Below are 72,089 nucleotides of genomic sequence, written 5' to 3' on the forward strand. Positions count from 1 at the left end.
AAGGATGTACGGGCCCTTGACTTGAAACTTCAGGAGGCTCTCGTACCTACCTGTGCTCTAATCTTCAGGAACTAAAAAGCTCTGCCCCTGGAAGTCAGGAGCTGCAAAGCAGACTCCACAGGCCAGAGCTCACTTGATTTAAGGCAGGGTTATACTCTCTTCCTGTACCATTTGTATACTTGTGACCAAAGGACTAGATGCTCAGACCCTGAGCAGGAAGGTAGAAGGGGCAGCAGGTAGGGGACAGAGCAGAACAACTTCTTTTATTAAACAAGAAATCTGAGCTGGGCATTCCCTCCCTACTCCCCAGATCAGCCCTCTGATTCCAAGTGCTGTGATTTATTTATTTTTTTTTTAATTTTTTTTTCAACGTTTTTTATTTATTTTTGGGACAGAGAGAGACAGAGCATGAACGGGGGAGGGGCAGAGAGAGAGGGAGACACAGAATCGGAAACAGGCTCCAGGCTCCAAGCCATCAGCCCAGAGCCTGACACGGGGCTCGAACTCACGGACCGCGAGATCGTGACCTGGCTGAAGTCGGACGCTTAACCGACTGCGCCACCCAGGCGCCCCCCAAGTGCTGTGATTTAAAGAAAAGGCCCCCTTCTCAAAATCATATCCTTTATATTTCCATAAATACTGCTAATTAGAAGTTCACTTGAGTTAACTAGAAAACACCTAAAATAGGATTAAGAGGAATGGTCATTCACAACTTACTATAGATTCAATAAATCAGATTGCTTTCCTAATTTGAGCTTAGCCACATTAGAGGAAAGTCAATTCCTTGTGGAAAGGAGAAATCATTCCAGGGTGCAGGGGCAGTTCTGCCCACCCTTGGGGTGGGGGAAGGGGTGGACACAGGAATTATTGAGGTCATCTGCCTGCTGGGGGAGAAGCCCAGAAAGGGAGGTAGGATGGAACACATTTCCACAGCAGACTCATGGCTCCTTCCTCTCCAAGACCAAGTTCTGTTATCACCCATTCTCAAATCCCTGGCCTTCTCCCCAATACTATACTTGCCCTGAATGGAGATTCCAAGAAAGAAGTATTAAGCTGGCCTTAGGAGGGCCTCACAGGAGACAGAAAGTGCTTTTCTAGACAGACATAGAAGTAAAAGCACCAGCAAACAGAACAGATCTATGGGGTAAGTGGGGGCTGGGAGAGAAAGAAGGGCAGAAGTACCCTCTGCCATATGTAGGATGAGTGCAAGCTTAGAGAAGTTCTCTGAGAAAAGAGACTTCTATTTGTTCGTTTTCACAGTACCTGGCACAAGGTAGGTGCTCAATATTTAACGAATGATTGAATGGATTGCAAAATCCTGTGAGTTGCCAGACTCACACAGGTCAAATCATTTCCAATCAGGGATCTGAGCTTTTTTTTTTTTTTTCCATCCTAGGTAGGCACTTAATCTAGTTGTACGGGTTTACATATTTTTTAATTCCTATTTTGAATCCTATTTCCTGTCTCTTATCCATAAAGCCCCTAAGCTTGCCCTTTATTCTTCCTTGTCCCTTCACAACTGAATCCTGGGCTTCCTTAGGGTATCAGAATATCTAGGAGGCATTTGAGTCATTTTTATGGGGGGGGGGGCTCTTGTGCTCTTGTTTACACACAAGAACAGAAGAAGACAGTCCCAATGAGGCATGAAGTAGGACACAGAACACACCGTTAATGAGGAGCAAACCCATGAGGTCAGGGAAAAGGGAGCTGGAGGGCTCCTGGGCTCCTCTGAGAGGGGGTACTGCCATCATGGTCCAGGATCTGGTGGTCCAGGGGCAGCTGCTCCGTCTGGTGAGGGAAGAGTGGTCAGCAGGTCCATGTGCAGACGGCTAGCCAGGCCCCATAGATGTCTATGTCCTTTCCCAAGCATAGCCTCAGGGCTTCTAGGAAAACACTGACCAATAAATTAAGTTGAAAAATATGTAGGAGGCAGGAAATATCAACCTGGAGTACTTGTCAATGGCATGGGTGTTCTGGAAGATGCGAAGACCCATCTGGCCCTTCAGAAGCCCCTTCTTCCTAGAGGAGTTGGATTCATTGCTCACAGCCAGATGGACCACTATTTTGTCTTGTCTTTCTTCTTCTGTCAGAATATGGCTTCGTGGGTACCCAGCCAGGCTGTTGGCCTCAGACTCAGTGTAGCTTCCATCCAGCATCATGGTTCTTGAGTGAAGCATTCCACACGTGCAGGGGAACTGCAGGCAGCAAACACAAGAGAGGTGGCAGGCATGTTTAGACCCTGGGGAGGTGCAGAGGAGGTGGCCTGGGCCGAAAGCAAAGCCCTCTGGCTACTCAGAACCACAGAAAGGCAGAACTAGAAGGATCTCCAGAGATCACTCAGTCCAATGACTCTCTGCCCTGGCTGCATATTAGAATCATCCAGGAGCTCTTTAAAATGGCCACACCCAGGCTCCACTCTAAACGAATTAATTCGAAGCTCCCCAGGTGATTCTACTCTGCAGCCAGGATCCAGAATCACTGATTGAGTTCACATGCTCTCAGCTGCAGAGAGGCGAAGACCCAGAGAGGCTATATAGTTCTCCTGAAATTACATAGCTAGCGTCAGAGTCAAAACTTTAAACCTGCGCATTCTCATTCCAGTTGTGGGTCTCCACCTCTTTGTGCATGAATCAAAAGATGACTAGGTAGGAAAGTGTCCTTATTCTAAAGCATAAAAGGTCATGGTGCCTTCAATGCATTTTTATTATTTTATTTTATTTTTTAAGTAGGTTCCATGCCCAGTGTGGGGCTTGACTTCACAACCTTCAGATGGAGAGTCACATGCTCTACCAACTCAGCCCATTAGACGCCCCTGCAATGCCTTTTTTAAGGAAGGAAATGGTTTCACTTAACTTCTTTCCAAAATTTGAGTCAGCAAAGAGTGGGCTTCTAGCTGGCACCACTCGACAATTCATGAGCCCATATTTGTCAGGTGAAGGCTTGTTATTTTTTTTCAACAGCTCTATCTGGGAAAGTTCATTTGATTATAAATCAAAAATGTTTAAATATAATCCAAAATCATTTGACAATGACTGATGAGCAGATTATTGAAAATCTGAGTGCATACCACTCAAATGCTAAAGTAGAAAAGGTTTGAATAGAATTTTAAAAATAAATTCTTAAACGATTTAGCCTATTTGGAGGCAGTGTAGAAATATTTAACACGTATGATGTGGGCATTGAAAGACTATTTTTGAAAAGGTAACATATCCTCTTTTCCTAAAATTTAAAAGTCCCTTATGTTAAGGAGCTATTAGCCACCTAGACGTGCATAAATGTGGGATTTTCATATCCCCTGATCTTTATACCTTTTAGGAGAATGCCCATTTCGATTGGTGCGATGATGAGCAATGATTTGGTTAACAAGTTGACATTTTATTTCTTATTGCGATTAATGAGAGTCTGAATACGAAAGGAATTGACTTTCCCTCCCTGTGCCAAAGGCCTATGCACATTGCCTGAATTTCTCGTTTCCACTGTATCTCATGCTATGGGTTAATATACTGCAGTGCAGTGTATATAGCATAGTATTTCCAATGAGTCTAAAGGCTAAAGTTGTATGTGGCTGAATTTTCACTGGGTCAGAGCACAGATAAACACAGGAATGTTCAACTCTAGAACTCTCTTTGTCTGGTCATAGGACATGGAGGAACCTTCCCTAAACATGTTCAATAGTAAGAGTGATACTTTAGATACTATACTATCTAGATGCTTTAGATACCATACTATACTAGATACTCTAGAACCCCACAGCTTCAAAATAATTTTTATATACATTACTTCATGAGATCTTTACAATAACCCTGGGAGGAAGGCGAGGTGAGGGTTCAGCTATTCCATTTTTACAGATGAGGAAACGGAAGCCCAGTATAAGTAGCAGAATTGGACCTAAGGATCCAGGTCTTCCTGTTCCTAGTCTTGATCCAAAGACTTTCTGCTTTCTGGGATCCTTTGTGGTAGAAGCTAGAACCTACTCTAAAATAGATCTCCCTCCTTTTGCATAAACATCGCCCTTTTCTACACACAACCCTCCTTCCTGCCATTCTCATCCAACCAGTAACTTGAGCTAGGACAGGAAATGAATGAAACTTGTCTCGCCTTTTCCCGGAGCTTCCGCTCCTTCCCATCCTGCACCGTGGTCAGGTAGTTGACGGCTGCGTACTCCAGCACCGAGAGGAACACGAACACAAAGCTGACCCAGAGGTAGATGTCCACCGCCTTGATGTAGGACACGCGGGGCATGGAGGCGTTCACGCCCGTGATGATGGTGGACATGGTCAGCACGGTGGTGATACCTGCAACATCCAGCTCTAGTTCAGCCGCCGACAAGGGTACAGAACTGCTCCCACAGTCCACTGAGTCACCGTGTTATATTCTCCATCTCTTAAATCTAACGAGAAATACCCGGGGCATGGAAACATCCATGCTGAGGATCTGCCCCACAGGCAGCAGGCAGCCCCCCTCCTGGCCAGCTCACTGCTGGTCCTCTTTCATTCTATGCCCCTTGGGGGACTGGGTCTCTGCGATATGGCTGACCACATCAGCAGGGCTTCACGGAGGACCCGTCCAGATATGGAATTTGAAACAGTGAGTAAAGGACACCACTAAAGGAAACTTCCCACACCACAAGGAATGGCCTCATTCTCTCTCTGGGCCACGTTAAGTCTCTGAAGACTGTGGAAATTCCCGGAAGCCTGCATGCTAGTTTCTTCCTCGCTGTGCCTTGCAGGTTAAACCCTCACATTTCTGGGAGCCCAGCCTGATTTTGTCCAGATTGACAACGATGAGCTGTTATGGTTCACTCTGGAATTTAGGGTCTGCAAGGACTAAAACCACAACTCCAGGGCATACAGCCCTTTCCCTCCCCCCAAGTCTCCTGATACAGGCCCTGCTTTCAAACTCTCACTCTGTGCAAACAAGGCCAACAAACAAAATTCTTGTATTTACAAAATAAATTTTTGGCATTTGCAGAATTGTCTTATTCATCGACGTAGTGAGCTCTAACACTGCTGGTAGTGGACATCTATTCCCCAGACAAGCCTTTTCCTTCTGAAATGACTCGAGCAAAGCCGATGCAGTTGTAGCTCCCTGTGGTTTTCATAAAATAGTCTAGGAAGCTGAGAGCAGTGTGGGAACAGTGAGGGCAAGAAGCAGGAGGCAAGTCTGCTCTTTTTGGCTCTGGCAGCCAATCAGTTAAGAACTCTGAATAATGATTTTACTTTTTCTTTCTTTTAAAATTTTTTTTTTTTTTTTTTTTTTTTTACTGTTTATCTTTATTTTTGAGACACAGAGAGAGAGAGCATGGGTGGGGGAGAGGCAGAGAGAGAGGGAGACACAGAATCGGAAGCAGCTCCAGGCTCTGAGCTGTCAGAGCCCGACGCAGGGCTCGAACTCATCACCTGCGCGATATGGACCAGAGCTGAAGTCGGATGCTCAACCGACTGAACCACCCAGGCGCCCCTACTTTTTCTTTTTATAGTGATCAGTTATGAAAAAATAACCACCCTATCACACCTTATCACATGCTTTTACCCAGTGAAACTCTGGCGGGCACAGCTCTGCGGTCGATCCAAAAGGACACCCAGGACAGCATGACCATCAGGGTGGCAGGGAAATAGGTTTGGAGCAAGAAGAAGAAGATGTGGCGTCGCAACGTGAAGTTAATGTACAGACGGTTGTACCAGCCTGGGGGACACAGGAGGAAGCGAGTGAGGTTCAGTGAGAGAGGCAAAAACAAACTCCTTCCCTGGGTTCCCCCATATTGCTCTCATCTCCAGCAGAAAGTTCAAAGTGAATGATCATTGACTTAATAGAATATATCTCCTTTCTAAAATCGAAGCCCTCTCTCCTATAAACACATTTATTCATTCAATATTACCTAATTTCTCTCCATAGCACTTTGGGAAAAGGTAGAGAGATCTAGGTTTAGCTGCTTGTTTGGTATTTGTTATTTGCAAACCAGGACCATATTTCCTGAGGACTCACAGCTCAGGAACCTAAGACAGGGGGACTGGTTCTATTTTATTGATTCCAATACCAGTGAGGCAGGAGCCCGCAGAGCTGGGATCTTATCACTATTCCCTTTGTTGTAGATTATCAGCTGAGCCAACCTCCACATACATCACAAGATGAGTGGTTGTAAACAAAGACTAAAATGGTAAGGCTTCAAATGATCCACAAAATCGATACCCAATCACTGGGACCACAGATGGTGGCAAGGACAGTATAAATGTATAAAGTGGACTGAAACTGTGTGCACACACCTACCCCACTCCCATCTCAGCCCAGCCTGGGATGCTGACTCAGTAGCTTGCAAGAGGGCCCAGAAATCTGTTTGTCAAGCACACTGCCCTGATGGTTTGGATGCAGGAGGACCTCAGGCTGCACCCAGAAAAATGCTGCTGAGGAAGGGGACAAAGCCCAACTGGCTGGCATGGAAAGATAGTACTGAGTCAGGGAAAGGAAGGGGTGGATCAATAGGGAAAGGCTGGAACAATAGGATGGGTCCATTAGAAGCTTGGCACATGGTTTACTATGTAAGTTCCTGGGTTATTTCAATGAGGTAGGTGCTTTCAGTGGAGTGGATAAATAGAAAGTACTCTTCAACTATGACAGAAACTCCCAATCCTTTATTCATACCACAGCGCTTACCCAGTCATGTCAGATTTTCCACACTTAAATTGGCACCCATGAAGCAAATCACATTGTTCCTTAGGTTTGCACAGGGTTTTTCTGGAAAGGCTGAGAGTTGCCCTCATTCTGCTAAGGACTATTCCACTATCCTTTCCTTGGAAGAAAATCAGGGAGAGTTGCCTTGGAAACACTAGGAAGAAACCAGGATCCTTAAAAATGTATACTCTGGGGGTGCTTGGGTGCCTCAGTCCTTTGGGCTCCCAACTCTAGATCTCAGTTCAGGTCATGATCCCAGGGTTGTAGGATCAAGGGATCAAGCCCCATGTTGGGCTCCATGCTGAGCATGGAGTCTGCTTAAGATTCTCTCTCTCTCTCTCTCTCTCTCTCTCTCTCTCTCTCTCTCTCTCCCCCTCTTTCCTCTCTCCTCCACTCATGCTCTCTCTGTCTTTCTAAAATAAAGAAATAAAAGGGAGCGTGGGTGGTTCAGTCTGTTGAGTGTCTGACTCTTGATTTTGGCTCAGGTCATGATCTCATCATTTGTGGGATGGAACCCTGCATCAGGCTCTATGCTGACAGCACAGATCCTGCTTGGGATTCTCTGTCTCTGTCTCTCTCTGCCCCTCCCCTACTTGTGCGCGAGGGCGTGTGCATGCATGCACTCTGTCCCTCAATAAAAAAAGAAAAAATATTTTTAAAAAACAGTGGCACATAATAAAAAGTTATGTAAGACATTCTTAAAATTGGTGTTAGAAAGAGAGTTGGTTTGAACTTACCAAGAAGATATGAGAAAAGAAAATTCTGTGGACATACATATCGACAGAAAAGGGAAGAAAGGGATGAGGACAAGCACTGTGGGCATAAAGTGAAGAAAGCTTGAGCTGTCTAAACACTAACACAACCTTGACTGAGGCTCGAACTTTCTCCACGTTTGATGTTGGGGACAGAGGGGTGTGTGAGGGGCAGATGAACAGGGAGATGGTGGCCATGTGGGGGCAGAAAGTAGAACAAAAGCTTTCCACAGAAGAGCCTGGGCTTCCCAATACACAAAGAGTAATTAAGTGAGAAGTCCTCTAGGGTCCTGTAGCTACCACAGGGCTATCGTGGGTTGAATTGGGATATGTCCAAGTCCTAACTCCCAGTATCTGTGAATGTGAGCTTATTTAGAAATAGAGTCTTTGTACATGGAATCTAGATGAGACGAGGTCATATTGGATTAGGATGGGCCATAATCCAACAACTGGTGTCCTTAGAGAAGAGGGAAGTGTGGACAGAGAGACACAGAAACAGCAGCATGTGAAGACACAGAGAGGGACGCAGGGAGAATGCCATATGATAACAGAAGCTGACATCAGAGCAATGCAGCACCCACCAGAAACTAGAAAGAGACAAGGAAAGGTTCCTCCCTAGAGCCTAAGGGAGGCGCATGTCCTGCAGACTTCTGGCCTCCAGAACCTTGGCAAATACCTTCCAGTTGTTTCAGGCACCCAGACCATGGTACTTTATTATGACAGCCCTCTGAAAACTACTACAAGAGCTCACAGTGAGATTAGAAAGGGACTGACAAGTGCATCCTCTCAAAACTTCAGACACAGCCCAGGGTCCAGGATGAGTTACACCAAGCATTAAAAATAAATCTATAGATTGAAATATAAGTAATAAATACATTTCCTCGGAAAGCTATCATCTATATCATTAAGTCAAATAAACTAGATTACCGAACAGCATGTAAAACATGACCCCACAACTGTGCAATTACATAATTAAAGCAAGATGTTTGCAAGGGTGTGTTCCACTTCGTTAGGAGTGGTTGCCTCTGGCCATGAGAGACATGACAGCAACTTTTTAAAACCCTGCTTTTAAGTGCTGCTAATGTTTGGTAGAACTATATGTTATTTAATAATGCAAATTCATTTTCATTAGAAAGGGAAAAGTTTAAGGTTGGAGAATTCTCATGTGTTTTCTTCCACATTTGAATTAGACCATGGCAAACATTAGCTACCAGTGCTGCTGTAGAAGGCCAGTCTGGAAGTGGTGTGAAATTTCTGAATCAGAAACTGAGACAGGGAGATCTTCTCATCTGTTTTCAGGGATTCATCCCCATTCTTCCAATACAGCATCAGATCTTCATCTGTATATGCATCTTTGGGGAGAGGAAAATAAGTTAATTTGACTCCTTTGATTCTGACGCAGGCTGAAACAACAGGGAAATCCTACACCAGCTTCGGTGAGAACAGGTCTTAACACTGGCAGGCAGTACGTGGTCTCACGTTACTAAAATGGCACAAGGATTGGACAGGGAAAAAGGCAAAGATCTGTCATTAAGAATACGGATACTTACAGCTTTCCAGCTCCAAAGAACAGGTCTGGGAGTCCAGGGGAAAGTGGCTGAAGTCCATGTTGCACATGGCAGTGACGGTAATCCTAGGCAACCCAAAAGAGCATATTGGCTCATGCAGTGAGTTATTGGCATGACCAAGAGCAGCTGCCTCCTCACGTCTACTTCAGCAGTTTGGAAATCCCAGTATCTAAGTTGCAGGACCCTAACTTTTAGAGTTCTGTCCTTCCATAAGACATGGCCCAGGTCCCGGCTACTGAGGGTGTTGGCCGTCAGTGGCCCACATCTGCACCCTTCTCTGGGCATTGCCCTCAGCCAGCAGGCTGCCTCCCTCAAGGATGCCTGGGTGGTTATGCCCTCCCCCCACCCTCCACCACCCCAAGGCTATTAGCATTGAATTCTGGTGAAGCATACAAGCAGGCCAAGAAGATGTAGAATAAGCCTGTGTAATACTCATTAGTCCACAAGTCAATCTGCAATAGCACTCAATAAACAGTAGCTATTGTTACCTTTTTTTTTAATGTTTATTTATTTTTGAGAGAGAGAGAGAGAGAGAGAGAGAGAGTGAGCAGGAGTGGGGGAGAGGCAGAGAGAGAGACGGAGACACAAAATCAGAAACAGGCTCCAGGCTCTCAGCTGTCAGCACAGAGCCCGACGCGGGGCTGGAACTCATGGACTGTGAGATCATGACCTGACCCTAAGTCTGACGCTTAACTGATTGAGCCACCCAGGCACCCCTATTGTTACCTTTTTTAATCTTTATTACCAACAAACTAGAATCATAGGCTCTCAGGGGTGGAAGGTATCTAGAAGGGCATTGATTCCCCAAACTCATTCGAGCCTAACTAGTCTCCTAGCCTGAGTTTAAGATCCCAGATGACGGGAAGTCACTGGCTACTAGGGTGATCATTTCATCTTTAGAAAGTTCTAACAGGTGTCAGGAGACTTGGACCATCTGTATAGCCCACAAGCCTAATGACAGCGATAAACTCTTCAGGGCCAAAGAGACTGATCATATATAGTAGAATGGCATTAGACAAAGAAACAGTGACCCCATGGGCATTTACCTCATGCTGTACAGCACGTGCCCATCTGGAAACACTCTCAGCATGATGTTGTCAGTGGTGGTGTCATGGGTGAATGACCTTTTGGAATGAACAAAGAAGACATCGGGGACCCAGATCTTCTTTACCAGCCGGCCATCGAAGGTCATGCTCTTGTTGTTGGTGCTGGGAAAAGCCAGCCTCTCATCCTTCCAGTAATGCCGCAGGTACAGGGTCATGGTGAAATCCTATGGGAGTCCGAGATGACACCAAACAGAAATGCTTAGAAAGCTTCCTTTCTTTTTATTTCTTTTTATTTTTTTTTTTTAACATTTATTTATTGTTGAGAGACAGAAGCAGACAGAGCATGAGCAGGGGAGGGGGAGAGAGAGAAGGAGACATAGAGTCTGAAGCAGGCTCCAGGCTCTGAGCTGTCAGTACAGATCCTGACACGGGGCTTGAACCCATGAATCGTGAGATCATGACCTGAGCCGAAGTTGGACACTCAACCGACTGAGCCACCCAGGCGCCCCAGAAACCTTCCTTTCTTACAGCCAACTCATCATCAACCAATGTAACAGACACCTCAGACTCAGCTTCCAGAGTTGGAGGTGACAGTTCTGCAGCCCTGTAGGACAGTGGCCACAACAATGGTGCTGCTAGGAAACCGTAGGAAAGAGAATGGTTCATAGTGCATCATGAGGTTGGAGCCCAGGAAATTGAGCAGCCTATCCTTCAGGCTTTGCAAATGAAACCCGCAGCTGTAAGGCGGACAGCCTGGCATGGGGGCCAGCAGGGCGGGATTTCCCCAAAGTCCTGCTCTGTCTCACCTCGACTTGTGCACACAGGGCTCCTTACCTATTGGCTAAGCATTCAGTTTCGAGTTAGCGCACACTTGGAGAAACCTGTACAGTCAATGATAGAAACCGTTTAAGAGAGTTTCTACCATTGGTCTTGTAGAATCTTTGAAGGCAGAAGTGTGTCCTGCCCACCATTGAATCCCTAAGCCCTAACTCTGTGCCTGGCAGGGCACATAGTAGGCGCTCAATAGATATTTGCAGGATGGAAAAATGGGGGGCATAGGAATGAATGGATGAAGGGTTGGACAGCTGCATATCTGCTATAATTTCATCCTCAAAGCTCATTCTGCCAAACAGTGTCTCCTTGCCTGCATAGTTGATGCCTTGACCAAGACTCTGACCCTTCTGCCGCAGCCAGAAGATGCGAGTGCTAAGTTATAAGTGCAAATAAGTAAATAAGTGCCCCCAAACATCCTCTTCTGGGAGCAAGGATGGAAAGACACCTAGTGGTGGTGGTCTCAGAGCATAGTGCCCACAAACTTCTACTTTACCAGCACACCTGTACATCTTCTGGCTGTCTTGCAGGGTCACCCATGGAAGGCAGCACCCTACCTGCCCAGTCCTCTACTCCCACCTCTTCCTCCTTTTGTGCTGCACTGTTTTAGGTTATGTTTGTAAACCTGTTTCTTCTGCCTCAGGGGCCTTTTTCCTGCTCTTGCTCTGGCGCTCCCCGCACTGTCTACTTCTTACCCTTCAAGTCTTAGCTGAAACGAGGCTTCTCCAAAGAGCCCTCCTTCACCACCTGGCCTCGGTGGACCCTGCCAAGGAATGCGTAGGGGAGCGATGCTCAAGGCAGGCACTGGAGAGCAGAAACTGCAGAATTTCCGTCTGAAAATGTCCACCTCCCGTGTTCCTCCACGTGTGGTTCATCTCACCAGTCACATCACTTGAGGAGTGTGTTCAAAATATAACGTGCTGGGTCCCACTCCCAGAAACTCTGGTTCAGGAAGACTAGGGTGGGGTCCAGGAATGTGCATTTAACCAACTCCCCAAGTTACTTTTACCCATCAAGTCGAGAATCTCTGCTCTAGGCTTCAGTGCACTTGAGCCAACTGAGTGAGTCCCCGTTTTACTCCCTGCGGCCCCTGCTCCACCAACCAGGGGACAGCCTGCACCCATGCAGCCCCACCAGCCACGGGTGCTCACAGAACCTTAACCCCAGGACTCCACACCAGAGGCTGCCCCACCAAGGGCCCTGAGTACCATGTCCACTTCCGAGATGCTATCCAGGCTCTCCACCTGCACGTCCACACCCACCGGGATAGCAGGGCCTGCAGAAGAGCAAAGACATCTGGTGAAGGTACATTTCTATCTACCACTGGGTCAGCAACCCCAACCCCCTTCCTGGGGGTAGCCTGACTGGAACAGGGGTGAGGCAGTGGCTCGAATTCTATGAGGGGTTTTTTCTTGCTACTTCCTGACATGTTGGGTGCCTCAGCTTTCTTCCTGAGGGCAGGGACTGTGTCTGCCCTATGTTGCCTTTCCTGGGCCAAAGAGAATGTTTAACCCATGCTTGTTGGATGAACTGATGAACTGGATTACTACTTGCTACATCCCAGGGTTATCTCTGTAGGGTCAAGGGAATAACGCTCTAGTGCCTGAATAGGGACCCTGGTCAATTGTCCTCCTGTGACATCTATAGAGGACAGATAGTACCTAATGGCCTCTGATTTGGGCTTGGGACACCTGCATGCCCAGGGCTAGATTTGTTCGATTATTCAAACTCTACCTACAGAGGACCTAACAGATACCTGGGATCCTGCCCTCTCGAAATCTTCAGTCTGCTGTGAGACAAGATCTCTGTGCAGTCAGATCGCTGCAAAAGACATAACTATACAAGATTTTTAAACCCTTTCAGGTTGTGTCAGATGAGAAGTAGGAGAATACATAGCACAGGGGCTTGACACTCAATTCCATCTGGCCTGTGGCAAGATTTCCAAAACCATGTTTAGCGGTGGGTTTATCTGTGGCTTCCTGTTCTATGTCTTGGGCTGGATGATGGTTACACTCACTTTGTGACAACTTAGTGGATTGCCCACTTTAATCTGTGTACTTTGTGTGTGTATGTTATACTTCCATAAAATGTTTCTTAGATTTTAAGATTTTTAAAAAACTTTTTTTACATTTGTTTATTTTTGAGAGAGAGAGAGAGAGAGAGAGACAGAGCATGAGTGGGGAAGGGGCAGAGAAAGAAGGAGACACAGAATCTGAAGCAGGCTCCAGGGGCAGAGCCCGATGCGGGGCTCGAACCCACAAACAGTGAGATCATGACCTGAGCCGAAGTCGGATGCTTAACCGACTGAGCCACCCAGGCGCCCCAGATTTTAATATATTTTTAAAATCTAGAATGGAGAAAGCCAAAAATTTGTGTTTATCAAGCATATTAACACATGCTATTATAGTTATGGACAAAAAAACATCTCTGAGAGTCAGGTGGCAGGTGGACAGAGGGCATGAGGCCAGCCCGGTGGCACCTGGAGCCTGTGAACCCTGGCCAGGGGGTGCAGAACGAGGGCACTCTGACCCACTGTGGTCTGAGCAGGGAGAACCTTAGGGTGGCTGGAGGAGTCTGGGTCTTAGGAAGAGACCTAAGGTCTGGGAGGGACCAGAGGGTCTGGAAGGTCTGGAAGGCACCAAGACTTTGGTCATGGGCTGGGAAAAAGGATGGGAGACTCTGACATGGAGTAGGAACCAGAAGGCTCAATACTCAGTTCTAGCCCAAACTGGGGGGCCAAGGGTCCTCATGGAGGTAGCCTAGAGCATTGGATGGGCTCACCAACTCCCACAAATATCCCCTGTACACCTGCTAATACTTGCAATCCCACCATTGAAGATTCGTTTTTTGACCGAGTCTAATAGAATGGAAGAATTTTATTTATTACTAGTGGAATTTAATCGGTATTTCCTATGTTCTGAAACGTGAAAGTAAATGAATACAATGCTTTATTTTTTATTTTTACTTTTCCCTCTCGGATAAATTAGGGGGTAAGTTGATCTTTTTATTTTCTCGTATTTTTCAACTGAGAGCTTAGGTCAGGGCCCGTGAGACGTCCCTGCTCTAACAGCTGTGTTTTCTTTTTATTCTAGGCTCCCAGGGTGCTTTGAAGGTGCCAGAGTGCAATGTTCAGTGTGGGGAGGAGGCTCCCTCCTAGGTCTGACTGGTCTGCCTTTCTCCCCCAGGGGGCTTGCAACATGAGGGAGAGTCTGCGGGCAGCCTGGCCAGGGTCCTCTCCTAGTACCCAGACCCTGCTCCCTTTCGTGGGGCTATGTGCCCCCAGCATTGCCATCGGGGAAGTGGGGCTGGTTAATTCCTTCATCCTCTGGACCCTTTGTTGCCAGAGATGTTAAAACAGACCAGAGTCTGAGCTCTTAACCCTGGCACCACTGCCTCTCATGGATGTGTGCTGTACTTGACCGGCTCTCCTTTCCCCCTCTCCCTTTCTCTAAAGTGCCACGGGATCTGCAACATCAGGTCATTCCAAGAGCCAAAGGAAAGAAACAATACAGCCATCGCCCTCTTTGAACCTACTTCCCAGTGGCCCGGTTTTCAGATAATGGGCACGGTGTATGAATAGGAGCTTGTTTTGGCAAAGGACATTTTCAAGATAAAATATATCAGCTTGCTTGGAGCCTGTTACTGTGTCTCTCTGTTCTCAGGGCCTGCCCTGCTCTCCACAACTGCCCTAAGAGAAATGTGATAATGCCTGTGAGGATGACGTCAGTGCTACAGAGGCACTGCCCACGTGTTCTCAGGAGACCTGGGTCATTGGAGGTAAACAATCTGTGTGTTCAGGAGGCTCTAAAGCTATATTCCTAGGGACTCATATCTCAAGTTTGAACAGAACCAACAGCTCTGCCCTCCTTGGTCTGAGTGCAATGGAGTTGACCTTTGCCTTTGACGTGCACTAGTAGGGCTAATGTTTCCAGGCTCTCCTGAACTGTCTATTTTGTGACCCTTCCTAACATGATTTTGGGAGAATTCTTCCAAATTACTGGATTTTCTCCTCCTTTCGTGAACAATTTTATGTTTTGAGTAAGCCTGGGTCCCATAAAGAGACAGAAAAGCCTAGTTAAACTTAGTAGGCATTCATGCTTTGGCCTCTTCACACTGCTACGGATTTTGCTGCTTTAAGAGAGGGATCTGGTAAGCTAAATAGAAGTCACCAGTGGGATTTCATGCAGTATAGCCAATGAGGTGACAAATGCAAGGCAGTATAAGGGAGATACCTGTGTAGTCAAGCATTTTCTCGGTTCTCAGCCTTCCTATCATTTCTCCTCACATGGTCCTAAAAAGCACACTTAGGAATTTATCCATTTTTGAAATTAAAATATATGTCATTTCTTCCCCACTGGCTCCAAGAATAAATATGAGACAGAATTTTCAGACAAACTAAAACAGAGAATTTGCCAACATGTGTCCTGTCCTAAATGAAGAGGTTTTTCAAGCTGAAGGAATTTGATCCCAGAGGGAAAGCTGGGGATGCAAAAATGAATAAAGAACAACAAAAATGGTAAACATATGCACAATTCTAAGTAAACACTGACTATGTAAGACAATACTTTATTTTATTTTGAATTTTATTTAAAAAATTCTTAATGTTTATTTATTTTTGAGACAATACTTTATTTTATTTTGAATTTTATTTAAAAAATTTTTAATGTTTATTTATTTTTGAGAGAGAGACAGACAGACAGAGCATGAACGAGGGAGGGACAGAGAGAGAGGGAGACATAGAATTCGAAGCAGACTCCAGGCTCTGAGCTGTCATCACAGAGCCCAAGGCAGGGCCTGAGCTAGTAAACCTTGAGATCATGACCTGAGCCGAAATTGAATGCTTAACCAACTGAGCCACCCAGGTGCCCCATAAGACAATATTAATAACGTATTGTGGAAATGAAAAAGCTAAACAGAAATGCAAACAAAAATAACATTTAAGTGAGAAAGGGAATAAATGGAGTAAAAGTGATGAGGTCTTTGCATTGTCTGGGAGAACAGTAAAAGTAGCTAATTAACATACTAGTATGATAAGCCAAGAGTTCCTGTTGTTTTCTGGGAAGCCACTGACAAATAGTAAGAGTACGCATGTTCAAAACTAAAATAGGAAAGCCAAAATAGGAATAACCAAAAGTAATCAATCCACAAAAAAACAGAGAGAAAAAAGAAAGAACATAGAATTGGTTGGACAATAAAAAAGACATAGTAGGATGATAGTTTTAAAGCCAACGTATAAATTATTCATAAATAAAAATGGACTAAATGCTCCATTGAACAAACAAACATTGTCCAACTTTAGAATTCAGAAATGCTAAAGTTTGTCAGATGGGATCAAGAAACAAAACCCAACTTTATGCTATTTAAAGAGACACACTGAAAATATAAGATACAGAAAAGTAGAACATGAAATGCAAAAGATAAAACATTCAAATGCTAACCAAAAGAAAATGAGTGTAGCTATATTATATCAATAAAGTAGACAAAGAGATAAATAAAGAGGCACATTTAGTAATGATAAATGAATCAATTCACCAACAAAATATACATATAAATTTGTGTGCATTTACTGATATAACTTCAGAATGCAAAAACAAAAGTAGACATAATTGAAGGAGAAACAGAAAAATTTACATTTATAGTGGGAGATTTTAATACATCTCTCTCAGAATTTATAAAACAGGTAGACCAAAAACATCCCAGTAAGAGCACATAAGATGAAAACATTTAGCAAACTTGGCATAATGGACATATATAGGACAATGAATGCAAAAACTATATAATAAACATTAATTTGAAGCACTCAGTGAACACTTACAAAAATTTACTATATACAGTGCCAAAGAGCAATTCTGACAACTTTTAAAGGGTTAGAATTTATATAAACTATGAACTCAATGAACGCTAGAAATTAATAACAAAAATATAGCTAGAAGATCTCCATACATTTGAAAATTAAGCAATATACTTCTGGAAAAACTGATGGGTCAGTGCAGACATCATAATGAAAATTTTAACAAAATGATTAAAAGGACTACACATCAAAACTCATGGAATGCAAGCTAAGTGTTTTTTACAGGAAAATGTATAACTTTAACTACCATCTCAGAAAAGAAGAAATGCTTAAATTCAATGAGCTAAGCACCCATCTTTATTTATTTATTTTTTTTAAGCATCCATCTTTAAAACTTAGGAAAAGAAAAGCAATTTAAGTAGATAAAAGGAAATAATAAAAGTAAAAACAGGAAGTATTGAAATAGAAAACAAACACACAATTGAAAGGATACTGTTAAAAGCCAAATATTGATTCTTTGAAAGGACTGGTAAAACTGATAAAATTCTAAAAAGATTGGTCTTGCAAAAAGGAAAGCAAAAATAGCCACTATCAGGAACGAAAAAGGCATCATTGTATATGCTACAAACATGAAAAAAATTAAAGAAGTTATTCTGAGCAACTTTTTGCCAATAACTTTTAAAATTTAGATGAGGGACTCCTGGGAGGCTCAGTCAGTTAAGTGTCCGACTCTTGATTCTTGATTTTAGCTCAGGTCATGATCTCATGGTCATGAGATTGAGCCCTGCATTGCATCAAGCTCCAAGCTGGACAAGGAGCCTGCTTAAGATTCTCTCTCCCCATCTCCCTCTGCCCTTCCTCCTTCCAAAAACAGACAGACAGGTAAGTAACTAACTAACATTAAATAAATAAATAAATAAATAAATAAATAAATAAATAAATAAATAAAATTTAGATGAAATTATCTAATCCCCAAGAATATACAATATACCGACCAACACTGATAAAAAGAGAAATACAAAAACCTGAAAAGTCCTTTAACTATTTTAAAAACGGAGTCTTTAAATTTTCCCACAAAGAAAATGATAGGTCCAGATGCCTTCACCAACAAATTCTAGCAAAGTTTTAGGAGGAAAGAGCACCAATCTTACATAAACTCTTCCAGAAAATATAAAAAGAATATTTAGAAAATCAAAATCCATGTGAAAAGATGTCAAGTTATTTTATGAAGTCAGAACAAGGACTGCACTAGATAGCAAAATTACCAGTCAGTGTCACTCGTGAACATAGAATCAAAGCTCCTAAACAATATAGTAACAGATCACATCCAGCTATATATTAAAAAAAAAAAAAAAAAAGAAAAGATAAATCACTTCTACATCAGGTTTATTCCAGGAATACAAGGTTGTTTTCACACTGGAAAATCAATCAAAGTCTTCCAACGTTGAATACTAGCAAGCTAAATAATTCACACTAACATTTCTACTGAAAACTAAAAAGCTGGACCAAATATAAAAATTTATTTCTGAAGACTTTGATACTAACAAAATAAACCTAGATGAGGATGTGAGAGGGAACCAGAGTCCCAAGGAGGGATGTTCAATGTTTGGATCCACTTCTCCTGGGGGCATCTGCTAGCTGAGGAAGGCAACTGAGAAGCTGAAGGATGCTTTTGATGGTTTCAGGAAGCTTTGGGGCCGGGATTAGAATCCAGGGCCCACCAAGCAGGCTGCTCCACCTTAGGATCCCCAAAAGTATACCTTAGCAGTGAAGGTAGATAGGCCCTTGCGGGATATGTAGCTCAGCTTCAAATCACATCAGTCCCTACTCTGTCAGTAGGTTGAAGTTATCTGGAGTGGTAGTGGCCTCAGGCAGCACAGAGTATTCGTGCTGCCAGGCACCTGGTATAAATAAACAGAAATCCACTCTGGAGGAAGATAACACCATCCCAGGTGTTATCTTCAATTATATCTATTAAAAATATCATAAATATAATATATAGTTCATAATAAAAATAACCAGGCACACAATAAGACATACACAATAACCAGCAGAAAAAAATAGAGAATAGGAACAAGGGGATTTAGATATTGAAATCACATCAACTTTAAAATATCTTAGTGTGGGGGCACCTGGGTGGCTCAGTTGTTTAAACATCCAACTTTGGCCTAGGTCATGACCTTGCCATTCCTGAGTTCAAGCCCTGCATCAGGCTCTATGCTGACAGCTCAGAGCCCGGAGTCTGCTTCAGATTCTGTGTCTCCCTCTCTCTCCCCGTCCCTCCCCCACTCTCTCTCTCTCTCTCTCTCTCTCACTCTCTCTCCCTCTCTCTCTCTCTCTTAAAAATAAATAAACTCTAAAAAAAATACAATTAAAAAATATCTTAGTATACTAAGTGAAATAGATTAAAAAATTAAGATTTGGAAATTCTTCTTAAAACTGTAAACTATAAAAATAGAATCAATCAATATAATCCTTCATATTAACAGAAAAAGCCTTTGCCAAAGTCAGTGCCCATTTATGATTTTTTTAAACATAGGAATAGAAGAGAACTTCCTGAATCTGAAAAGAGATAACTACCAAAAAATAGCTACAATAAATATCATATTTAATGGTAAAGTGTTGTAAGTTTTCCTTTAATATTGAGAATGGGATGAGAATATAAATGCCACTTCTATTCAATATTGTATGGAAAGGACTAGACAGCACAATAAGGCAAGAAATGAGAAAAAGTTATGAGGACTGTAAAAAAAAGAAACAAAAGTGCCATTATTTGTATAAGATTAGACATATAATTTTTTAAATTAGCAGATAAGTTATTAGAATTAATAAGAGACTTTAATAAGGATGTTGAATACAGAGTCAATATACAAAAGTCAAAGTTAGAAAAGGAAATTTGCAAAAGTGCCTTTAACAATTGCATCAAAAATACCTAGGAATAAGTACCTAGAGAAAAATCTAGCAAAATATCTGAATGTCCTCTATGAAGTAAACAATGAGATATAATAGAGAGAAATTAAAAGACATAAGTACATGGAAAAATAGATCATGGTCCTGGGTTGGAAGTTTCAATATTGTAAAAATATTAATTATCCCATATTGATCTACAGACTCAATGCAATTCTAATCTAGATCTCATTAGATTTTCCTATGGAACTTGACAAAATGCTTATCAGGAAATTCAAAGCAGCCTTTCTTGAAGAAAAACAGGGTGGGAGGATGTGCTTCAGCAGGTATCCTGATTTATTACAGAACCACAGTAAAGAGGAAGTAAAGAATTGGCATAAAAATGAACCAGTTGACAAAATGGAACAGAATGGAGAGTCCAGAAGTAGAAATACACATTTGAGGACATTGACTTATTATTTTTGTTTTTGAGAGAGAGAGAAAGAGAGCGCAAGTGGGGGAGAGAGGCAGAGGGAGAGAGAGAGAATCTCAAGCAGGCTCCACACTCAGTGCAGAGTCTGAAACAGGGCTCAGTCTCATGACCGTGAGATCATGATCTGAGCCGAAATCAAGAATTGCATGCTCAACTGACTGAGCCACGCAGGCGCCTGAGAACATTAATTTATTATAAAGATATCACTGCAGGTGATTGGAGAAGGAATATATCTTTAATAACCAATGCGGGGACAATTGGAAATACATATGCAAATCATGCAATATGCAAAATAACTCCAAGTGGATTATAGATCCAGATGTGAAAAGCAAAACAACAAAGCTCCAGAAGGTAATCAAGGGGAATATATTCTTATCTCAGGATAGCAATATACTTATCAAGACACAAAAACACTAACCATAAGAAAAGATCAATAGATTTACACTGAAATTAAGATTATCTGGCAAAACGAATATTTGGCATTAGAAGTCAGGATAATGGTTGCCCATGGTGGAAGGATAATTATAGGGAGAGGAGACTTCTGGAAATACTGTTTCTTGATCTAGATGCTCATTACAAGAAAATGTTCACTTTTAGATAATTCACTAAGCTGTACGCTTATGATCTGTGTACTTTTCTGTATATATGTTACAATCCAATAAAAAATTTTTCACTGAAGAAATCAAGAACTCCTGTTTATCAAAAACCACCACTGGCAAAAAGCTCGCATGCAGAATATATAAATAATTCTTAAGAGTCCCATTAAGAAAAAGTCAGACAACCCAATACAAAAACAGCCGAGACTTCAAACAAACATTTCAAAAAAGAGGAAATAAATCACAGACACACAAAATAGACATAACTCCATTTGAAACACAATGAGGTATTACTACTCAAACTAGTCAAATTGATCAGTGTCTCAACTTAAACCCCACCTTTCTTCTAGAAGGATTTCCCCAACCCCCTAATTGAGGTTGCCGGACCCCACCGTGTCCTGTTCTTTTCCTACCAGAACACTCATCCACCCCCCCCATCAACCACTGGGAAGGAGGGTTGTCTTTCTGCTTTGTCAGCCTCCAAACTCTGCACCCTCACCCCCACACATTAGAGTAGGGTGGGGCAGTGATCATATTAATAGATAACAAGACCTGAAGTCAATGGCATGAGGTTCCTCTGAAAGTGTAGAAGGAAGAAGAGGAAGGGAGGATGTTGCAGGTTCTGTGGTCCCACAGGTGGAGAAGAGAGGGGTCATTTGCCAGCCTGGATTAAGGAGGCAGGTCCCTGAGTCCCCCCACTCCTATCTTCCCCAACCAGTTTGTCAGTGGGTGGAGGAGCCTCTGCTATAGGAATGAATGATCAAAATCAGAAAGTGGAAGACAAGCCCGAGAAAGCCACCTTGCCCTCATGGGGGCCAGAAGAGAGAACAGGCTCTGGAGAGGATCAAGGCCCATTTCTCTGTTCCTCTGGTGCCCCACCTGGCCTTGCATTCCCTCCTCAGCCCTCCCTCGGTACCCTTCATGCCACCTTCCAGCTGCCCCTGACTGCTTTGTCATGTCTGTGATTTGTCACTCTCCACCAGAGCCCTCATGTGGAGATCATCTGTGCAAGGCAGGCAGGGGTAGTTATCCTGAGCTCATGGAGCCCCTAGGGACAGGTGCAAGCCTTCTGCGAACCTTCTGAAATTACATAAAAAGTAAGCATGCGTGTGTGTGTGTGTGCATGCACGCCCATGTAACAGAGATTATCATTATTCAGGGAAACAAACAGATTTTCAAAGGACTCTGTGATTCAAAAGAGTCAAAAAATAAACCTACTGTGGTAGCCAGGAGTTGGATTTTGGTCCCATCATCCACCAGCAGTGTGACCTTGGGCATACATAATTTCTCCGTGCCTCGGTTTCCTTATCTGTAAATAGGTGTAATTATATACCAGCTTCATACGGTTGTCATGAGGATTGAATGTGTTAATCCATGGAAAGCCCATGTAAGGGTTTGGCATATAAGATGTTCTATAATTAGTTATATGATCATTGCCATTATTATTGTGGCCTATCTCACTTACCCAGAGGGTAGAGCCTGAAACTTACTCATTGTATTTCCCTCAGCACTCACAGAACAGAGAGCCTGGCCTGAGGAGGGCTTAATACACGTTGGGGGAAGGAATGACTGCCAACCTCTTAGCCCTGGTTTCTAGTCACTGAGGGGCCACACTGTAGACCCAATTCTGCAAGGAAATCGCAGGTACCCATGGTGTTCTGCCTGCCACACCAGTGTCACTGCCCACTGACCCTGGACTCCAAACGGCCAAACTCGGGTCCTGGACTATCACCCAGCCCTAGCCATAGGTGAAGCGTGGCTTCACTCACCTTCAGCAATGTGAGCAGAAATAAACTGCTCCAGACTGTGCCACAGGACAAAATGGGGAAACCCAACAACAGAAAAATCTCTGTGGGCCACACTTGAAGAAGGGCTGGCAGTTATTAGCAACGCATGCTCCCAGGTACTAAGGAGTTAAAACTTGCCCCATTAAAGGGAGGGAAAAAACACATCAAGGGTTTGTCCAAAGAAACACTGTGGTCATTGAATTAATCCGGCTCATGTGGCAGTCTTTTTTAAATTAATTAATTTTTTAATTCCAGTGTAGTTAACATACCGTGTAATATTAGTTTCAGGTGTACAATATAGTGATTCCACATTTCCATACATGACTCAATGCTCATCATGATACGTGTACTCTTAATCCCCTTCACCTATTTCACCCATCCCCCACTCACCTCCCCTCTGGTAACCATCTCTTTGTTCTCTATAGTTAAGAGTCTGGGGTTTTTTTGTCTCTTTTTTCCATTTGTTTTTTTAATTCCATATCTGAGTAAAAGCATATGGCATTTGTCTTTCTCTGACTGATTTATTTCACTTAGCATTATACTCTCTAGTTCCATCCATGTTGTTGTAATTGGCAAAATTTCGTTCTTTTTTATGGCTGAATAATATTCCACTACATACACACACACACACACACACACACACACACACACACACACCACTTCTTTATCCATTCCTCTATTGGCGGACACTTGGGCTGCTTCCATAATTTGGTTATTGTAAATAATGCTGCAGTAAACATAGGGGTACATTTATCTTTTTGAATTAGTATTTTCACTTTCTTTGGGTAAACACCTAGTAGTGGAATTACCGGATCACATGGTAGTTCTATTTTTAATTTTTTGAAGAACCTCTATAGTATTTTCCACAGTTTACATTCCCACCAACTGTGCCTAAGGGTTCCTTTTCCTCCATATCCTCAACAACACCTGTTGTTTCTTCTGGTTTTGATTTTAGTCATTCTAACAGGTGTGAGGTAGTATCTCATTGTGGTTTTGATTTGCATTTCCCTGAGGATGAGTGACTTTGAGTATGTTTCCATGTGTCTGCAGGCCACCTGGATGTCTTCTTTGGAGAAATGTCTATGTCTTCTGTCATCTGGCAGTATCTTTTCAAAGATACTGTCTTTTCAAAGTCTTTTCAAAGCCTCTTTTTATAATGAAATCTCAGACTTGTAGTAAAATTAATTGAAACAAACAAACAAGACCTTAATGCTGGTCACTTCAGCATTCTTCTTCTTACTTTAGTATTTTATCTTATTCTTTTTAAACTTTTTTGGTTTATTTATTTTTGCGAGGGAGACAGTGTAAACGGGGGAGGGGGAGAGAGAGGGGGAGACACAGAATTGGAAGCAGGCTCCAGGCTCTGAGCTGTCAGCACAGAGCCTGACGTGGGGCTCAAACTCACAAACTGTGAGATCATGACCTGAGCCAAAGTCAGATGCTTTACCAACTGAGCCACCCAGGTGCCCCGTTACTTTGGTATTTTAGGTGTCACAGTCTTTCAGAGATCAATCAGCATTGCAGCTGACTCTCAATAAGACCTTCCAGTGTGCAGTGTTTCCTGGTTCACCACACCTTCCCTGACTGACTGGTTCATTCATTCCAACCCACACTGTCCGTGTCTCCCAGACCACACAGCTGGGAATGTGGAGATCAAGAAGGCACGGTTCCTTCCTCCAGGAGACTAAAATCCACTAAGAGGGACAATGAGCTCTGTGATAATAGGAGCAAAGCTCAATTAATTCTAACCAAAGGCACTGTAGAAAATTTCACAAAAGAGACAGCTTTTGATTAATTCTGAGGCACTGGAGAGAGTGTCACCATAGGGACAGCATTTGGGCTGGGCTTTGAGGCACTGGTTACTTCTAACAGGTAGCGAAGGGAAGAAGGACGTTTCAGGTTGCGTGTACAGTGTCAGGAGGTACAGGGGAGCAAGGTGGATAATTAACTCACACTTCTCAAATGTGGGGAAAAAAAGGCAGCTTTTTGACCTTTCTCGCAAAAAAGATCATGCGTCAAAGTGTGAAAATTTTTCAATTACCAACTAACAGCAGCTCAATCTAGTCCTGTTTCTAATTTCTTCTCACCTTAGTTGACCTTGCATCATGGAGGAGAAAAGGGCCCTTGCGTCCATGCTGGCTGGCCTCTGCCATGAAGTGCTTGGCCCAATCAACCCCTGGACTGGTGTTTGCCGAGATGCAACAGACTCCATGGTTCTTTTGGTAAATCCGTGGTCCTGCCTTTGGCCTCCAGTAGCAAAACTCTCCCACCTGGTGACCTCTGTGTCCAGATCTAAAGTCTGTGCTGGTCCTATAATAAACCCCGTATCCCCCTTGTCTTACAGAGGCTCCGTGTCCTTGTCTCAGGCTGCCAGTCTCTTGGGTGACTGTGGTAGAAAGCTGACCAGTGTGTTACACACCATGGTCACACTCACTGACAGCAAAGGAGGGTTCTCTTATGCCCAGTGGCTGCCAACACTTGTCATGATCCAACTTTCTAAGGTTTGCCAATCTGATGGGTATAAAATTCTTTCTCAGTGTTGTTTTAATTTCTATTTCTCCAATCACCAATATGTTTGAGCACCTTTAAACACTTGTAGCTTCAGAATTTCATCTTCTATGAATTGCTTGTCATCTGTTTTTCTACTGGATTTTATTTCTTCTCATCTGTTGTCAGATCTTGGTTTGCTAAGAATTCTTAGCATCAACAGGTGTTCTTCTTTATCAAGAGCTTTTCTGTATCTATTTAGATAATCCTGTGATTGCCAAAATTACAAAATGACATTTGTACATACGATTTGTGATAGTGAAATTCTGGAAACAACTCACATATTTTTCAATAAGACATTGATCAAATGAAGTATGGTAGATCCATACCATGGAATAATAAGTAACCATTAAAAAGATGAAGAAGTTCTTTGTGAACTAATAGGGAGAGATTCCCAAAATATATTGCTGAGTCAGAAAGAAAAATCAAGTGCAGAAGAGTATGTATAGCAACTAACAATTGTCCAAAAGATGGGGTGGGGAGAGACCATGTGCATATTTACTTGCATATGCATAAAAGAATTTGGAAGGACACGCAAAAGGTTTTCATAGACATCTGGAGCAACAGAAGGTTGACTCCCTGGCTCTGTGTGACCCAATCACATCTGAGGGAGGATTGCATCTGGAACCAGGAATACCCCTGTGAATAGCATAGAATAGCACCTCATTATTGAAGTGGGGTGGGGGTAGGGAGCACTTTGCGATGACACCATGTCAGGAGCTATCGAAGGACATGGGATATTGATCTTGCAAAATTTAAAAACATTGGACAGTCTTCAATGACTTGAAGGGTTTTCACATGGAAGAGATATTTTCTGAATGGCAGCATTATTGTGTCAGGCAAGGTCCTATGTATAGAAGCCTCGGAAAGACAGACTGGCACTTAAAATGATTTAAAAAAAAAAAAAAACTAAAACAAAAAACCACCTCTCTAATGGTCATACTGTTCCAAGAGGAACATGGTCACTTCATACACTGTATGATTCCCTCTATATGAAGCTCAAGAATGAGCAAAACTAATTCATGGAGATAGAAGGCAGCATAATGGTTACCCTAGGGAGACACCAGATGGGAGGAGATATGAGGCAGACTTCTGAGAAGCTGCGTAGTGTTTTCAAGGATAATTGTTTACACATGTAAAGATTCACCTTATATATATTTGTGATAGGCCCCCCAGAGTTGCTTATATCCTAATCCTCAGAGCTTGTGAATGTTAGGCACCATGGCAAAGGGGAATTTAGGTTCCAGATAGAATTAAGGTTTCTATTCAGCTGCACTTAAAATAGGGAGAGCAGCCTTAATTATCCAGATGAGCCCAATGTAGTCACAAGGATCCTTAAATGTAGAAGAAAGAGAAGAGGTCAGAGTGATGCAACATTTGAAGAACTTACCCAGCTGTTGCTGGCTTTAAAGACAGAAGAAAAAAGCCAGGAGCCAAGGAATCTGGGCAGCCAAGTCAGAAAGGGCAAGAAAACAGATTCTTTCTGAAACCTCCAGGAAGGAGCACAGCCCTGCTGACACCTTAATTTTAGCCAAGTGTGACCCATTTAGGACTTCTGAACAACAGAACTGTAAGATAATAAATCTGTGTGGTTTAAAAAATTTTTTTTTAATTTTTTAATGTTTATTTATTTTTGAGAGACAGAGACAGAGTGCAGGCAGGGAGGGACAGAGAGAGAGAGGGAGACAGAATCCAAAGCAGGCTCTTAGCTCTGAGCTGTCAGCACAGAGCCAGACATGGGGCTCTAACCCACGAACCGTGAGATCGTGACCTGAGCCAAAGTTGGACGCTCAACCGACTGAGCCACCCAGGTGCCCCTAAAAATTTTTTAATGTTTATTTTTAAGAGAGACAGAGACAGAACACGAGTGGGGGGAGGGGCAGAGAGAGAGGGAGACACAGAATCTGAAACAGGCTCCAGGCTCTAAGCTGTCAGCGCAGAGCCTGATACGGGGCTCGAACTCACTAACGGCAAAACCATGACCTGAGCCGAAGTCAGATACTTAACCGGCTGAGCCTCCCAGGTGTCCGAATCTGTGTTGTTTTAAGTCTCTAAATTTGTGGTAATTTGCTAAAGAACCTACAGAACACTACCACGATGCTTACCTCAAGAAAATATTTTTGTAGAGACCAAGAGAGTGTCCTAGTGGACGGGGGAGAATCTGGAATAGGCACAGCTGCCCCTGTGTAAACGATGAAGAACGTGTTCGTGGAACACCTCAGTAAGTACAGGGTTCCCCTTCCACCGCTGGCTCACCAAGGAAACAGCCTTGATCGCCTATTCTTTGTGAAAACAAGTTTGCCTGTGAGCAGCCTTGCCCTTTGCTGCAGGTCCTGTGCTTAACAATTTTGGGAAACCTCTCAGATATTCATCACTAAGAAAGGTTCAAAAGGCCTATGCAGGTGCTGAGTTGGCAGAGACCCCACGGAAGGAAGTGGCTACTGTGGACTGAATGTTTGTGTCCCCTCATGTCCCCAAATTCACATGTTGAAGCCTAGTTCCCCATGTGATGGTGTTAGGAGGTCGGGGCCTTTGGTAGGTGAGTAGTACATGAGGGTAGAATCTCCTCAAATAGGACCAGTGCCCTTGTAAGAAGAGACCAGAGAGCTTGCTTCTCTCTCCCTCAACCTCGTGAGGACACAGTGAAAAGGCCACACCTGGAAACCAGGAAGAGGACGCTCATCAGGAACCACATCGGACGGCACCCTGATCTCAGACTTCCAGTCTCCAGAACTGTGAGAAACAAATTTCTGTTCTTTAAGCCATCTGTGGTATTTTGTTAAAACAGGACTTTTGGTGTTAGGACTTTAGGATCTAGGCTGGACTCGATCAGGGCCTCTTCCTTCATGAGCCACATCAGCCTCACCGGGCACTTGTTAGCAATACAATTCTCAAGTGTTACCACAGGCGTTCTGAGCCAGAGGCTCTGTAGTGGGGCCTGGGAGGCTGGGTCTCCGTAAGCACTGCGGTGATGCGGATCCATTCTCAAGTTTGAGGACCGCTGCACGACTGACCTTTAAGGAGACTTCCAGAAGTGAGATTTTACAATTTCCCATGCCCTGGTGGCCACTTTCCTCTTGTTGTCAAACTCTTCTGCTACCCCATCTCCACTAGCTGTCTCCACCTCCTGCTTGTCTCCCCCGCCTTCACCTTCGGATGCTTGCTACCACCCCACACCCCACCCCTTGTTGAAACCCCTCCCTCTGCGGTGTCTGCAACAAAGCCCCTCCCACAAACAACTCTTCCCTGAAAGACTGACTCTCATCACCCTCCTGGGCCCTATCTCTGACTCAAACTCCAATAGCCTGATTGTAGATAAAGATTGAAAGAGGTCTCCACTGGATATCTAACAATTTCCTAAATTTAACATCCCCAAACAGACTTGTTACCGGGCCCAGCATCCTATCCTTTTGGAGCATGGTGACCTTGTTCGTCACTTGGGCTCATGTGGGGTCAAGTGAGGGAAGCAGTGAGATTGCCCCAAGCAGGACTGTAGAGAAGGGGCTGTGTCAGGGAGAGACCAGGAAGGGAAGATTAATTTCAGGGGAAGGAGTGAGTAGGAGCACAGTGTGGGTGGCAAGTTAGGGTTTGTGTTCCAGAAGGGAAGGGCCACGAGCACTAAGGAAGGATCAGAGGAGTCTCCTCCAAGGGCAGTAGCTCCCAGGAAAAAGGCTGCAGGAGCCCCACCCCAGAGAGCCAGCTGTGTCCCTCACTTCGCCCCCCCCCCCCAACCTCAGATGTAATTGGGAAGCACTAGCCCACCCAGCGTGGCAAAGCGGAGAGGCAGAGCCAGGGAGGTCCAAGGAGCACTCAAAAGGAGGCCTCAGATTCAAATAGAGCCATGACCTTGCTTTAAGCTGGCTCCATGGGTCTCACGATGGCCAGATGAGTAGCAGTTGAGGCCTTGGTGGCCAGACTCCTGCGGCTTGGAAGTCCAGGGTTGAATCCCTGCTAAGGATGAGGCCACAGAGTAAAGCACTTGGAGAGCTCATGGGGGCACTCATAGATCTGGGTGCCCCAAACACAGAGGGCATCTTCTATGGGGGTGGTTCTAAATTATTATCCCAGGTGAAAAGCACCAGAATTACCCTAGAAAGTTCCTTAGGAAGGCATCGCATTAGAGACAATGCAGCTAGAGAAGTAAGTAGGCAGTAACCTTGCAAGGTGACACAGAAATTGTGATATTGCGATATGAAAAGAAATATATATATTTGGTCTTTTTCTCTGGTTCCTAGCTCTTGAGACCCCTGTAATTTCCTGAATGATAGGGGTGAGAAGAGCATCTTTTTTGTTCATCACAAACCTCCACCAAACATTCTGAGTTTATGCTAATGAGGAGACTTTTGGTGGATGCCTACATAGCTTCAGGATGGGGGCTGCTTATCAGGGGAACCAACCTTGTGATTAGAGTGTTGGAAGTTCCAGCCCCACCCTCCAACCTCTGGGGAGAGACGGGCACTGGAGACTGAGGTAATCACCAATAGCCAATGATTTCATCAATTATGCCCATGGAATGGAACCTCTATAAAACCCTAAACAACAGGGTTTAGTGAGTTTCCAGGATAGCAAACACATCCACATGCAGGGAAGATGGCATACCCCAACTCCATGCGACAGAGGCCCCCGTGCTCAGGACTCTAGTTCTTATACTGCCTACCTCTTCATCTGGCTGATCGTCTGTGTCTTTTATAATCTACTTTATAATGAACCAGCAATAGTAAAGTATTCCCCTGAGCTCTATGAGCCATTATAGCAAACTACCAAGCCTACGGAGGGGGTGTGGGAACTCCTGATTTTGTAGCCAAGTCAGACAAGTGCAGGTGACTTGGGGACGACTTGCGTTTGGTGCCTGAAGTGGAGGGGCAGTCTTGTGAGGGAAAGAATGAATCTGTGCAGTTATTTCAAATCAGAAGGTCATATAGTTCAAAATAGCCGAGAGATGCCACATGTTAGAGGAGAGGAGTTAAAGTGGGTTCTGGATAGATGGATGAAGCAGGGCAACATGGAGCAGGGGCGTTGGGAACAGATGCTCATAGGCAGAAACAAGCACGGGTGTGCAGGGACAGAAAGCGTTCTAGCAGGGAAGAGTCCTCGTCAGGGGTAGCAGGGAGAAGACTGTGGAGGTCTTGGGACCCAGCAGGGAGAAGCAGGGGCTGCATTTCCTCTTGAAGAATATGGGGAGCCTGCAGTTTCTGAGGGAGCAGCACATGGAAGCGATGTTTCCAGGAGGTGAACCTGGCCGTGAGTGGGGTGGGAACCACGGTGTTGCTGTAAGCAGTACTTCCAAACTTCTCACCTTTGTTGCCCCCTAAAGTGAAAATTCTAGTGGAATTTAAGGTTTTAGTTAATTTTAACTTAAATAAAATACTAAGGAAAAAGACTTTGTCAGGGAGGACTGAGTTTTGGAGGGCCACAAACCACAATAACGTCTGAGACTTTTTTCACCTCCCAAGAGCATATTGAGAATGGGTGGTGTAAGGGGATGAGGGAGGGGAAGGAGGGGGCAGATCTGAGTGAGAGTTTAATGGGTGAATTGATTCAAGCTGGTTGACTTGGAGGAGAAGGAGGGCAAACCCAGCCCAGCTCAACACCTTCCAGCCTGAGTTGCCCAAGAAAAAGCAGACAGAAAATCGGCAGGCTCATGAAGTGAAGCTGGACACGTTGGGTTTGCAGTTACCTCAAGGAAACATATGAGCCAATGCTGCATACCTTCTCTGCTGAATTCAGCCCTTTGCTGTGTGGATTTAACACAGGAAGTGTTCTGTTCTAGAAACTGATATGGGGAAGGTGCTTTTGGCCCAGATGGTGTCCCAACCTGCCCCTGGTCAAAGGCTGGGTTCAGTCTTCGGGTCTCTCTGAGTCACTCAGTCTCAACCCACCCAGTGCTGACCTCGAGGTTTGCCCTTCTGGGCCCACTCTCCTCCCTGGTGCCAGGTGCCAGGAGGTGACGTCTATGGACAGCAACAACATTTGCGGGTCAACCTCTAGGCAAGAGCACAACCAGGGACCCATATGCCATATGTGTATCTGAAGGTTATAAATCAAGCAAAGATACTGCAAAATTACAGATAGCCTATCCTACCTCTTTGATAAATGCACCTTCACGACAATCCTGAAGGTTAAGTCCAACTTCAGAACTCTCAGACTCCTCAGAATTCTAGGCTGGCATGTGGCAGGGCAAGGAGAGCACACCTCAGCCCCTGAGCTGCTTTTCTTTTCCTACCCACAGTAGGATGATGACACTCCATCCCTCCTATACCTCCCCTGTATACAATTTGCATTAAATATCAACATTGTGCTAGTGGGAATGTAAAAAGTACAGCTGCTGTAGAAGAAAGTGTGGAGGTTCCTCAAAAAATTAAACTGAACTACCCTATGATCCAGCAATTCCACTTCTGAATATACCCCAAAGAATTAAAATCAGGATCTCAAACAGGTATCTGTACACCTATGTCCGTGGAAGCATAATTCATAATTTCCTAAGGGTGGAAACAACCCAATGTCCACTAACAGATGAATGGATAAACCAAACGTGATCTATGCATTCAGTGGAATATTATTAAAAAGGAAGGGAATGCTGATCTATGTTACAACATGGGTGAAGCTTGAGGACATTATGTTAAAAGAAATAAGCCAGATTGATGATGACTCCCTCCTCAAATGCATTCTTTTAAAGCTGCACAAACTTGAGTGAGAACTCACTACCGTCAGTCTCATCAGTGTTGGCAAGATGGCAGAATTCATACGGCGTCAAAGTTGTCCTGCAAGAGCTCTGGGGCCTAATGATGTCTAAAGAAAACATGAGACTCCCTCAGTCGCCCAAAGGACAGTGTTACAGCAATTAATCAAAAAGAAAAACCACAGGCCCTCTCCCTGCCTGCCATTCAATTTAAGCAGTCCTCAGTTTCCACAGAAGTAAATTTTCTACATGTGCCTTGTAGACCTCAAAGTACTGGGAAGGAAGCTCCCATTCGAAGGCAATTTATCTTAAGATACTGTAAACGATACTAATTTTTTGTCTTCTTGAAATATACAAATTGTGCTATAACAAAGATAAATAAGTAAATAAAAATAAAATAAGCCAGTCACAAAAGCCAGTCAAAAACGGTATGATTCCACCTACACGAGGTACCGAGGTACCGAGAGTGGTCAGATTCCTAGAGACAGAACGTAGAATGGTGGTTGCCAGGGGCTGGGGAAAAAGGAAAGAGCTGGAGTTGACTTTTTAATGGGGACAGGGTTTCAGTTTGGGAAGATGAAAACATTCTGGAGATGGGTGGGGGTGATGGTTGTATAACTATGCCACTGATCTGTACAGTTACAAATGGTTAACATAGTCAATTTTATGTTATATGTATTTTACCACAATTTCTTAAAAACTAAATATTAAAAAAACCTGCATTGCAGCATATCTCCTAACAAATGGAGGAGACACCCCAGGTCTTTGGAGTTTCCTCTAACCAGGACGCACTACTGAATCAGGCAGCTGGGAGCTTAGGCAAGGTATTTTTGTTTCAACTGATCCCTGGGATTATTAGGAAGCTGCTAGATTTTTTAATCTGTTCTTTTTCCAGGCCGAAAAGGTCACCATGGGGTATCTAGCCTCAGATAAATTCTTCTTTATCAACTACTTTTAAACATCAATCCTCAGGAAGCCCCTCTTATAGAAATAAAATAGGAAGAGAGGACAGGAATAAGACATAACTTCACAACATCTTTGTTCAAATGACCTGCTTAGTATGCGTGGGTGCTAAGCCGGGGAGGGAGTCTGGAGGGGCGAGCATGAGGGCAGGTTGGGCCCAGGCTCTGCTTCTTACCAGGCTCCTGGCACAGGGCTGCCAACAAGTAAGGAGTTACTTGCAGAGTCACCTATGTCTGTTACTTGCAGAGTCACCTATGTCTGCCAGTCTCCTTCCTCAGAGACCTGCCTGCCACCTGGACAGTGTCCCCTGCCCAAGGATAGGGTGCTGGATGGAATGGAGACCCTCAGGAGTACCTGCAGGGAAAGCTTCTTGGTTCTAACCCTTGTTCAGATACTCCCAGAGGTTACAGAGGGTAAGAGTCATTAGGGGCACCTGGGCAGCTCAGTGGGGTAAGCGTCTGACTTTGGCTCAGGTCATGATCTCATGGTTTGTGGGTTTGAGCCTCGTGTCAGGCTCTGTGCTGACAGATGGGAGCCTGGAGCCTGCTTGGGTTCTCTCTCTCTCTCTCTCTCTCTCTCTCTCTCTCTCTGCCCCTCCCCCACTCATGCTCTCTTTCTGTCTCTCAAAAACAAAACATTAAAAGAAGAAAAATGTTTAAATACATTAAAATATTTTCAGGGGTCCCTAAGAATATCATTGTGATCCTTTAACACTATGCCTACTCTGCCTGATGGGTATGTCAGCCCTGCATTGAGGGACATACAAGTAGAAAGTACAAGAAAAGACACTGCCAGGAGGGAGGGCCTAACCTCAGCAGGAGTGTGACCTGACCCAGTGAGTTCACCTCTCTAGGCCTCAGTTTCCCCATCTGGGAAAAATGATAGTATCTACATCACAGAGCTGTCCTGAGGACTGAAATAAGATCCTGTATGTATATACCTTGATTAGAATGGTCCCTGGTGCAGAAAAACCAGTATCAAAGTGCTGTCATTAATGCCATTGTGTATTGTTGTCCTAGCCACTTAACTGACACTCTACCAGAAAGGCAAGGTGGATCTTCCTTGTGACAGGAATGTCTCACTTAGACCTCTTGGAGCAGATACAGCTATTTTAGAGTGGCTTATTTAGGAAAACTTTATTTTCATAAAATTCCTTGTGGGCATTATCATGGTGAGCCCTGGGGGAGCTGGTAACCTCCTGACCTGAGCCAGTGATGAACAACATTCCTGGGCAGGAAGAAGGCACATGGGACCATAATCTGCCTCCTACTTTTCTCTTCCTGCTCTGCAGGTGTCAGAGCTCAGGGAACTGAGTGAGAGGCTTTGCGGCCTTTTAAAATGCAAAGGCCCCTGGGATGAATTAATGTCTAATCCCATAACAGTCACACAAGAGGCAGGCCTGACAGCTGGGTTTTTCTAAAGGGACTTGAATCCTTATGTGTCAAGGGCTTTACATACATTATCTCCTTTAATCCTGACAACAACCCCAGATGTAGGGATTACAATTCCCATTTTGCAAACCAGCAAACAGAGGCTCAGAGAGGATCTGTGACTTGCCTGCAGGTCACCCCTACAGCCCCAGGGCCCTAAGAGAAGATCTGGAAATGGAGATAAAGGGAAAGGGAAGCCAGCTTGCCCATGTCTGCCTTGGCCAGTACCTGTTGGCTGAAATGCACCAGAGCTCAGTTTCCCAAGTATACAAGTTGAGGGGGGGGCGGGGGGGGGGTTGGCTGGCGGGGCACATCTTGCACATTCTGCTATTCTTACCCCACTCCCCACCTGTTGAGAGCAGATGGCTCCTTTCCTGGCCTTCCTGTGGCGTTTCTCCAATTCCTGGAAAGAAAGGACGGCCACCAGCCTGGCCACCCGTCCCTGACTGCAAAGCAGCAAAGCTCCTTAGGGGCCAAGTTTATGAGGGGACTCATCATGGGTTAAATTGTTGTTGCTGCATTGAAAGGCAGGTGGCCCTCAAAACCCCAAATTCCCAGCTAATCACTGGGAATGGTGGCTGACCCAGGGGAGCCATTTTGTGTCCAGACGCTCCAGACTGGCTCATGTTTTAGGAAAAGAAAGCTGGCAGCAGCAAGGCAGGTCCACTCTGGTCGTAGACATCTTAACCATTAGCAACACTTCAGCCAACAGCCTTCTTAGCTCATTTCCTTCCAACTCTTCTCTCCTTGAGGAAATGAGAGACTTCGGAAGCCGATTTGGGCTTATCTGACTGTGAGTGGGAAAACTGGGGCCCCGAGGGAGGTTTGTGCCTGAGGGAACAGGACAGGGCAGCAGGCAGCCCCTGGGGACTCAGTCCTACCTCCAAAGGCGGGCCTCATGGAGAAATCATGGTCCTCCACTCTAAGAAGTGGCTGAGGTTTTCCCTTGTGGATTTTGGTCACGTCGAGGTTCTTCTTATATAGGTGACTGCAAAGACAAGCAAGAGATGTTTTCCCAATGACCCACAAAGGCATATGGGGAGATTACTCCCTATAGGAGCTACCTGTTAGACATCTCTTCTCCATCCACCAAAGGCTACACACACACACCCCCCTCCTGACCCACCCTGTCCTCCCCAGGCCCTCATAGTCAGTCCTGAGAACCAGACCCTTGCAGAGCCTTCGTAAGGTAATGATTGGATGACAGCAGTTGGGTTGAATGGTGGAGGATTATATATATATATATTTCTTTTTAAACATTTCTCTTATGTTACTATAATACTGGTTTTGTGATGGGGGTGCCTGGAGGCTCAGTCGGTTAAGCATCTGACTCTTGATTTTGGTTCAGGTCATGATCTCATGGTTCATGAGTGCAAACCCCGCATTGGGCTCTGTGCTGATGGCACAGAGCCTGCTTGGGATTTTCTCTCTCCCTCTCTCTCTGCCCCTCCCCTGCTCTCTTTCTCTCTCAAAGTAAATAAACATTAAAAAAAAGTTTTTTTTAATGTTTATTTATTTTTGAGACAGAGAGAGAGAGAGCATGAACAGGGGAGGATCAGAGAAAGAGGGAGACACAGAATCTGAAACAGGCTCCAGGCTCCGAGCTGTCAGCACAGAGCCTGACGCGGGGCTCAAACCCACGGACCGCGAGATCATGACCAGAGCCAAAGTCGGACGCTTAACCGACTGAGCCACCCAGGCGCCCCAATAAACATTTTTTAAAAGAGTTAAAAAAAAAGAATTCTAAGATTTTAAAAAAAGGAGAGAGTAGGGGAGGGAGAGAGGAAGGAAGGGAGGGAGGAAGGAAGGAAAGAAGGATGGATGGATTTGGGTCTAACAAGATGTGAGATCTAATTCCTTTTTTTTTTTCTATGAATGTTTTTTATTTTTATTTTTTAAATATAATTTATTGTCAAGTCAGCTAACATACAGTGTATACAGTGTGCTCTCGGCTTCGGGAGTAGATTCCCATGATTTATCACTTACATACAACATCCAGTGCTCATCCCAACAAGTACCCTCCTCATCGCCCATCACCCATTTTCCCCTCTCCCCTCTTCTCACCATCAACCTTCAATTCGTTCTCTATATCCAAGAGTCCCTTATGGTTTGCCTCCCTCTCTGAAACTATTTTTTCCCCTTCCCCCATGGTCTTGTAAGTTTGTGAGATCTAATTCTTGACAGAAGAAACTAAACAGCCTTATAAGAAGTCAGCGTTATGTGTAGGATATTTAAGGATTTTAGAAGTAAATGAAGGGATTTTGTTTTGAATGTTTGTTGTTCATTTATATATACATCCTTATTTTATTCTCAGTATTCTTATCACACTTCATGTTTTTTAGAGAAATAGGCATATTTCCTGTTTAAACTCTATAAGAGGGAAGTAACATGTTTCCTCTTTTGAGGTTCTGTTCTTTGACACATCTTTCTGTGAAATCCTCATTAACTTTCATTCTCTATCAGCTCTGCCCAGATAGTACAACTTGATGGAGTTCTAAAGCTGGGCTGATCGATAAAGTAGCCACTAGCCACTAGCCACATGTGGCTGTTTAAGTCAATTACAATGAAATAAAATTAATGTTCAGTTCTTTAGTTCTACTAGTCATACTTAGGTGCTTAATAGCCACATGAGGCTGGTGGTTACTATATTGGATAGTCCAGATCTATAACTTTTCCTCGGTCTCAAAAAGTTTTATTCTGCAGTGCTGGCCTAAAGGTTAGTCTGCCCCGACTTCCCTCCCCACCCAAGAAGCAGATTCCCCTATAAGCTGGGGCTTCCCACCTTACAGCCCAGGAGCCACCTGGAGCTCCAGACCTCCCAACTATTCTCTGAAGTCCACCTGGAGCTTCTCAGGGAGAAGGTGAAAACAGGGAGGGGGCAACTCGGGAGCAGGAGCAGTAGTAGTATTTTCACTCATAGGTTCTTAGAATACTTGGGGGTTGGGCAGAGGTGCCTGACCCTCTTCCCAGAGCCCTTGACCTCTGCCCTCAATCACCCTCGCCCCAACTTCCTCAGCATCTCCCTCGTCCATGGCTTATTCTCGTCAGCCTTCAAACCGGGTTCAAGTCTCTCCCACCTTGACCCCTAAGCAGAATATCTGTCTAGACCGCACGTCCTTCTCGTGCAAAATGTATTAAACAGTGGCAGCAGTACAGGTGTGGCAGTTATATTCATCTTTAAACTTTTTCTTTAAAATAAAACTCTTTCCCCCTCCTAATAAATGATCCTCCACACAGAGAGCTGTGTGTCACCTGCTGTTGCCACCCCTCACTCAAGTCCGCCCTGCCCCACTTGTGCTTGACCCAAGGCCCTGCAGGCACTCTTGCTGGGTGCTGGCCTCTCTGCCACACGGAGGGCCATGCCTCTGCTAGAAACCTGGTCTTTCCGGACCCGGCATTGGGTTCTCCTCCTATCACTCTGACGGTTCCTTCTCAATCTCCACTGCAGTCTCCCCCTCGTCCTCAGCCCATCCCTTAACTGCTAGTGTCCCCAGAGCCCTGTCCCAGCTGCCCTCTCTTCTCCCTCTACACCCTGTTTGGCAGGCTTGCCTATAGCTGTGGCTTCAATTGTCATTAACGTGTTGAGGATTCCTAAATCTGTACCCCCTGCTCTAGACCTTTTATCCAACTGTCTAATTATCCCCAGTGGCTATCCTGTAGGCACTGAAACTCAACATACTCATGGGGAGCCTGGGTGGCTCAGTCAGTTAAGCGTCCGATTCTTGGCTTCTGCTCAGGTCATGATCTCACAGTTCATGGGTTCAAGCCCCACATCGGGCTCTGTGCTGACAGTACAGATCCTGCTTGGGATTCTCTCTCTCCCCCTCTCTTTGCCCCTTCCCTGCTTGCACTCTCTGTTTCTCTCTCTCTGTCTCTCTCCCTGTCAAAATAAATAAACTTTAAATATGAAATAAATTCAACACACCCATAGTTTGGTTTAAGACACACCAGTTTTGACGTGAAAAGAGGAGTGGCTGAAAGAGGAGTGGGCATTCAATAAAAGGGAAAGAGAAGGGCGAGGCACTGAAATGGACAGAGTGGGGCTGCAGGGGCACCTTAGGGACCAGGCCGGGCAGAGCCTTGAAGATCACGTTAAGAATTTTGTCTTTATCCAAAGGCAACAGGAAAACACGGAAGGTAAGCAGTTGGAGGAAGAAGCCATGATCAGAGTTGCTTTTAGACAAGCCAATTGGAGAGAAGTCTTCCTCCTGGTTAGCTGGAATATGGAACCCAGTTCAGTCCCCTTGAAGCATGGTGGTCACCGTCAGAGTGCCTCCATGGAGCTTCCACTCTCACAGTCTCTGCCCCAAGCCTGGCTCCAGAAGTCAAGAGGCACCGGGCCCAGTGCCTGCTCAGCAACTGTGTGACAGGCCACATTCGACACCCCAGAAAAGACACCCCAGAAAGGTAGAGGAAGAGCTCAGCCGAAGGGGTTAGCAGATCACAGACATTAAATTGTGAGTGCAACGGGCACACTACCCCTCTCTCTCACATGGAGCAAATCCCTGCTGGCCAACAGTTTCCATTTCCATTTAGAGAGGCGGATTAGGGAACAGAAGTCCCAGAACTCCAGCACCCTGGCAGGACAGAGGAGACTGGAATGCCTATGCCATTGTTGAGTCTTTTTTTTTTTTTTTTTTTTTTTTTAAGGAACCAGTTATTTGATAAGTCAGGCCACTAGCATCTCCAGCCTTGAGCTATTTGTGTGAGCCAGATGCCCTCAATTCATCCTTTCAGAGCCTGGATGCCTTGGACCGAAGACTTCAGACTCCAGGGGTCATACCCTGAGTCCCAGCCCCATATGGGGCAGCCAGAACCTCCACAGGACCTCAAACCAGCCTTGGGTGGGGAGAGAAGAATGATGTGCTCGCTACACCTTCAAGAAGCAGGGCTAGCGCCACTGTGTTGAAGTTTATTTGGTAACAATAATTGCAGTCAAAATGACTATGCCTGTATGAATCACCCCCTCTCTGTGCAGACCCCGAGCTCTAGTTACCCCATCATCCCAGTGGGGAAGGTCTCAAAATCACCCCTTTTCAGTGGGAAAAATGAGGTTCAGAAAGATTGGGAAACACGGCCATGGCCAGAGAGCCACAGAACCAGGGCCTGAACCTGGATTCCCTGACTTCCTGGCACCACTTCCTTCCCAGGCCTCTGGGGAGGATGAAGGTCACTGGGCAGGAGGAAAGCAAAACTGCTCCTGGGCCCAGCAGAACTTGAGCCACGATGCAGACCAAGAGAAGGACAGCCAAGGGCAGGCAGTACCAAGGGGGGCAGCAAATAGGAGAGGAAATATGGAAGGGGCCCCCCAGCTCTGGGACCAGGAGGAACCAGAGAGTGTTATCCAGGGAGAGCCCAGACCTCAGAGCCTAGAACGAGGTGCATTTTCAGATCTCCGGGGAAAAGGGCCTCTCCTGTAGGAAAGCAATCATGTGGTCAGGTGGCCAACTTAGGTAGCACGCAGGGAGGAGTTGGGAGAAAGCTGGGAGGCTGAAAGGCAGGGAGAAGAGAACAAATCAAATAGCTAAGAGAAAACAGGTTCGGGTGGCAGCAATTCAATAAACAGGGACACAAAGGATCAGAAAGCCAGAAGTTTTTGAAAAGGTAGCTCCTGAGCAGAATAATTGTTTTGTAAGGGTGCCTTGGCCACAGTGATATGGAAGGTATATAGGTTAGAAGAGATCCTAACAGCAGTGTGTAGGGGTGTGTGTGATTGTATGTGTGAATGTGACCATATATCTTACATGTGAAGGGATGATTGTGTGTGTGAGACCATGTACATGTGGTGTGTGTGACACTGTGTAAAATCCTATGTATGGTATGTGGTATGTGTGTGTATGACCGTGTGGGGTTGCAGGGTGGGGGACACAGGACTTCAAAGAAAAGAAGTGACCCTACAGAGATAAGTGCAGTAAAGTTTCAGGTCATTTTGGGGCTCTTGGGTGGCTCAGTCAGTTAAGTATCCAACTTTGGCTCAGGTCATGATGTGGTTCATGAGTTTAAGCCCCACATCAGGCTCTCTGCTGTCAGCACAGGGCTTTTGCTCTCGTTCTCTCTCTCTCTCAAAAATAAATAAACATTAAAAAAAATTTAGAAAGGCCTAGAACCATGTTTCCTGATATGACATTTTCTCTATCTTTTTTCCCAGCCCCTCTGCAATAATTATTTTATATTTGTTCAATGTGTACATTCATCTTTTCTTCCACCTTAGTATCTCATGGGATGGATTTCAAGAAACTCCCCTTACCCCTAAGGGTCAGATTCAATCTGTCCCCAAGCTCATGCAGGTGTCTGGGAATGACTGCGGGTCTTCTGGGGAGTGACAGATGTGACAGCCCAGGCTGCTGAGTAGGATCCCTGAGGATCCCTGAGGGGCTTGTGCTGAACCCTAGCACCATTCTTAGGGAATAGACCATTCCATATAATGCTTTTCCTCCAGGCTGGGTAAATCAGGAAACCTACATTCTAGTCCTGTGGAGTCACTAGCCAGCTGTGTGAATTACCCACGCCTGAGAGCTGACTTTTCAGCATCCGTAAATGAGTCCGTGCTTCCCAATATGTGCTCTGTAAACTATGACTCCCACAAGATAGTCCAAAAAAGTGGGTTGGTTTTTTGTTTTGTTTTGTTTTGTTTTTTTGAGAAACTGCATAATTTATTTTCCCCTTCAAGATTCAGAATGTCTATTTGCATAATAAATGTTCTAGAAGCTCTGCTATAGAGACATCTGTTTAAAATCGTCTGAACCAGAGCTTCCCAAGTTTCTTTGACCCTGAGGCCCCCTTTCACACAATACCTATTCACATGTCACAGAATTAGAACGCAGAATAATTGCTGGCTCACGTGACCCCTGAGGTTCCTTCCAGTCCAAAAGCCTGTGATCCTGGCAAGATAACCAGGGCAAGACTTCCAGAGCAGTGCCTCTTTCCCAGCATCATGGACAAGTTTTATCTGTTTGCTTTCTACCTGGGTAGCATCAGGCCCTGCAGAGCACATATATCCCCCAGGGAGCAGTCTCCAAAGCCAGCACACCCCTGGGGTGTTTAAGATGGTCCGCTGGGACACAGAAGATAGAGATTGTAACTCTTACTGACAGTTTTTATCTAAAAATAAGGAAGCAATCATTTTACTTTAGTATATATGCTTATAACAGTACGTGTATATAATTTATAAGTAAATATACATATAGGTACAATTTCAAAAAATTGTCAACGATAGCAGTGCCTAATTAAAAATAAAAACCAGTGACCTAGAAACTGTGTCTCAAGATATTATTTTATATTCATAATCACTAGTTTACATAACGCTTAGTAGAATGGAAAACAGGTGTAGCATCTCACATGTGGTGTTTATATCTTAGCTGCTTGCTCTTTTCTTCTGAATAGTCATGTCTACATCAGGCCTGGAGTATCATTTTTTGTACATCAGTTCAAACAAACTTAATAGGGAACTTTGATTTGTAATGTAATGATTTTGATTGCCTCACCAGTATCTTGGAAATGTTTCCATTACATCGTGAAATGGCAATTCCTGTTGTCCACACATGTATTCCTGATAACCTAGCAAATTTCAAATACCTTTTGAAGATTCAAAACAGTGAAATGAAACCCGATACCATTATAAAGTTGTTCCCAAATACTTTTTTTTTTTAAATGTTTATTTAGTTTGAAAGAGAAAGAGCACAAGCGGGGGAGGGCTAGAGAGAAGGGGAGACAGAATCCCAAGCAGGCTCAGCACCATCAGCACAGAGCCCAGTGTGGAGCTTGAACCCATGAACTGTGAGATCATGACCGTGCCAAGATCAAGAGTTGGACACTTAACCGGCTGCACCCTCCCAGGTGCCCCCCAATCAAATAATTTAAAGGGGACAATTTCCATTTACAATGTTTTCTTAGTAGTTCAAACTAAATTCCTATATACAGGCCCCTCTCCAAAGTACTTGAGTGCAATCACTCAGCAGACCACCTATGGTCCCTACAGGATGTAATCCTGAGAAACAAAGCAGCACAATCAGAGAAGTACAGGATATTTGACCCACAAAATCTTCAACTACCTGCCTTAAGTCAAAATGCTTGGGCAGAACACAGGTACTAGAAGAAAATGCTCGACCCAGTCTAGCTTTGCTCTTTCGTGGCTTGTGACACTATAGCATATTTGTACCCCGAGAGAGGCTGTTTTCAGTGAGGTGGTGGCCCTGTCTACCTCCGGCTGGAAATAGATTAATAGAAACGAGGTAACCCCTGGCCCTCCTGGGAACCATCCCACTATGCGGCTGCTGCTGCTGCTGCTGCTGCAAGTGACCTCCCTCCCCCCTCTCCCCCCCACGACTTTACCTTGGCTTGGGCATTTCCAGCTGCCCTGTCCATCTCCTCCTCTTGGGCTTTCTGCTCTCCACAAGAGCCACCAGGCAAAACAAGAACAAAATGAGTCTTGTGAAATAAGGCATTCTGTGACTGTCTACGATACCAGAAGCTGCTCGCCAGTAACCTGCAGCGGGGCAGACCCCCCTGGGCTGAACCATTGATTCAGTCTGTCGCTTTGTGATGGTACTTCTCCGAGGGGCTGCGAGGGCATGACTGGCCAGACTGATTTTTCCGATTCAGTATTTGATAGTGAAGCTTGACCCACCCCACCTCCCACCCCTCAGGCGTGACACAAACACCAAGGCTTTGCCCTCCCTGCTGCCTAATGATTGGCCATTAGTCAACAAGTTTGTCCTCCTGTGAAATTCTGCTGCCGCTGAGTCCGAGAGCAGCTTTGGCTAAAACTGTTACGTAAAAAATTTTTTAAACCTCTTGAATATGCCAGCTCTTTGCTGAGATCATTAATCCTTCCCTCTGGCTGCATAAAACCAGTCTGTCACATCCACCAGGGAGACAGCTTGGATTCTGAGTGGATTTGCAGGAAAGACCTGATGGACAAGATGAGTGCATGAATGTGCTTAGGAAATGCTGAGTAAACACACAAATGACCTGTTTTCACAAGGTTGCTTTATTTCTCCATCTAAGAACTCATGCTTTGTCTATGGCCACGGATGCTTGCTTTCCTCCCACATACACATCTTTTTTTCAGTGAAAAGACATTTGATTTTGAAGGAACTCGTACACCAAAGGGGAATTCATGATTATGTAAGCTCTTCTTCCGATCACGAGCATCAGATTAATTTTGGTCTTCAATCTTAAAATGTATAATTTCATCATAAATTAGGCTTGATTCCTATCCTGGGATATGGAATTATGAACACTAGAAGTGTAAAGATGTATGTGGTTATATTTAATCTACTGAAAGGAATAAAATGCTTAAAGACTACTTATTGCTTGCCTGCTGTGTTCAAGATGGAGAGGAGTTTAGTGTGGTAGAGATGTAGGGAGATGAGGTTGGAGGTCAGGAAGAACAGTAGCCAGAACTGAAACAGAATTGGGGTTTTATTATGTAAGAAGGAATCAAAAGAAGTTCTTTTGATTCTCTAAGCAAAGTGGGGTGACATGATCCACTTTATTTTTTTAAGGAATTCCTAACTGGGATCAGTTGGATCGGAGAAGTTGTAATAACAAAGGAGGGTGAGGTCTTGCCCTAATGGAAGGGAAGATGAAAGAAGAGGAGGGAAGAGGACAGAAGAATGAGATGGTCAAGTTATTTCTGAAGTAGAATACATTTGCTGACTGAACAGAATGGGAGGTGATAGAAGTCAACAGTGTTATCTACAATTCTAGTTTGGAGGTAGGACTGGTGGATGGTACCACCATTAACCGATATCCATTAGAGGTAGACAAATTTGGGGGGAGAGGACGTAGATTTTTGACTTGTGGAGTGTGAGGTATCATGGGACTTCCAGATGCCCGATCTGGCAGCTGGAGTATAAAGAAGCCTGGAGCTCGGGAGAAAGGTCTGGACTGGAGAAATAGATTTGGAGCCTTCAGTGTATGGTGGTAGTTTAACCACAAGAAAGGATGAGATCTTCCAGGAAAACAGAAGTCCCAGTGTAAGTGTAGAACCTTGAGAATCTATACTTTTTTTTTTTTAAGATTTTATTTTAAGTACTCTCTATAGCCAATGTGGGGCTCCAACCCACAACCCCAAGATCAAGAGTTGCATGTCCTACCGATTGAGTCAGCCAGGTGCACTGGAACCTATACTTCGAATGGATGGATGGGAAGCCCGAACAAAAGCATAGAGGGTGACTATGAAAACCAAAGGAGTTTCTGGTTTGAGTGATGTGAGGAAGTGAAGGCAGAAAACAGCTTCAGCTGGATCTCCAAACTTCGATTAACTGTAGTTTCAGTTCAAAGATGTGGCAGGAAGCCAAATTACAGGAGTTAAACAGGAATTTGGGAGTGGGAATAATTCAGTATGGGGACTAATTCAGTGATTCCCAAATCTGGCCACTTCTCAGAATTATCCAGTAATTTGTTTAAAAAGTCACATTGCTCCTGAAGATTTAGTGGGAAAGGGATGAGACCCATTAAAGTTCTTTTCTGTAGATTTTGTTCGAAAGATCACTCTTTTCCTCTCTTCCATTTGAAACAGGCCTATAAAAGGACTGGCTGGAACCCTAGAATTGTTCATAGATATTGTTGGTTTTCAAGAAATATTTGTTTTGTTTTGGATACATTTGAATACAATGTTAGGTCCTATCATTTTTTTTTAATCTTTCTTATTTTCAGTAGTTCAATTATTGTGATCACAGTATGGAGAAAAACTCAGTTGGAGATAAGTGTAACTTTTTAAATAATGGCTTTACTGAAATATCATTCACATGTCATGAATTTACCTCTTAAAACTGTGGTTTTTAGTATGTTCAGAGTTGTGCAACCATCACCACTATCTAATTTTAGAACATTTTCATCTCCTCCCAAACAAACCTCATACCTCCTCCTTCCCTTCACTTCCCTTCAGCCCTTGGCAATCACCAATCTACTTTCTGTCTCTGTGGATTTGCCTAATCTGAACACTTCATATAAATGTAATTATACAATATGTAGCCTTGTGTGTCTGGCTTCACTCAGCATGTTGTCTTCTTTCTTCCTTTCTTTTTCTTTCTTTTCTTTCTCTTCTTCTCTCCTTCCTTCCTTCCTCTTCCCCTTCCATTCTTCCTTTCTTGCATGATGTTTTCAAGATTCATCCATGTTGCAGTATGTATAACTTCATTCCTCTTTATTGCCAAATAACATTCCATTGTAGAGACAGAACACATCTTGTTTATCCATTCTTCAGTCAATGGGCTTTTGGGTTTCCAGTTTGGGGCTACTAACAATAATGCTATGAATATTTATGTACAAGTTTGTGTGAACATGTTTTTATTTCTCTTGGCAATATACCTGGGAGTGGAATGGCTGGGTCATATGGTAACTCTGCTTAACTTTTGAGGAACTACAAGTTTTTCAAAGGGGCTGCCCCATTTTGCACTCCCACAAGTAATGGATAAGAACTCCAATTTCTCCAATTCCTCACTTTTTTACTCTAGCCATCATACTGGGTGTGAAGCAGCTTACTGTACTTCTGATGTGCATTTCCCTCATGACTGATGTTGAGCGTCTTTCCATGTTTATTGGTCATTTGTGTATCTTCTTTGTACAAATGTCTATTCAAATCCTTTGCCATTTCTCAATCAGGTTATTTCTTTTTTTTTTTTTTTTATTATTGAGTTATATGAGTTCTCTAGATATTCTAGATACAAGTCTCTTATCAGATATATTATCTGCAAATATTTTCTCCCATTCAGTGTTATCTTTTCACTTTTAAGTTTATCTGTTTTGAGAGAGAGAGAGTACGTGCAAGCAGGAGAGGAGAAGAAAGGGAGAGAGAGAATCCCAAGCAGGCTCCGTACTGTCCGTGCAGAGCCGGATGTGGGTCTCAGTCCCACAAACCACGAGATTGTAACCTGAGCCAAAATCAAGAATTGGATGCCTCACCAACTGATCCACCAAGTACTCCTTTCTTTTCACGTTATTAATGTTCTTTGAAACACAAAAAGTTTATTTTGATGAAATATTTTCTTTGGTTGCTTGTGATTTTGGTCTTGTATCTAAGAAACCACTGCCTTACCCATGTCATGAAGATTTAGTATGTTTTACTTTAATAATCTTACAGTTTTTGCTCTTAACGCTAAGGTCTTAGGTCCATTTTAAGTTTTATATATGGTGTAAGACAGGGGATGTGTAACTTTAACATTTGCTCAGTTCTCTCAGGAAACAGGACTGGCCCCAGTGCTCATGCTCAGAGCTGTGGAAAGGCCCCAGTAAGCTGTCAGATTAGGCCAGAGAGCACAGTGGGACTCTGGTTACACACAGCCTTATGACCTACATTGAGGCTGTGGGCTTAAAAGACAGAATGAGATCTGTGCACTGAAGACGACACTGGCTGCAGTGTGAGGAATGGGGGAAGACTGGAGACTTGTTAGAGGTTACTGCACTAATTCAGAGGAGAGTAAGGCTCATTAGGGTAATGGCAGTGAGCACGAAGTGGTAAGATGGGAAAAAATATTTAAGGAGGTAGAATGGACAGAAGGCCGAATAACATAAAGAATACCACCTTTGGTCAAAACACAGTATGAATAAAGTCACTGGTTTTATTGAGCAGCTCAAACTAGTTTCTGAAGGCAACTGTTCAAGAGGCGTTCCAAAGAGCTTCTGAGCAAGGTACAAGCCTCCCACAAAGGCTTAAACAGTACACATGTTAATGTACACATTAGTCTTTGTTAAGAGGCAGGTTCACTAAATGCATTCGCTTTTCATATACTTACTTGCAAATGATGGAACAATACAGGTTTTTCAGTACTTCAGCCTAGGTTTCTGCCCAAGTAAGTCCAGATGTGCGAGATTTGTTTACGGATTCTGGTCTATAAAAATGGGAGGTCTCAAGATACCAGAAAGTTTATTCATAGCCAAAAATAACAAAAAGATTTCTTATTCTCCTGAAATAGGAACTATTATATTTCCATAGTCAAAATGATAAACAACTTTAAAGGTTTTTTTAAAAAAATTAGGTGAGAATTTTGATGAAATTCATTTATTTCAGTGGAACAAAACAATAAGCAGCATGAAAATGTAAAGTGCTACATAAAAGCCCCACAATACATAAAATTTGAAAGGTTTCATTGGCTTAAACAGTTACAGGTGATACAGACATTATATATTTTTTTGACATGCTATTTTAACTACCTTGATATGTAGTCATGTGCTTTTTTGGTCAAAGAAAAAGCCATGAATTACCTAAACATGAGGACTGGGGGAAGGAGTCCTAAACCTTCACCAACCAGATACGTATCTGGTTTTGTCCCGACACTCTAATTAAAGGGATAAGGTGGGGCTTTAAAAACAACTGTTTTCTGAAGAGTCTCTTCAAGTGGCATTTGAGTAAGAATAGCCCCAAAGATCAATTTTGCTCATCAACTCCACGATGGGGATCAGATTGACAACTTAAGGATTTTTAAGTAGCATATGTGAGCTGAAAGGGAAGGAGCAAAAAATATGCCACTTTTCAGATATGTGTATCAGGTGCTTAAAACATCCCAATACAAACAAAAAGGTGACCTATCAGTTGACAGGTGAGGGAGGAGAGGCAAATCAGATAGAGAAGGATTTGCACAATTCAAAATCTTCTTGGCTTAATCAATCTTAAAGTATAGGTACACTCCATTGGAAACATGCAACAGGATCATGTAGATCCAGAGGTTGGCTCAAGTTTCACTGAGAAGAAGCAGAGGGAAGATTGTTCCTAGCACACAGTTCATCTACAATCAAAGGCTGAAAGCAGGGGGATTTTCTTCTTCTCAGGTGATAAGGTCATCTGGTATTCCCAAGGGTCAGTGACTTCTTGCTAGGAGACCACTGAACTACTTCTAGTATTTTGTGTTCCAAACCAAGACTTCAGAATGTGCTTTCCCATGGCAATAAAGTTGTAAAATGGTAACCTTTAATTCTCCTGACATATGAGGTCTTCATAAAGTCCTTGAGCTTTTTAAAACTTTACTAACTTTGGCTGTAGATATAACAGAAACAATCTGTAAACACTTTTAAAATGCTAATTTATTAACGCTTAGACAATTATGTATTGTATAATAGTATACAGTATGTTGGGGCGCCTGGGTGGCGCAGTCGGTTAAGCGTCCGACTTCAGCCAGGTCACGATCTCGCGGTCCGTGAGTTCGAGCCCTGCGTCAGGCTCTGGGCTGATGGCTCGGAGCCTGGAGCCTGTTTCCGATTCTGTGTCTCCCTCTCTCTCTGCCCCTCCCCTGTTCATGCTCTGTCTCTCTCTGTCCCAAAAATAAATAAAAAACGTTGAAAAAAAAAAAAAATAGTATACAGTATGTTTATTTTAGATGTGGACATAAAGGAAAATGGCTAGCAGATGAAAATAGAAATTTTGTCTAATAATTAACAGACCCAAAGTCCATAGCAGCAATAAAAATTAAATTTGCCTTTAATAGCATTTCACAAATTGTTTCTATCTTGCCCATAATTTTAGTTAGTTAAAACTACACTAAGGACTTTATGAACACCACCCTCCAAAGTATTCAAGATACATTATGGACAAACTTTTGTGGACCTGTCTAGAACCTGAACACCACTTACAACACTGAGTTGTAAAAAAAAACTCACAAATGCACCCTTAGAACATAACCTATTTGAGAGCTGGGGACTGCCTATATTTAAAAACTACATCTTCATTAACAAGTACTCTTAAGAGTCCCCTCAACGCTGTTACCAAACATGCTGAAGGCAATGCTTTTCTGTGATTCTATGTTCTCATCAGGCATTATGATGATAAAATTATCTACTAGAATCTGTGAAGTTAGCTAGCACTAAGTTATATATTGATTTTGCACTGACAATTATTTCTTCGGTTTTGATTAGGTGGACAATTCTAAGTAAAGGTTTTTCTCATTTCTATCACTGTTACTTGGGCCCTGAGCTTTTCTATTGAAACGGTACATAAAATATTTCAACATTATGCATATTCCTGGAATAATTACATTTATAGTGATTACAAAGCTAGACATGTAATACCTTCAAAAGATATACAATTCAAAGCAGAGCAAACATTAAAATCTGAAGATCCTTCCACTTGACTTCTGGAAGAAAATCAACTGATTTCTGGCTTGGACCCTTCCTTCCTTAAAAAAAAAATCTATGGAGGGTTGTTTCCTTTTTTATTTTTAAATCTTGTGTACATTTGGGAGAGAATGGGATAACAGCATATCAAAGTGGTTTCAAAGCATCCTTTCCTCTTCAAATAACATCCAGGAACAAAGATGTAATCTCATTTCCTCATAACTATTTGACTGAAATTGTTACTTTCACTGAACAACATTTAGGACACAATGTCAGTCGCAGAATGGGCAATTCCAGTGCATCTTCTATGAATGACATTCTCAGCAAACTATCTGAAGAGCTCTACTTTCCCTTTTCAACTCTTATCCCTGTTATCATTCTACCTAAGTAGAAATAGAGTACTCAATAAATGGTACTGAGTAACTAGTAATACTCACTGGAACTTAAAACACCATCTTTTATCCAAAAATGCCAAAGGGCTATACAGAAAAGTATCACAAATTTACAAAAAAGAAGCCGAGGCATGAGAAACAACAATAAGTTATTTCCCTGTAAAGCAGGTCATATGGTGAGACAAGGGGCTGTGACTTCAGTCCCTTGAACTAAGCAGGATACAGTCTGAAAGTCTAGCTATATTTATACTGAATTTATAAGGATCAAAAAAGGAATGAAGGGTAAATACAAAATAATCTTTTTGTAAACAATTCTTAGATTATACCCAATGCAGAATGTTTAATGAAGCAGCAGAGTCACAGCTCTTAAGACACAAAACAATATTATAACTCAAAGTCAAATATGTACTCATTGGCCAGATATATTCGTCTGAATATAAGAGCTGCCAATGCCAAAGTCAAGATGACAATCAGGACAGCGGATCCGCCATGATCAGTGTGGTTGTCTCTTGGCTGCTGGCCCTGGATCACATCTGGGGAAGCAGAAGACCGTCTTTGACTCTGCTGCTGGGCTCGGCGTTGTCGAGGGCTCATGGAGGTATTCTTAGCTACAGGTTGAGCAGGTTGTTGAAGGGATGCTGCTGAGGGGTTCTGGGCTCCGTACTAGAAAATTTTAGGGAGTTTTGTTTGAAACTGGCAAAGAAAACTTGTATACATATCTATTGTCCATTCAAGAGTACACAGAATCTCAGAGCACTAAAATACAACTAAAGGCAAAACTACCAAGCTGAATGCTGGGACTAATTACTCACCCTCCTGAATAAGCCAACAACACAACTTATTCTGAATACTCACCAGGTGGAGAAAAAATTTATCAGCAACAAATAAGACAAGGACAGAGTTTAGCCATTTGCTCTATAGGAGGCCTTCTACTCTCTTTCAGGTGTAACTCCAGCAATATCTGTTAAGCATCTGGACACCTCACTTCTTGTAGGAGAGCCAAGGAAGAAAGCAATGTGATTTCTTTTCTGCTAGAAAATTTGCCATCCTAAATGGCAAAAAAAAGTTTAACTCCTAACAGTGTGCCTTTCATGAACCAGGTCTCTTCCAACATGATCTTACTATATCAGCATACTTCCACCAACAGTCATGGAGCATAGAGCGTAATTTCAAACCGTGCATTCTTCACAGCAGTACTGTTGTAAAAATCAGATGCAGGGGCGCCTGGGTGGCTCAGTCGGTTAAGTGCCCGACTTCAGCTCAGGTCACAATCTCGCGGTCCGCGAGTTCGAGCCCCGCGTCAGGCTCTGATGGCTCAGAGCCTGGAGCCTGCTTCCGATTCTGTGTCTCCCTCTCTCTCTGCCCCTCCCCCGTTCATGCTCTCCCTCTGTCTCAAAAATAAACGTTAAAAAAAAAATTAAAAAAAAAAAAATAAAAATCAGATGTAGTTTTCAAACCAGGCTTAGGCTTCCTCATAACTCCTGTCACCTGAACAAGTCTAGAAGAACCCTTTACTGTGTGTTTGAATTGTGTTACTTTACGTATGTAAAGCATACTTAGGCATACTAGTTACCCCCACAAAGCACAAGGTATCAACTGTTTTCTCTCCTTTCAATGACTGCCTAGGCGGTCAAGCATAACCATAATGTGGTACCAAGTGATTCAAAATCTTGAATAACAGTTTATAGATAAGAAAGCTCTATAAAATATGAATTCTATTTATATAGACACCTTAACTCTTTTATTTTTTTAACATTTATTCATTTTTGAGAGTGAAAGAGACAGAGCATGAGCAGGGGAGGGAAAGAGAAAGAGGGAGACACTGAATCTGAAGCAGGCTCCTGGCTCTGAGCTGTCAGCACAGAGCCTGACGCGGGGCTCGAACCCACAAGCTGTGAGATCACGACCTGAGCCAAAGTCGGATGCTCAACCAACTGAGCCACCCAGGCACCCCTAGACACCTTAACTCTTAATAACCCAATGGCCTTTAATTCTTTTACTGAAAACAACTTTATACTGGTTCTATTTGTGCCAACACCCTTTCAAATAAAAAATAAGAATGCATGTTTTATTCAGAATAACTGTAAAAACTGAGTAAATATAAAACATTAAAGTACTTTCTATCAGAGAAAATTTCAATATTGAGTAGGAAAAATAATCAAATAATATAATTCAAATACTTTCTTTAAAAGATAGCTTTGCCCTGGCAATAGCTATAAACATTAGGGAAGAAACTGCTGATCTGAGTTACCTACAGAAGAAATTACCTTTTAAATCTGACATTCATTTCAGCATTAAAAGGTTTAAATCGGGGCGCCTGGGTGGCTCAGTTGGTTAAGCGTCCGACTTCAGCTCAGGTCATGATCTCATGATTCGTGAGTTTGAGCCCCCCGTTGGGCTCTGTGCTAACAGCTCAGAGCCTAGAGTGTGCTTCAGATTCTGTGTCCCTCTATCTCTCTCTCTTTGCCCCAACCCCACTCACACTCTGTCTCTCTCTCTCTCTCAACAATAAATAAACATTAAAAAATTTTTTAAAAAGAGGTTTAAATCATCTGAGTTTCTTAAAACTATCCTTTGGAAGCACTCATACGGAATGACCCATAACACAGAAGTAGAAAAGGAACTACTGACTTTGAGTTAAAAATATAAAAGTTAGTGCTGATACTGAATTAGAGCTGCACAAACTTGGACTTCAAACTCCAGGACTCCCAGCAACAACACACTCATTGAAGAGAAGAGATCCACAAAGTGGCAGCATTTTATGAGGTCTGACATTGTCACAGGCATCCTATTATATCTTAATAAATACTCATTGGATTGAACTGAGTTACAGCAGCCAATACAGCAACATTCCATTTAAACTCTCCCATTCTTCCAACTACTCAGCCAAGAAGTTAAAAGTGTCTGATGCAGCAAAAGTGCTCAAGGCTTGCAGGCAAAGCTCTTAAGAAAAATAAAAAATATGAAGTTGCTATCAATCCAGAAACTAGCACAAGAGATTGGTTCAGTTTAAAGCTTTTCTTTTCTTTAATACCTACTTTCAGAGACAGGGAGTGTGGGCACGCACGCACACACAGGAGCAGGGAAGGGGCAGAGAGAAGGGGAGAGAGAGAATCCCAAGCAGGCTCTGCGCTGACACATGGAGCTCAACCTCACCAACTGTGAAGACTGTGACCTGAGCTGAAATCAAGAGTCAGACACTTAACCGACTGAGCCACCCAGGCGCCCCAAAGCTTTTATTTTATACATGTTATTTTTTCCATTAGTTTGAGGGGAAAATACAATGCCCATAACCCTGACTAGATCAGGGAGCCTTATCATTACTAGGCTGGCTCTACCACTTGGGAGATGCAGAGATGCAAGACCCTAAGCAAGTTATTCAACCTAAGGCTCAGCTCCTTCATCTGTACAGTGAGGATAATATCCAGTTCTGTAGTTACAAGGATTAAAGGCAGTAATGATATAAAGTGCTTAGGATACCCAACAGCTGATTAAATATTAGTTATTATTAACATTGTTACTATTAACATACCCCTTTGGAGACACTATATTTTGATTTTTAAAAAGTCATTACTTAGGACAGCTTTTCAGACCTCTGTTGGTATCATTAACATATTCAGAACAACACCTTAAAACACTGACCTTAGATATTTTAGTACATGCACTTAATGGAAATACTCATATAGACATACTGCTTTAATGTAATGAGATTCCTCTATTTCAGATGCCTTTTGATGTTTATTTATTTTTTTTAGAAAGAGAGACAGACAGTGCAAGCGGGAGATGGGCAAAAAGAGAAAGAGGGAGACACAGAATCCGAAGCAGGCTCCAGGCTCTGAGCTGTCAGCAGAGCCCAATGCAGGGCTTGCACTCACAAACCGTGAGATCATGACCTGAGCTAAAGTCGGATGTTTAACAGACTGAGCCACTCAGGCGCCCCAAGATGCCTTTTAGATAATATATTACTGACTAGTGCTGCAATATAAAATTCTAAAATTTTTCCTATTTAAAACAATCACATTAAGGGAACACAGTAACAACCCCAAGGTTATAGACCCAGAGGAACCTAGACTATTTGGAGTTTAAGAACTAACTGGATAAAATCTTGGCAGGTCACATGGAGTTGGCTTTAGCATTTTCATAATGCTGTGTATGTTTGTTGGTAGGACTTGTAAATCTTTGCTGTTTACCTAAACTTGTCCAAACACGCCTATCACTGAATGCAGACTTAAGTCGGAACAATTTCCATCTCCTTAATTAAGATGAAGTGACCATTTTGGGGAAGATAGAAGTACATGATGTTGTATTTAATTTAATCTAATTAATTTTAAAAACCATCACAGTCACAAGTAAGTCCCCTGTAATACATATGAATTTTCTATAATAATCTGGAATAACCTGCATCTGTGAAGGAAGTTTTGTGTGTACTTTTTAATACAAAATGAAACAGTTTATTTGGAATCTCAATCCCTAGGAAGAGGGAAAAAATCTGACAGACTGGAAGAACATAAAACTACCATCAGTATTCTCCCCAGTCTACACAGCTAAAAAAATCTGCATCAAAAAGCAACAGATGGCCTGATATTATCTGCTGTATTTAGACTTTGGGCAATCTCTCGCCCCCTCAAGGCTAAAAAAACATAGCTTATCTGGGATTTGATGTATAACATTTTAGTGAATTTATATTACACTTGCATATAAAGCAGCCACCCCTAGCCAAAACCAAGTTTCAATTACTTCCACTGTGATCAATTTATATAATCATATTCTGAGATAAATCTGTATGTAAATATAATTAAAAGCTTAACTTGCAACTGTAGACAATTTATTGCTTATCACTGTTTTAACCAGAATTGGTATCAATTAATTACCTATACCTATTAAGAAGAATTCTAAGGGCGCCTGGGTGGCTCAGTTGGTTGAGCGTCTGACTTCAGCTCAGGTCACGATCTCGCGGTCCGCGAGTTCGAGCCCCGTGTCGGGCTCTGGGCTGATGGCTCAGAGCTTGGAGCTTGCTTCCGATTCTGTGTCTCCCTCTCTCTCTGCCCCTCCCCCGTTCATGCTGTGTCTCTCTCTGTCTCAAAAATAAATAAACGTTAAAAAAAATAATAATAATTTAAAAAAATAAAAATAAATAAATAAATAAAAAGAATTCTAAGTTTTATGTACTTTAAAATCAAAATGTATACCTCAAACTAATAACACTGTATGTCAACTAAACCGCAATAATAAAAATTGAAACAAATCAAATCAAATCAAACCAAAATGGAAAATACCACTGTAATAATATTACTGACTGTGCAATGTAATTTACTTAAACTTCTTGACTTCTTTACCTATATTTCTAGTATTTTTTAAGTGCCAATTCTAAGATTCACTTATTCAATCAACAAATATGTACTGACCACCTAACTATATACAAGGCACTAGGCCAGGCACTGGGGATACAGAGCAGTAGAAAGACAGCTCTGATCCTCAAGGAACTCAAAGTCTTGGAAGTAATATAGACAATAAATAATTAATAATAAAATAAATTACAAGTAGAATAAGTATAACTGAGATATGCAACAGAGGGACTTGACATAGATTTAAAAAGAGACTGAAGGCAGATTTAAACACATCACAAATATCAGGAGACTGTCCTTACAGGTGATAAAGGATCACCACCCTCCTCTCTATAATAGGTTGGTTCCATTTTTCAAAAACTATAAAATAAAAAACAATTAAAATTCTAAAGGTGAAGAGTAATCTAAATATTTTCAAATATTTCTTTTTTTAAATTTTTTAAATGTTTTTTAAAACATTAAAGTGCGAGTGGGGGAGTCGCAGAAAGAGAGGGAGACACAGAATTGGAATCAGGGTCCAGGCTCTGAGCTGTCAGCACAGAGCTTGACATGGGGCTCAAATCCATGAACCATGAGATCATGACCTAAAGTCGGACGCTTAACCAACAGACCCACCCAGACGCCCCATCAAATATTTCAAGGTAAAACATTTACTGACTAAAACAAACTCATAATATCTCTCTGCAATTCATAAAAATACATGGAGATCATGTACAAATGATTTCACTCTCCACATATACTTTTTCCTTGTATCTCCATCACCAGTTCTCCAAGTACTTCCTCCAGAGCACCCTCCCCCTGCCTTCCCTTTTCAACCTATTCTCTCTGTCCATCTCACTCTCTGAGAAGGGAGAGAACAATCACTTAGGACTATTCAGTCCCACTTTATAGTAAGTTATTCCTGAGGAAAGGGCAAATCTGTGTTTGCCAGCTTCTATTTCAATTTCCCTGACCCTTTAAAATCCTCTCTAAAACTGAAGGGGGGGAGGGAGAAAAGATGTGGCTAACTCAACCAAATAATCTGTTACCAAAAATACAGCTCATCTTTTATATTTAGAAAGGGAAGTCAACGTTTTCCCCCATAATTCTAATTATTTAGCAACTATCCAGTCACATTTTCTTAATCAATCCCTGGTGACCTATGCCCACCAATATTTAGATAACAGGTCAGAGCACAAGACACATAGCATTCATCTAATCTTTCATTTAACAATTACTTATTGGACACTTACTATATGCAAGGAAGGGAGTGCTGTCTAACAGAACTTTCTGAGATGATAATGTTCAATACCTATGCTGTCCAATCTGGCAGCCACAAGCCCCACGTGTCTATGGGTTACTTGAAATGTGGCCAGTGCGACTGAGGAACCGAATTTTAAATTTAATTCTGAATAATTGAAAATATAAATTTAGATAGCTACATGTGGCTAGTGGCTACAGTACTGGGCAGGGCAGATCTAATGCAAACCTTTGGCTCTAGTCCTTTATTGAGTATCTTAACGTGGCTTAACAAACCTGCCAAAGATACAGTGCCTATTTAGAAAGTGGCCAATGTATGTATAATTTGTTTTATTCAGAGTGTAGTGCTATATACTGTATAGCTATATAGTTATATACTATAACCAGCTTTTCAGAGAAATCAGAGAATTCTGGAGGAATGACAGGACCAAAAATTATTCAGTTCAGCTCCATTTAACAACAAAGAAGGCTTCAAAAGTATGAAAAATTTGCTTAAGACAGTAAGATTCATTAGAGGGAAGGGTGGGCTGGAGTCCACCTATCAGGAGAATCAAAATATTCAGATATTTCATCTAGAGATCTCCTCCTCCTATTGCAAATAATGATATTGATATAGACATACATATATGTAAAAGAAAGAGCCATACCGATGTACTGGCTGTAGCACCCTGGAATGTTGCAGGTATATCATCCTGTAAATCATTTAGTGAAAAAGAGTGGTTTAAGTCCGATTCAGCGATAGTCTTTCCAGATGAATTGACTTCTGCCTATAAAATAAGATAAACCCAAGAGCATATTACAACAAATATACAAAATAACCCACAAGCTACGAATTCTCTCTTGGACTTATTTTTAGGAAGAAACACAGACAATACTGCTCTCAAGGAGCCATTATTTGGTAAGAGACAAAGCTAACAGCCATGGTTCACAATCCACAATTCCAAATTAAGTTTTTGGTAATTGCCAGGCGAAGCCTGACAGATGAGGTTATTAACAGTCTTTGTCCCACATTAGTGTAAATATCCCCAGGTTTGCTCAGGGAATGTTAATAGATTTGATTATGGGGTACTGCCCCAGATGTCACTGCAGGTGCTAAAATATGGTATACGTCTGATATTTTCTAAAATCTGGAATTCGGATATACAAAACACATCTGGCCCTACAATTTTCAGAAAAGCAATTTTAAGTACAATTGGAATCCTCAGAAGAAAGAAAAAAACCAACACGTCCTAAGCACCTCCTCTTCCAGGCAATACAATAAATAGAAGGAAAAATTTCTCCTGAGAACTGGATATGAAAGGACAGACAGGATACAAGAGAGGTGAACAGGGAGGAAGCAGCATGTTGCTTAATGCAGGTTGACATTTTTTAATAGAGCTAATTAAATTCCAGAAGTAATTATATGCAATATATGTGGGAAAAAAGGACATCAGGGAGACATGCCAAAATATTATCAGCAGTTATTTCTTGGGGATGGGATTATGTATGATTGTTATTTCCTTCTAAATTATTATACTTTTGGGGCACCTGGGTGGCTCAGTTAAGCATCCAACTTCAGTTCAGGTCATGATCTCGCAATTTGTGAGTTTGAGCCCTGCGTCAGGCTCTGTGCTGACAGCTCAGAGCCTGGAGCCTCCTTTGGATTCTATGTTTCCCTCTCTCTCTGCCCCTCCCTTGCTCACGCTCTGTCTTTATCTCCCAAAAATAAACATTAAAAAAATAATACATTATATTTTTATAATAATTTATTAAGTATCAGGGACAGTTCTAAATACAATATACTTAAGTATTAACTCACTCAATCCTCATAAGAATCCTACAAGATAAGTAACATTATTATTTACAGATAAAAAGGCACAGTGGCTAAGTAATACATCTGATGTCCTACTATTAATAAATAGCAAAGCTGAGATCTGAACCCCAGCATTATATACCAGAATCCAAGCTTTTTAAAAAAAATTTATTTTATTTGAGAGAGAGAGAGAGAGAGAGAGAGAGAGAGAATCTCAAGCAGGTTTTATGCTCAGCACAGAGCCTGACACAAGACTCAATCCCACAACCCTGGGATCATGACCTGAGCTGAAATCAAGAATTGGCTCAACCAACTGAGCCACACAGGGTGCCCCCAGAATCCAAGCTTTTAACTGGTATGCTGTAATGCTTTTGTGAATGTATGTTATTAGTGTCATAATAAGAAAAAATGATTTATAAAACCTTATTGCAACAGAACTATATTGCTTTACTTTCTATCCAGAACAAAAGGATCACATAATTAGAATTTATTTACAAATTTAGAGTACCTTAAAACTGATTTGTCTAGCCAGTTCCTTGGCTTCCTGGTCAGCTTGGCTTGAATCACTTCCAGATTTTAAAGGCAACAGGATGTCCTTCATGGCACAGCCACATCCCTCACAACAGAAATCTTGTGATCTGGTAGGAAATAATTTTTTTGATGGGTATAAATTACATACTTGAATGGTAATTCAAGACACTCAACTACTGAATGATTAAATTTAAAATAAAAGAACACTGGATAATTCCATATCATATTCATCTACATGTAAATTAGACAATTATGGCAATAATTAAAGTTCTGAGACAAATATACAAGTTAGGTTGGTGTTAAAAAAGAAACTCATGTCACTTATATCTCAATTTTTAAAAATCTAAAATAAAAAAAAAAATCCAGGGCTTAGGTTCCATTTTTTTCTAATATACTATCTAAAGAAAACTAAGCTTTAGATCTATACAACAAAACATACAAAATGTCTAATTACACTGTCCTCAAGGTCACACTTAAAACTATGTTAAGCCTGTGGGAAAAAAGTCCATTATAAAGTTTAAATTATGTTTTAGCAGAAACATATATAAAACAGTAAAGAAACCATTAAAAATAGAATTTACAGGGGCGCCTGGGTGGCTCAGTTGGTTGAGCGTCTGACTTCGGCTCAGGTCATGATCTCGCAGTCCGTGAGTTCAAGCCCCGTGTCAGGCTCTGTGCTGACCGCTCAGAGCCTGGAGCCTGTTTCAGATTCTGTGTCTCCCTCTCTCTCTGACCCTCCCCCATTCATGCTCTGTCTCTCTCTGTCTCAAAAATAAATAAACGTTAAAAAAAAATTTTTTAATAAAAAAAAAAAATAGAATTTACAGATACTTCCAGGGAAAAAATTCACAAATCCGATTCACCTAAATAGCAGTATAGGATTCCACTCATATGTGGAATTTAAAGAAACAAAACAAATGAATACAGGGGAGAAAAAGAGAGGAGCAGATCAAGAAACAGACTCTTAACTACAGAGAACAAACAGATGGTTACCAGAGGGAGGTGGGTGGGGGGATGGGTGCAATAGGTGGTGGGGATTAAGAAGTGTACGTGCTGGGATGAGCACTGGGTGTTTGTATGTAAGTGTTGAATCACTGAATCCTACACCTGAAACTAATATTGCACTGTATGTTAACTAGCTGGAATTTAAATAAAAACTTGGAAAAAATAAAAATAAAAAAATAAATAGCAGTATAACTCGAAAGACAGAGAACTTGTTTAAAATCCAAAGGCTGAAATTTATCACTCACTATATTAAATAGACTCAAGATAAACTTGTTAACTAGACTATTTCCTAAGATTTATTTGTTTTTCTATGTTTTCATTTTCCCCTTTGTAGTCCAGATAAAGCCAAAAGTGCCCTAAAGTTCACAAGAGTACTAAGGATTTGTAGGACTGGAAGTAAATATGTATAATACACAGGAGTATGTATTACATTGCTGAACTTAAAAAAAAAAAATTGTTTTATTGTATTTACAGTTCAACATACTAAAAGCCTTAGGTCTTGAAAGAACATGTTATTGAATTTATTAAATAACTTCACATGAACAAAATATATGTAAAAGTAGTACGACTTCAGTACTTGTTGATGAATGTTTGTTTCACCAGAAGAAGGACTGCTGTCCATATCCTTTTGAGAGTCAGTTGTATCCAAATTATTTGCCTTAAAATGTGTCCACTTTTTTTTTTTTTTTTCAACGTTTTTAATTTATTTTTGGGACAGAGAGAGACAGAGCATGAATGGGGGAGGGGCAGAGAGAGAGGGAGACACAGAATCGGAAACAGGCTCCAGGCTCCGAGCCATCAGCCCAGAGCCTGACGCGGGGCTCGAACTCACGGACCGCAAGATCGTGACCTGGCTGAAGTCGGACGCTTAACCGACTGCGCCACCCAGGCGCCCCAAAATGTGTCCACTTTTAACTGAGAAGTCAGATGAAACTTAAAGGGGAATGTTTATTTTTAATATTAGTTTATCCACAAGGACAATATGCTACTATGGATGAATACAAAATCATGCTTTTAAAAATCCTCTATCACAGACTAAGAAGCTAGAATCTTACACAGAGAAGTCTAGAACAAAAAAACAAAGTTCTTTTTTTTTCCTCCTTATACATGAACTGAAGTATCAAGACAGAAAGCCAACAAAGAAAAAAAAGAAATCTGTATGTTCAAAGTACATATTATAATTTGCAATTAATAGCTAAAGTAAGGTATATCCCCAGAACCGGGCAACAAGGTTTACAAAGAAAAGTTGGGTCACCTGTATCGCTCAGTCATTTAAGCAAGAGATTCTTCATTTCAGCTCAGGTCATGATTTTACAGTTTGTGAGACCAGGCCCCACGTCAGGCTCTGCACTCACAGCACTGAGCCTGCTTGGGATTATCTCTTCCTCTCTCTCTCTGCCCCTCCCCTGCTTGCACACACATGTATGTGCACTCTTTCTCTCAAATAAATAAACATAAAGAAAGAAAGAAAGAAAGAAAGAAAGAAAGAAAGAAAGAAAGAGAAAGAAAGAAAGAAAGAAAGAAAGCAAAGCTGTTGATGAAAACCAAAGAGTCTATCAAATCTTTCAGACATTAAAATTTATTTGACTTAACAAACATCTATAGAGGACATATTCTGGACTGTTCTAGACTATGATATACTAAAATTTAACTAACATAAAATGCCCGAGAGGTAGTAAACAGCAGAGTCCAGGGCAGGAAAATGATCAAGATCAAGAATTACAGAATGTGAGTACTTTTAAATACTCTTCTTTACCTCAGTGCAATTTTGGAATCTTTAACATTTGTTGAGGGATGGGTATACTATTCTAGCACTGGAAATCCTCATGATAGGATTTCTTATAAGGTCCCTTCTGTATGCGCACTGATTAAAAAAATAAACTGGATTAGAAGTTGTTCTTAAAAAAAAATTAATCAGGGGCACCTGGATGGCTGAGACGTTAAGCATCCGACTTCAGCGCAGGTCATGACTTCATGGCTTGCGAGTTTAAGCCCCATGTCGGGCTCTGTGCTGACAGCTCAGAGCCTGTGGCCTGTTTTGGATTCTGTGTCTCCCTCTCTCTCTGCCCTCCCCTGCTTACACTCTGTCTCTCTCTCTCTCTCTCTCAAAAAATAAATAAACATCAAAAAAAAAAAAAATTAGTCTTTGCACTACTCAAAGGAGAGGCTACTTTGAATCTGATGACTAATCTGGGTTATACAGACAGAATGCCTCTGAAAAAAATGAGAAGGCAATACACCAGAAAACTACAACCTGATAAAGAAAACCTCCTTTACTTTATTTTGGATCACTTACTGAGCACTTGCTCTGAGCCAGATACTGTAGATGCAAAGATCAATAAAATGGATTCCCTCCCTACCCTCAAAGAGTTTTTAATCTTATTATGAAAAGCTATATATAAATATTTGAATTGTTTTTTTCCATCTGTAATACTGCCCAAAGGGACACAAATAACCAGAACTGTTTTCTTGGAGAAGATATTTCCCACTGTAGGTTGATATAATCAACTACTCTCGAAAACTGGACAGCATGAAATAATTTTTAGACTCTGGTCATCCCTGAGTAATAAATTGCTACAAATGAATTTCTAAAATAGCAAAACTAAGACTAGATCTTGTAACCAAGGTAACTCACAAAGTAAGAGACAAACCTATCTGCCTACTGCCATTACCCAGAAAAGTATTTCAATCCTAACAAAGACTGAAATGCAAAACTTACTTTTTGGCAAGCGCTCTTCTTTCCTCTGGTGTGTAATCTAGAGAACCTATGGCTCCCTCTCCTTTTGTTGGCATAAACCCGATGATGGCTAATAATGCTGTTCTTACTGAAATAAAGAGTAAACATCAATCTAAGTTGTTTTGTAAAAGGAACTGGGTTTACTCTAGAAAGAGAAAAAAGACACATAGGCTTTCACTGAAGAGGTGCAGGTAGAGTGGCTGTATTAAAATGGGGCACCTGGTTGACTCAGTTGGTAAAGCATCTTCACTCTTGATTTCAGCTCAGGTCACGATCTCATGGCTCCTGAGATCAAGCCCTGCGTCAGGCTCCATGCTGACAGCAGGGAGCCTGCTTGGGATTCTCCCTCTCCCTCTCCCTCTCTCTCTGTCCCTCCCCTGCTCACAATCTCTCTCTCGCGCGCGCTCTCTCTCTCTCAATAAATAAATAAAAATAGAAACTTGAAAAAAAAAATAAATAAAATGATGGCAAAAACCAAGAGAGGGAAAGAATTTTTATTATTTATTCAATATCATCAAATTATTTATCCAAAACAGCTTCAATCTCAAGAGGGTGTTACACTTTATAATTATGAATTTATTAGAGTTACAGAATAGAAGATTTATATTCACTTTAAATTAATACTCACTACTCCACGAAGGCTGCCAAGTTTCAGGATGATGTCCTGAGATGCTCAAACAGATTTTCTTGCCTACTTCAAATCGTCCATTAGCCTTAGGAATAAATAAGGCATTTAAAAAACTATTTATGTGTTTAATATTGTATACTTTATAAGTATAAATATATTTTACAAGTAAACAATTTTTTAAAAAAATTCTTAACATAATCTCCAAGGGGACACAGACTTTTGTCCTCTTATAGATACTCCACAAATATTGGTTGAATTCTGAAAGAACAATAAAAGCTGTTTTTAGAAGTTGTAGCACCTAGGGGCACCTGGGTGGCTCAGTCAGTTGAGCGTCCGACTCTTGATTTCAGCTCAGATCATGATCTTATGGTTTGTGGGATCAAGCCCCGCATTCCACTTTGTGATGAGAACACGGAGCCTGCTTGGTATTCTCTCTCCCTCTCTCTCTGCCCCTCCCTCACTTGCACACACCCACGCATGCTTTCTCTCAAAATAAACAAACTTAAAAAAAAAAAGGGTTGTAGCACTATTTTGAAACTGAGTTGCATAACTGAAATCTACATACATAATTGATGTATAAAGATGTCCTGATGTCCTACTCTGAGCCCAGTACCGCACAAGGCCCTGTGAAGGATCTAAAAGAGAAGATATACAGAGGCTGGAATAAAACCTAAGAACTTGGTGTTACCTAATTAGATATTGGTGCAGAAGGCTCTGACACTGAAGTGATTTCCATAAGGATGATACAATTTCATAAGACAGGAACACAAAAGAGTCAGATCAGAGATAATGATTTCAGTTTTGGACATGGATCTGTTGTCTTGGTAGAAGAGCTATGGATGACGTATAGCAGATAGGCAGAAATAGAGACCTGCTGATGTCAGACAATAAACATTTTTGGTATCTGGCTTAACAGAGGTGACTGATGAAACCATTTTATAGAAAGAAGAGAAAACAGCTGAAGTCTGAACTTGTAGAATATCCATATTTAAGGGAAGGATAAGGAAGAAGAGGCATGAAGTTAGAATACAAGCTCTACATGGCCAGAGAATTTAACTTATTCTCTGCCACACCTACAGGGTACATGACATATGTTTAACAAATACTTGTTGAATGAAGATTGGAGAAGACTTTTCAAAAGAGAGGAAGTGAACCAGAAAGAGTAAATACTGACAATCAGGAGGGCAGGACTGATTCTCAGCCAGTGTGTTAACCATGACATATATTGGGTAACTACTGGAATATTTCTATACTTCCGGTGAAAGCTGCTGCCCCAACTATTCCTCCCTGCCAGTTTCTCCATGCACCAGCCCCACCCCTGGACCACTTGGCTCTCCACATGATCTAGCAACTAAAAAGGGACTCCTAACACAGTAGGGCAACCCCCAGGACTACCCCCAGCATTAACAATTCTCAACATCACCTAATGTGTGTTAAGCAGCAAATTTTATATGCTAGGAACTTTATATTGTGATTATATTTACCATACACAAGCCTTGACAGACGAGAAAAGTGAATTTCAATGAGATTATATAACCTGCCTATGATGTAATGGCAAGAGCAGTGGTCAGAATCCAGGTCTACTGGCTCTGAAACTAATGCTCTTTCCACTACACCAAATATAGGTAAAAGCAGCATTAGTTTGGTATTTATTAATGAATACCTTGTGTTTCACCATTTGCCACTCCATGTGTGTCAGATATTTAACTTAGATGGACTGGGATGAAGACCGAAAAGGGGCAGCGGGATTTTTGAAACTAGTCCCTGAAATTGGTGTAGTAAGCATGTAGAAACCAGACTGCAACAGACTAAACTTGAGTAAGGATGTCTTGAACTTATCCAAGAGAAAATACAACAGTTTAAAGAGGTAGGAGAGACACAGAAAGGTTTTCGTTTTTTTCAATGTTTGTTTATTTTTCGAGGGAGAGAGAAACAGAGTGCAAGTGGGGAAGGGGTAGAGAGAGAGGAAGACAGAATCCGAAGCAGGCTCCAGGCTCCCAGCTGTCAGCACAGAGCCTGACACAGGACTTAAACCTGCATACAGTGAGATCATGACCTGAGCTGAAGTCAGATGCTCAACCAACTGATGCACCCATGTACCCCAACAGACAAAGGTTTCTGTGTTTTGCTTTGCTTTTTTCAAGGTTAGGGAATACTTAGACATACTTGCAAATTAAAGAAACGAGGGAAAGAATGCTTAACAAATAAGAGAGAAATTTACCCTGAAGGAACAACATCCCAGGATAAATAAGAGAATACTGGATCAACAGCTTTCTTCCACATGGAGGTAAAATATGTGACGATAGAAATTCTAAGATCTAAACAGAAATAACAGAGGGGTGCCTGGGTGGCTCAGTCAGTTAAGCATTCAACTCTTGATCTCAGTTCAGGTCATAATCTCATGGTTTGTGGGATCGAGCCCCAAGTAGGGTTCTGCACTGACAGCTCAGAGACTGCTTGGAATACTCTCTCCCTCTCTCTCTGCCCTTCCCTCACTTGCACATGCCCACGCACACTTTCTCTCTCTCAAAATAAGTAAATTTTAAAAAATAGTAATAATATAACTAACATTTATTAAGGACTCTGTGACAGCTCTTACTTTAAGAGCTGTATAGGAAAATGAGGAAAGGAGTGTAACAAAGTTGAAAAGTTGAAGGAAATGATGCGATTAAGAGATATAATATCATTACCCTCTACTGAGTACTTACCAAGTGCCAGACACTGCCTAGCACTTTGCATACATTAATTCATTGAATCCTATCACCTACACTATGGCCACTATGCATTCATTAGCATCAATAATTCCTAGGGATTATTTTTTGGGGAAAATAATTGTACTACCAAGGCGTGGTCCCCAAAGACAAAATTATAATAATGTTCCACTTTATTTCTTAATGAAAATGAGTATGCTAACCACACTCTGTAGTCGCCATGAAGAGTTAAACCACAAGTATTCCAAAAAGCCAAGAATTCTTACCGTTAAAAGAATAATGCTTGGTGGTTTCATGGGATACTCAGGGGGCAGTACTATTCGTCCATGATAAACTCCTCCATCAAAATCAGAATCTGGGGGCCCTCTAACTGTGAAGTGCCATTCAAAAAGGTTATCCTGAACAAAAAAAATAACCAGCAAGAAATTAGTAACATTAAAAGGTCTGATCATCTTTATCAAGGAGTATCAGAAATATTCCTAGATAAGAAAAATCAAATGTTTCACATTATTACTAAAATAGTTTCTAATGCACAAAATGTCTCAAGTATAAAAGTTATAAATAAAAGTTATTAATCTAGTTTCCATGTCCCACAAGAGCTAAAATTTAAACAAATGCATTTTAAAAAGCTGAGCACTGTTATATATTCATAAATTAGATTCCACATTTAATTAAGCTGGAAATTAATCCTTGAATACTAATTAGTGATAATTATTATATAATCAAATAATTACTGTAAAATTACTGTTACTATTTTAACAAACTTTAAAAAATTATCCCTCATGGATGCTTAAGAGCCTATTTATTTATAAGTAGTCAGTAATATTAATAAATATGCTATCAATATCATCTTAGAGTTCCCAAGTACTTTACAGTTTACAGTGTGCAAAATTACATTTTATTCTCACTAATGTCATGGAAACCAGACTGAGCACATTTAAATACAGATGGGAAGACTAAAAAGAGATAGAGATGTGTGTGCAAAAAGCCTAGACTAACTGCAGAGGCCCCTCAAGGAGCCAGATCTTTCAAAGTATAAAGAGTTTGGGGTTCTTTCCATTCCCCCTCCCTCCCTCATACTCAAAACATAAAACCAATTTAGCATCTGAGACCATTTTACAGAAACCGGAAATTTGCTTCTAAAATGTCAGATTCTGAATGGCTAATGAAATAAATACTTAGAAAATATAGGGAGTAAAATATGTCAATAAACCACATCAAACACATCTGTAATGACTCAAAGCAATGAAAAAACAATTTTAAGTAATTAGTTTAAAATATTAAAGTATTGGGGCGCCTGGGTGGCTCAGCTGGTTAAGCATCTGACTTTGGCTTAGGTCACAATTTTCACAGTTCATGAGTTCAAGCCCCACATCAGGCTCTCTACTGTCAGTACAGAGCCAGCTTCCTATCTTCTGTCTCCCTTTCTCTCTGCCCTCCCCCACCTCACACATTCTCTCTCTCTCTCTCAAACATAAACATTTAAAAAAATAATAAAATGTTTTTAAAAATAAATAAATAAAAATAAGATATTAAAGCATTAAAATCCACATGTAAGAGGGGTGCCTGGGTGGCTCAGTCGGTTAAGTGTCCGACTTCGGCTCAGGTCATGATCTCATGGTCCATGAGTTCAAGCCCCATGTTGGGCTCTGTGCTGACAGCTCAGAGCCTGGAGCCTGCTTTGGATTCTGTGCCCGTCCCCCTCTCTGCCCCTCCCCCTACTCGTGCTCTGTCTCTCAAAAATAATTAAATGTTAAAAAAAAATTTTTTTTTAATCCACATGCTAAGACATGGGAGATAGAAACTTACCTCTAATGGCTGTGCATGGTAATGATCTGTTGGATCTTTCAATTCTGCTGCTTCTTTCATTAAACGTTTAACAGCTAAAATAAAATTCATAAGATAGAGACATTTAAAATACACTTTTCCAAGAGATTAGCACAAATTCACAAACCTAATGAAAGAGTTCCTATTTCAATAAAAACTGTACAGAGGACTAGTTCAACTGAGTATATGGTTAAAGTTTAATTATGGGATAATGGTAATAATCAGAGAGGGGAAGGACATGGCATTAGAAGAGTTATATATTAAATTAAATACTTAGGGCAGTCTCATAAAGACACTATTTTTATTTAATAAGCACTTTCATAAACACTAACTCATGTAATCCTCAAAACAATGATAGACTTGGTGGCTCAGTCAGTTAAGCATCTGACTCTTGATTTTGGCTCAGGTCATGATGTCATAGTTGATGGGATAGAGCCCCACACGGGGCTCCTTGCTGACAGCGTGGAATCTACTTGGGATCCTCTCTCTCTCTCCTTCTCTCTGCCTCTCCCCCTGCTTGTGTGCACCACCTCTCTCTCTCTCAAAATGAATAAACTTTTTACAAAATTCCCATTTTCCAGACTAAGAAACTGAAACATGGAGAGATTACATAACTTGTCCAAGTCCAGACAGCTGGTCAATGACAGCTGGAATTCTAACACGGGCATTCCAACTCTATTTTGTTAAAATATCTGTATTAACAAAAATGTGCCCTCCGGAATTCATGCTTATGAACGGTAGACCCTGTATCTTCCTATACAGGGAGGATATCCTCTACCTCTTGGGAATTTTCACCCACTATTTTGCATTAATTTAAATGGGACTGTCCCCAGGGGTCACTAAATCTCCACAGCTCTAATTGAATTTTTTTTTTTTTAAGGTATGCTCCAATGTTCCACGCCCAATGCCAGACCCTGACGGAGATCAACAGTCACATGCTCTACCAACTGAGCCAGCCAGGTACCCCTTGAATTCCTTTCTGAGAAGACTCTTCAGCTTAATTAAAACCTCCAATCAACTCACCCCATAAATTTCTGTAACCACCTATATCTATATTCACGTCCTTCTTTATCCATACCTTTGGCTCTTAGGAATTCCTCATTTATACTCCCCTAATAAAATATAATTCTAGCTGACCCAACCCAACCATCTTCTTATTTGGTATCTATACCCAAACAGCTGAGCATTACTGAAGGAGAGGGTAAAAAAAGTCACAGAGGCAGGCACACTGATGTCATTACAGAGTTATTATCGACAACTTCCACCAGGACACAATGCCACCCAACGTTCCAGAATCTCTCTGGTAAGCCAGGCAGCCCACTCCAGCCAGCACCCCAAGACTATTTCACACCTGTTTACTCCTCATCTCACTCCTCTTTCACCTCTTACAGTTAATGGCACAGCCTTTTACTTCCATGATAAATGACTGTCAGCAGCCTATCACAACCTACAAATCCTATCTGTACCTGTACCCTCCTTCCTTCCCTACTGGTCCTCAAAGGTCAATCCTTTGATCCCAGCCCCTCAAACCTCAAGCTGTAGGTGCTAAAAAATGTCAAGATACTGGCATAGGACTGTAAAGCCAGGAAAAAACCAGGTAGCCCATGACTCCCCAAAATTCTGCTTGAAAACCAACTGATATAGTTCAATGTGCTATAAGAGAAGTATGTACCAGGTGGGCACCTAACCTGACAGCAGACAGAAGAGAAAAGGAGTCAGGCAGGCACTGACATCTGAAAGAAAAACAGTGGGAATTATGCATGGGTATGAATAGGCAGAGGAAACAATAAAAGTAAAATGCATGGAGGTACAGGTATGGAATGAAAGAGGTTAACTGAGCACAACTCCCACACACATACAACCAAACAGTTCAGTATGTATCAGGACTTCTGCATAAAATTTCCTTTTAATCAAGGGTTCCTAAGTGGGGGAAAGCGTTCATAACTCACTATCCTACTCCATCATTATTCGTTCTTTTCTATCTCCTACATCAAACTAGGTCCTTGTAGGCACAGACTTTGTTCACTTGATCAAAGTATTTGAACATCAAATAGATACTGAGTTCATATTAGATGTTACAGCTGCAAACAACATATAGTTGTGGTTATCAAGGAGCTTGTAGTCTTGGGGCAGGTGGTGGAGGTAGGGGGCAGGGAGTCAAAGAATTGAACAAAGTCTAGTGTCTAGAACATGGGGGGAAATGTATCTCAATGTTCACATACATGTTTCTAATCTAGTATTTGTCATGGTCCTCAGCTTGCAATGCTGTTCCCACTCCCACTCCCCATCTAGACAGGCTTTAAGGAACTTCCTTAGGAATGTCTTCCAGACAACTTCCCTTGTGCACCCCGAAGAATGACTAGAGATGCCCATCTGATAGATAAAAATCTCTGAGGAGTCCTGGGAGGGGAATAGAGACCAGAAATACTCTCCAAGTTAGTTATTCTAATGGTCAGTCCCATCTGGAAGCCACTACCGTAGAAACTAGGTTGAGACTCCTTGCTCTAAGCCCTAACACCCTGTATTTTATCTTTTATAAAATTTATAAAATCTCACTTGTAATTACTTAACACCTGTCTGCTGTGAAACAATTTACTTCACTGCAGGCTCCTCAGGGCTTAGCACATAGTAAACACCCAAATATTAGTTTAATTGAATTTTACTATCATGCTCCCAAAAAATCTTTCTAAGCATCTGGTTAAAAGCAATGGTTTTCAAACTTATTTGACAATAAAATCCTTTGTTCAAAAAAAAGCTTAATGAGAACCTCAATATGTACAACAGGTAACAGAGCTGTTTTGGTTGGGGATGGAGGGGCCTTCAGGCTGTTTACGCCCTTCAACCTAGTCAGTCTATCGAAGGGGCCCATGGAACAAGGATTGAAAAACCTTGGTTTAAAGCCACAGGAAAATATCATTCTTTCAAATTAATATTAGATATAAATAAAATCATGGAAGCTGCTATGAAGTTAATTCATTTGGCTGCTGTCGGCAATCAAAGATGCCATGGAGATTGTTTTTTTCTTCATTTCTCATCAGCTGGCTGAATGATTAAGCTGAAGAAATCTATTTTATGTTATTGCAAACTCTTTCCACATTTTCTCCGCCTCTCCCCCACTCAGCTCAATTCAACAGGAAAGAAAAAAAAATAAACACCCAGTAGTACTTGGATATTACAAGAGATGTTAAGAAAGGATCAGAATTGAATTAAGAACAACTGATAACAATTGAATAAAGGAACAATCATGTGTTCCACAACTAAACATACTGATTTTCATAGTTCACAGACCACACAGGCATGTACCATGTGAGTGCTAAAGCCATGCAGCCAAATAGAAGGTAATATTAGTCTAGTGTTCTCATAATCTTTTTTTCCCTGAAATGACATTACATATATTATAAATGCCTTAGTGCAAAAGACTGTGGACTCTGAATTAGAGCTGCATTAAACCTCTGGCTCCTATATTCTGTAGCTCTAAATCCTTAAATAAATCACTTAATCTTATTCTGCCTCAATGTTCATATCTGTCAAATGGGAGTCAATAATATCTTCACGTAATTCTCTTTTCCTTCCTCTCCCCCACCTCTTCCCCAGGTCACAAGTTATTGTCAGAAATAGACTGGGATATAAGACCCTCTCAAAATTCTCCCTGGTTCAAAACCAGACAATGAGGGGACACCTGGGTGGCTAGTTAGGTTAAGCGTCTGACTTCGGCTCAGGTCATGATCTCGCAGTTCATGAGTTTGAGCTCTGCATGGCCTCTGTGCTGACACCTCAGAGCGTGGAGCCTGCTTTGGATTGTGTCTCCCTCTCTCTCTGCCCCTCCCCTGCTTGAGCTCTGTCTCTCTCTCTCTCTCAAAAATAAATATTGAAAAAAATTTTTTAAAAACAACAGACAATGAGCATATATAGTCGGCCTCATGGCATGGCTCCCTGGTTCCCAAGGAGAACTATCACTACGGGATAGTCAAGTTTCAAACTACTGCCTGGCAACTAGGTCTAGAACATGGTCTGCCACTCCTGATACTCCATCTCTTGTTATCACATACAGAGAAAACTTTTTCCGATCATCTCCTCTCTTACCTCTTTGCAAGATTATTCAAGGAATTCTACTATGGTGACACACAATATGCCAGGGAAGGAAAGGAGACGGGGAATACCTGCATGCCTGCTCTTGTTCTTTTCTACGGAGACCACAGGATCACTCTGGATCCAAACTCTAGCCTCTATGGGCCTAGGCATTAGCAATAGCAACCTTCAAATACCCAGGCTCTACCTCTCTAGGCTTACATTGGGCTTTGAAGACAAAGCCCAGCTAAAGGGATGTTTTCCAGGTCACTGTCTCTCAAGCATCTATTTCTCTTAGAAAGAAAATATCTTGGGCTCCTGGGTAGCTCAGCTGGTTAAGCATCAGACTTTGGTTCAGGCCATGATCTCACGTTTGTGGGTTCAAGCCCTGTGTGTCACGCTCTGTGCTGACAGCTCAGAGCCTGGAGCCTGCTTTGGGTTCTGTGTCTCCCTTTCTGTCTGTCCCTCCCAGGCTCGCACTCTCGCTCTCTCAAAAATAAATAAACATTAAAAAAAGTTCTTTTAAAAAGAAAGAAAGCAAATATTTTAATATAATCAATCTCCAAAGCATGGGTAAAATGCAGAAGGAGGGTATATTGGGGATATGAACCCAATGTCTGCTCCCCAAGTGCCTCTTCCTACTCCCATAATGAAGGCACTTAAGCAAATGTTTAAAGACTAGTGTTTCTGTCCAGAAAGACCCTACAAAGGTATCCATTCAACAA

The 72,089-nt window shown here is 42.1% G+C and overlaps 2 protein-coding genes and 1 pseudogene across 3 annotated transcripts in view; 1 reads left to right on the forward strand and 2 right to left on the reverse strand.

Moving 5' to 3' along the window:
- Nucleotides 1–579: 579 nt before the first annotated feature.
- Nucleotides 580–42,891, reverse strand: LOC132667370 (gamma-aminobutyric acid receptor subunit rho-2). The gene is made up of 9 exons (XM_060616154.3): nt 42,370–42,891; nt 34,920–35,026; nt 12,075–12,142; nt 10,036–10,259; nt 8,972–9,054; nt 8,633–8,773; nt 5,533–5,685; nt 4,099–4,295; nt 580–2,195 (listed from the first exon to the last, which is right to left on the reverse strand). Exons 1-9 carry the CDS (start codon nt 42,555–42,557, stop codon nt 1,884–1,886), a joined length of 1,473 nt encoding a protein of 490 aa, XP_060472137.3. The 5' UTR covers nt 42,558–42,891; the 3' UTR covers nt 580–1,883.
- LOC132668121 (small nucleolar RNA SNORD116) lies at nt 31,602–31,689 on the forward strand (annotated as a pseudogene).
- A 6,902-nt stretch (nt 42,892–49,793) lies between the features above and the next one.
- Nucleotides 49,794–72,089, reverse strand: part of UBE2J1 (ubiquitin conjugating enzyme E2 J1) — a 26,966-nt gene continuing 4,670 nt past the window's right edge. Inside the window, exons 1-8 of one of the 2 annotated variants that reach the window (XM_060616161.2) lie at nt 68,375–68,458; nt 67,279–67,352; nt 65,736–65,867; nt 62,759–62,843; nt 62,113–62,218; nt 58,366–58,495; nt 56,713–56,832; nt 49,794–50,144 (exon numbers count right to left, since the gene is read on the reverse strand). In XM_060616161.2, coding sequence (XP_060472144.1) covers nt 49,866–50,144; nt 56,713–56,832; nt 58,366–58,495; nt 62,113–62,218; nt 62,759–62,843; nt 65,736–65,867; nt 67,279–67,338 — 912 coding nt within the window. In that variant the 5' untranslated portion in view covers nt 67,339–67,352; nt 68,375–68,458 and the 3' untranslated portion in view covers nt 49,794–49,865. Of the gene's footprint in view, nt 50,145–56,712; nt 56,833–58,365; nt 58,496–62,112; nt 62,219–62,758; nt 62,844–65,735; nt 65,868–67,278; nt 67,353–68,374; nt 68,459–72,089 lie in introns of those variants that run through there. The other variant, XM_060616160.2, reaches the window with a different exon arrangement.

The sequence above is a fragment of the Panthera onca genome, chromosome B2, assembly GCF_046562875.1.
Source record: "Panthera onca isolate mPanOnc1 chromosome B2, mPanOnc1 haplotype 2, whole genome shotgun sequence".
Lineage (NCBI taxonomy): Eukaryota > Metazoa > Chordata > Mammalia > Carnivora > Felidae > Panthera > Panthera onca.

Excerpts from the sequence above, each read along its gene's own strand:
- LOC132667370 (XM_060616154.3), bottom strand. The coding sequence starts at position 42,557 with ATGGTTCAGCCCAGGGGGGTCTGCCCCGCTGCAGGTTACTGGCGAGCA. Across the intron at positions 9,055-10,035 it reads CACGTGCTGTACAGCATGAG|GATTACCGTCACTGCCATGT; the intron begins GTAAATGCCCAT and ends TGGGTTGCCTAG. Across the intron at positions 4,296-5,532 it reads GCCCGCCAGAGTTTCACTGG|GTATCACCACCGTGCTGACC; the intron begins GTAAAAGCATGT and ends TGGATGTTGCAG.